This window comes from Thalia democratica, chromosome 9, assembly GCF_965202585.1.
Source record: "Thalia democratica chromosome 9, ktThaDemo2.hap1.1, whole genome shotgun sequence".
Classification (NCBI taxonomy): domain Eukaryota; kingdom Metazoa; phylum Chordata; class Thaliacea; order Salpida; family Salpidae; genus Thalia; species Thalia democratica.
In genome coordinates, this window is record NC_139173.1 from 19325502 (window position 1) to 19397590 (window position 72089).

General features: G+C 25.0%; 3 protein-coding genes across 4 annotated transcripts; 1 reads left to right on the top strand and 2 right to left on the bottom strand.

Annotated features, from left to right (window-relative positions):
• Window positions 1-15437: 15437 nt before the first annotated feature.
• On the bottom strand, window positions 15438-32091 carry LOC145843945 (uncharacterized). 2 transcript variants are annotated; one of them, XM_082951227.1, is made up of 11 exons: window positions 31694-32091; window positions 31551-31633; window positions 29396-29530; window positions 28061-28169; window positions 26588-26757; window positions 24688-24880; window positions 24061-24180; window positions 21578-21694; window positions 18135-18212; window positions 16822-16958; window positions 15438-16211 (listed from the first exon to the last, which is right to left on the bottom strand). In XM_082951227.1, the coding sequence occupies exons 1-11, from the start codon at window positions 32076-32078 to the stop codon at window positions 16113-16115; spliced, it is 1626 nt and encodes a 541-aa protein (XP_082807353.1). In that variant the 5' UTR covers window positions 32079-32091; the 3' UTR covers window positions 15438-16112. The 2 variants fall into 2 exon arrangements, with proteins under 2 accessions (XP_082807353.1, XP_082807354.1); XM_082951228.1 differs by having other exon boundaries at window positions 15451-16211; window positions 31551-31630.
• Window positions 32092-34406: 2315 nt separating this feature from the next.
• On the top strand, window positions 34407-36189 carry LOC145844567 (uncharacterized). Its single transcript, XM_082951966.1, has 3 exons — window positions 34407-34455; window positions 35146-35252; window positions 35744-36189. Exons 1-3 carry the CDS (start codon window positions 34441-34443, stop codon window positions 36048-36050), a joined length of 429 nt encoding a protein of 142 aa, XP_082808092.1. The 5' UTR covers window positions 34407-34440; the 3' UTR covers window positions 36051-36189.
• Window positions 36190-41488: 5299 nt separating this feature from the next.
• Window positions 41489-43393, bottom strand: LOC145844070 (acyl-coenzyme A diphosphatase FITM2-like). The gene has a single exon (XM_082951409.1). The coding sequence runs from the start codon at window positions 43383-43385 to the stop codon at window positions 42540-42542; it is 846 nt and encodes a 281-aa protein (XP_082807535.1). The 5' UTR covers window positions 43386-43393; the 3' UTR covers window positions 41489-42539.
• Between the last annotated feature and the right edge of the window lie 28696 nt (window positions 43394-72089).

A 72089-nucleotide genomic window follows, 5' to 3' on the forward strand; every position in this document is an offset into this window, starting at 1 on the left:
GGATTTTGAATAATCTAATTTTACAGGTTTGAAAAAACTGTTTTTTAGAAGATTTAAACAACTTAATGCTATAATCAATGTCATACATCTTTTGTCTTAACAAAACGTATATTTGTATATTCTAGTTTTTACTTTCTACAGTTTAAAAATAATAAGTGTACTGTTAGTTTAATCATATATCACAATCTTATACGAAAAACCTCAAAAGAAAGTTTACTATAGTTTTAAAAAAGTATTTAAGCAGACTTTTAAGATTTACGTACTAAAATGAAATAACATAGCTTAAGTTTACTGTCTAACGAAGAGAAGAAAAAACTAAGAGTTTCACTAAAAAATATAAAAAATGGTGTTCGAATAAAACAAAAACTTTTATCTATCTTTCTAACGATTTTCCAACTCTTGATAGTGAATAGTTTAACTCCCTTCAAAAAAATGTATATAAAATAAGGTAACAAAATAAAATTTCCAACCTTAAATGTTTGCAAATATTTATTACAGCTACCTCGGAATTATTTTGACAAGAATATTTCAAACACCTAATTTGTTTCTAAACTATTTATTTATTATAAACAAAGTAAAACCAGAGATGATACTTTTCTTTAATCACTAAAACAAAAACAGCTGAAACAATCTTAATTTTAAATTAGTTCATAAGTCAACAAAATAATAGATAAACATTTCATTACTTTTAAAAACAATAAAATTTCTTTTAAATGTCGTTATAGTTTAGTAAACTATAAATTCAAACCAAAATAAACAGCATACTATTGTATTATATTTATTCTTTCAAAAATTTATTTTGCAAACTAAGTTTCGGTCAAAGACCTCGTCAGTGCTTAAATAAATCTAAAAAAAGATATGTGACAGTCATGGAAAATAGCATTTAAACAATTAAATTAAAATAAAAACAAATTATTACTGAAAATTTTTACTTAAGAAACTAAACAAATCAAATTTTAATATTAAGACTGAGTTTTAGTAGAAGTTTAAATTTTTAGCTAAGTTTTAAAATCAATATAACAACAATAATGATAATAATCAAAGCTGTATGTAGCTTTCTTTTTTCTTCTAGATAATTTACAGACTAAACATTGCTTAAGCAAAAGTGTAGTTAATGAAATGAGCTTAAAATTTAATTGAAATTGATGTAGCTTATTTTAATTGTGGCGTAATTATTGAAAATTTGAACAATCTTGTGCTTTTAATCGTTATTAAAATTAAAATTCCCGCTCAAATGCTTTATATGAAAGCTTACAGTTAAAACAAATTTTTACCTTAAAACAAAACAAGTTAAATTATGGTACTAAGTTTGAATTTTTGGCAAAGTTTAAATTCTAGTTAAATTTAAAAATCAAAGAACAACACAAATAAATAAGAATAAGGTTAATAATAATAAGTGGGCTTAAGTTAAGATGCATTTTAATCAAGCTAAATTTTATTGTGACTTGAATATTGTAAATTTAAATAGTTTTGTGCTTGTAATAGTTACCAAAATTTGAAAATTTTGCTTGAATAATTTAGATAATAAAAAAAAAAAATTAACTTTAAGAAAATTATAGTTACAAAAATTAAAAAGCATGCATAAAACCTGTATTACGAGTAATTTAAGTTTTGAAGTGGAGTTTTCGGAAGTGCGGGCAGGAATAAAAGAGTTCGTACCGTTTGTTTAGATTATCCCTTCTGTCTGCTTTAGCGATCGCGACCTTTTCTAATATGCAAGTACTGCAAATGCTTTGTGGGTTTTTTGCTTTGCCAATGTGGTGGATAATTTCCCAATCTATTTTGTATTCAATGTTCTTATTTTTAAGCTTCCATATATACTTCGATAATTCTGTTCCGTTCTCTTTATAGTTTTTAAAGTCACTAATATGGTTGTACCATCTTTTTTTAAAAGTTCCACCCGTTGAGCCTAAATAGTTTTTTGTTTCGTTTTCCGATTTGATTGTCGCTTTATATACCACATTTTCAACTAAGCATTTATTCAACTAAGCATACTATTGTTTTGAAAACCAATATTTGTAAAAAGTTTAAAAACAGTTGCATTATGATTTTCAATAAGTATGTTTGTATAAAAACAGTCTAAATTCTAAAGATTCCCATAATAGCAACTAATTTTATTATCATAAAACATATTGATTTTATATGTTAATAATAGCTTTTTTATCTGAAGATCTTAAAAAAATCAATTTCACAAATAAAAATGTTCTGAATAGAATAGTTCATGATACTTAATACTTTTTATATGTTTAATATACTCATGTATTTTTATTATCTAAACCTATCTTAAAGTTTTATAAAACAAACATTAAAAAATTAAAAATGAAACGTAATGTTGTTTTTGCTACCTTATAAAATGACTAAACTCTTTATTAAATTATGGTAATACTTGTTTTTACATCACTCATATTTTCAATATCATGTTTTCTAATAAAATAAGTTACTTTTAGCGTTTTAAAATGTTTTACAACATTTTAGATACGTAAAACCTTTAAAGTATATTTTTATTACTCTTACTACCTTTTTTTGAATCAAAAATAATGATAGCTATTCAAATTTAATGTTAAAAATTGTTATCAGTTTTTGATTAAAAAAGGCTATAGATTAAATTTTAAATTATAGTTTAGTTTATTGAGGTTAAAACACAATTTCGAGCTATAAAATAGTTTTTAAATATTAGAAGTTAAAGTCTTAAAGTTTAAAATAAGTTTAAATATTCAAAAATTTAACTCAATTTTTGGTTGGAATATATATTTTGTATATAAAAGTATACCAAATAAAGGGTCAAAAACTTTATAAAATTGAAAATTATGACTTTTTTACTTATTTTTAGTCAAGTAGGATACTATCAGCTTTAAAAAATAAACTTTTTATTTTGTGTATATAAAATGTGTAATGCTGTCGTTTATAATTAAAACATGTTTAGAAAAATGGTATAATTTAAACATAATTTCCTTGAAAAAAATTCGGCGAGGTAATAACTATAATAACAAAAATTATGACTTTTTAAAAGATAGACATAAGCATATAAATCTTTGGAATAAGTAAAAGTTTTGTTTTAAAGTTTTTAACAAAGTTTTTGTTGTATGACTAAATAATACTTGGCTGAAAATGATTCTTAAAACTTATACTAAATAAAGCACTTTTTTTAATTTGTTTTCTTATATTTTTTGCAAATTTACCATGTTTATAAGCTTGTTTTATACTTGATCTTTCAGTTTTAGAAGCTACCTGAATTGATTTTAACGGCCATGAGAAAAAGCCAGGGCAATAAAAGTGCAAATTACATGTCATTTTTTATTTTATACAAAAAAGGTTTTGTTTTAATGTACCGGATTATCTTTTAGAAGTGCAAACAATATCAAAATAAAGCAGTAAAAGTTATTTTTATTCCCATTCCAACAGGAGTGGTTTAAGTAACAGCACCAGAGTTTTATGGTAATGCTATATAAAAACAAATAACTCCTAGTTTATCAGTTTGTTTTGAAAACAGCTGATTGTAAACACCTGAGAAAATTTCTAAACAAAAAGTAAATTGTTTAATGAAGCTTATTTTAAAGAACACGTTAAATTTTTAGTGCTAAACTAAACAATGATAGAGATCAGCTTAAAAATTTTGCAACTTTACAATTTAAATCTGTAAAATGTAAACAATAAGTTGACTGATAGTTTTTTTTCTAATGAGTTGCAAAAAGCACTGTACACATATTAAGTATAAGTATTCTTATAAAAGAATACTATAAAAAAACAAACAACGGTTTTAAAAAAAATTTAAGTAACATTACAAACCACCACAAACAACTATTGTTATAAATTTTCCAATTTTTTGTGTTTGTCAGTTTTTATGAAATAAAAATATGCATAAATTAATTGTTAAACATGTATAATGTGTGTCGATAAAAATAAAATGTTAATTTCAAAGATCGATTACCTTTCAACCTTTAAAAGCTTAACTGTTAAATGTTTTTAAGTTTTGTTAAGGTACTATAAAAGTTTAAAAAAATATTTGTTATAAATTGTCTCTAATGTGCTCACGCATACCAAATAGGTTAATAAAACTGGAAACTCAGTAGTATTGCTTTTTTAAATAAAATTTTTCATTAAAACTTTTTAAACTTAAGTGTTTTACAACCTAAACAATCAAAGTTAAATGCTTTTATATAATAAAATATGGGTAAAAAAAATTAAGTCAACATTTCTGTTTTTTAACACTTCATAATAATATAATTACACAGTAAAAATATAGAGCACACGCTTTAAAAAAAAAAAACTTTAATTTAATTTATGTTTAGTAAATAACTTGTTGCAAAAATTTTATCCAAGCAGTGTCGATTTTGATTACAACTGCTATCAAGATACATTTTATTTTCTTAATTAGTTAACGTAATTTTATATTCTTAAACAAATGAACGATCACTTTGTTAAAAAATCTGATTAATACTAAAAGTTCCATTTAATTTATTTCGAGCACTTAAAATTTAAAACTATGATTTAATAATTAGAATAAATCACTACTTTTAAAACAAGTATCTAACATTTATATCGTGTGGTTTTACCCGAAACAATAAAAAAGTGTAACGCAAAGTGATTGATCAGCAATTGAGAGTTCTAGAATTCAGAAAAGAACAACTTTGACTTAAAAGTTCCTATATTATGCTTTTAACAGTCAATTTATTTCTATAAGTTAAGTTAATTCAAATTTTTAGCCATAAATGTGTAATACTTTACGTTGCATCTAAAATATAACAATTTTTTTAGCGAAGGTAAATATATTAACCTTTTTTTTTAATAAATAGGAAAGTAAGCTATCTTATCGATAAACTTATTGAAAACATGTCCTATATGCATTATGTTGTAATGATTTCTATTTAAAAGATTTTCTCAAAAATACTCATTTCAGTTTTTTTTAAGTCGTACAAATTTTAAAATAACAAAAATTCTACTATTTTGAATGTTATAACATTTTAAATTTACAAAAAAAAACTTTTATCAAAATTCTATGCAAAAGTACTGTTATTTTAGAAACATAAACATCAGTCAAATTTTAGATAAATTTATCAAAAAACTAGCATGTAGTCTTAAAGGAAAAACAAAATAAATAATACTAGATATTTCAACATGTTAAACTTATTAAGTACATAAAATAAAATTTTACCTACTTTTTTTGGTTTTTGTTATGCTATAGATTAAATTTAGTTAAATATAATTGTTTTAAACATTAGTCTTCTAGATTCCAACTTTAAACTTTATTAAATAATTTGTTACAGCTTATGGTTCAGAAAAATTAGTTTATGAAGTCGTAACTACAAAAAAATAAGCAGTATTAGTTAATAAGAAAACAAAAACTAATCATTTAGTACTAATAAGTTTCAAAGGGTCTCTTTTGGTTTGAATTTAAATTGTAGGACAACTAGAAAAAAACATTGAATTATTAAATAACCACTTAATTGAAAATTAAACTCTAAAAGAACTAAATAAAAATTGAGTATTATTTATATTAATAATGTACAAATTCAGTGACAAAATAATAGATGAAAAACATGAATGTGTTCTAATGGTTTTTTAAACAAACAATTTTTAAGACACAAAAAAAAGTTTGCAGACTTAGTGTTGAATGGTATAACTTGTTTTTGTGTTCTTTATTGATTTTACACATGCAAAGTTATAATATAAAATAAAAAGTTTGTAAGGTTTTAAAAAATTGCATATAAAAAGCTTAAAGTGTTAAAACTAAATATTTTATTAAAAGGTCTATTTTAAGGTTGTAAAATATGATTTTTGTAAAGTTATTGCAACAACTGATGATTTTCGTTTGCAAATTCTTAGGAGGTAGCTATCAAAATGCTTCAACAATGCAAAAAGGATTTTGATAGGTATTTCCTTAGAATAAGAAACTGTTTTTAGTTGCAAGTTTTTAAAGTTTTTATAAAATGACCACATTAATTTGAAATAAACATTTTTTAAAAGCATTGAACATAAAAGAAAAATTGAAATGATTTACAAGTAGTTTTTTTTGTTATTAAAAATTATAAAATCTGAAATTGTTGTTAATAATCTTAATATAAAAATAATAACAAAAACAAGTAGGTTTTTGAAACAATAAACCAAAAAACTTACTTGAATATTTTTTGAATTGTGCTTTTCAATTTTAAGAAAGTGTTACTTAAATAAAATTATACAACTATAAAACAAAATCATTTGTACAGATTTTATAAAACAGATCACAAGGTTTTTTTTGTAAAACGACTAAAACTACTTTATGCTGTTGCAGATTATAGTTTGGAATTTAAATTAGTGTTAGAAAATAAAAACTTTTTATATTTTTAAAATAAAAAAATATACAAACTAATTAGACGGTTTCTATGCTACTAAATAACCTGAAAGACTAATTGAAACTTTACTTTCGTCATAAATTTTTTCATGAATTTTGATAAGGAAGTTCGTAAGTATATGTTAAAAACAAAGATTTGATGTATAATAACTCGTGACATCGAAATATTGACATATTTGAAAATGAAATAAGCAGAAGAGTGATAGTTTTATTTAACATCTTAGTTCAAAAAAAGTTCAAAAGTTTATCACCAAAAACTTATTAGTGAATACTAAAAAATGTATACATATATATACCTAGATTTTTTATTTCACTTCAAAACACATAATAGGCTTGGGAATTGAGAGCTTTTCAAACTTCTCTGCTTCGAAAAAATGTTTGTTGCAAGCTTTTTTGAGTTTATGGTAAACATTAACCTTAGTAGTATTGTATCTCTTTGCGACTTTTAGCTGTAACAGATTTATGATCACTAAAACTAAAAACAACAAAAAGGAAAATGTTATAACTTAAAATTGATTATAATTGTTATAGATAAAAAATCTAAGCTTTTCTAATAACATCAGCCTCTTTATGGTTGTAGTTAGGTGTAACCAAAAATAGGGCGATTTTTCAACAGAAGAATAGAAGAATGTTGAAACACCTAGTTGTAAACTATATGCAAATTACTTTTTAATGTTTGCATTCCGTTGGTTTTTAAATCGTTCACTAAAATTTTCTAACAACTCAGCTTTTTATAAAAGCTCATTAAGAGTAAATGCTTCCAATATAGCTTATAGAACTAAGTATGACTAGTTTTTTTTTTGAACACAAAAATTAAAAAACTTAAAACCTTTTGTTTAAAGAAGTGTTTAAAAAAAAACAAGCATATTTGAATGAAATTACCTGTATACAATACAATTTCAATTTAAATGTTAAAATTTTTGAATATCTTTTTAATTCATAAATTTTTTATCTGTATCTTTAAAACTACCAAATTTGGCAAACATAAATAAGTTAGGTTTTTTCAATTAAATAATTAAAATCTCACCCTTAGTTTAAATTCAAATGAAGTATAATTCTTATACTTTATATATTTCACCATTTTTTCGTTTACTTAAGTTTAAAAATAGCTAAAAAAACATTTTAAAAAAAGTTCACATGTAGATGGTATACTTTTATTAAAAACGAATGTTAGTTATCTATATATCTATTGATATTCTTTGAAACGGTTTTGTTGAAAGATTAAATTTTACGTATAAAAAATATATAAAATGTAGAATAATAATTCGTTTCAGTTTTAAACAGGTGATAAAGCTTTAAACGGTGAGTACTAAGAAGTTTTTTAACATTTGCTTTTAAATACAACTTCAAACTTAAGTACTAACTCAAAAAATATAGTTAAACAATGATGTAGTACTAAAGTGTATAAAAACTTAATTTTTTTCAAACATCTAAATCAGTTTCAATTTTTATTATTTTTTGTTCTGCAGCATTCAGTGAAATGCAAAGGTCAAGCTAATTTGCATATAAGTTTTGCAAAAAAAAAAAAGACTTGCTTAACTTGTTTTCAAATAAATAAAGTAATTTATTGTTAAAGAAACAATACTGTAAAATTTCTATTGGATTTAAACAGAATCATGTTAAGTTAGATTGTATTCCTATTATTGTGTTTAAAAATCTATACTTTGAGCTATTAATGAACGAAACAATTTGTGTAGTTAATATATTTTTGTTAATAAAAAATCATAATAAAAATCCTAACATTTTATTTTTTTATAGATAATTTTACACTGCAATTGAACAAAAAAGTCATTATTTTAAATTGTAATTAAACAACAACTAAAAGTCAAACAGACTAAAGAAAAAAAAAAAACTCTTTAAAAAAAACTTTAACCTCAACAAAGTAACAGTTTTTTTACTTTTTGTTTTGATCTGCTTCAAAAATAAACTTTAGCATGTATACTCATCAATTTCAATAAAAACGCTGTTCAAATTACACACATTTAGAATGAAATTGATTTTCTTATTGCTTTGTAATACTTTTTTTCTGTTGTGAAGTAGAATGCTCTCGTAAGTCGAGAGTTGACTTTCGCTCATGAGCAAACATACGTAGAAGGAACAACCTTATGTTTACATTTAAGTTTTAATAAACATATTTATCGTTTTCAAGTTTTAACCTTTGTGAAAAAAAAATTCTGTTAAACCAAACTAGCTGGTTATATATGCTGCTATAAGGAATATGAAGTATATCTTTTATGTTTTAAGTATTATTTTTAATGATATTTCTGATGTAATCCGTACTCAAACATATTTTATTTTATAAAATTTTTACTTTTGTAAAATAGATAAAAGTAAGCACATACTAGATTAGCTACAAAATTTAATAAAAAAAGATCATAATACTTTTATATATAGTGCATTATTTTATTAAGATTGATTCATAATTTTACCATGTTAGCTGTAACTAGTAGCTTAAGTTTAGTTTATACTAGTTTTATCAACTGTGTGTATTTGAAACTAAGTTTTTTATCTGATAAAAACTCAAACTAAGTTTATATTAAATCTAATGTGCACAAAATAAGTTATTCAAGTCTACTTAAAAAATGTTTAGTTAATAGTCTTTATTAAACATATAAGAAACAGTTATAATTGTTTATAAATGTAAAATGTTGATACCATCATGTAAAAGATATCATTATCTTTTAACAAAAATAAACATTGCACTAAAGAATATTGACAAAACAACAAAGCAGTCTAAATAAAGTTTCAAATGAACTAAATTACATATTTAAGTTAATAATTTGAATACTTTTAATACCAACAACATCGATATATTTTATGAAAAATTTTTAGTTTAAGTAAAACATTAATGCTAAACAATCTAAAAACTTATGTCATAATCTTTTATTCTAATTATATGCAAAATAATTATTTATAGTATCAGTTGCGTATATTTCATTTAAACTTGAAGAAAAAAGTAGTTAAAAAACTTAAGAAATAATTTCATTTCGTACAAAAAATAGTAACAAATAATTTCAAGCTACTTAAACTGTTATAAATTTTCAGTTAAAAAGCAGTTATAATGTATTTTATCTTAAACAACTAATTTAACTAATTTAAAAAAAGATTGTGCTAGAGAATAACTAGTATAGCTTTATGGTAATTTGTTTATAGCTAAATTTTTTATAATCTACTTAAAATAATCTGTGTATAAATTTTATTTAATAATAAGTTATGTATGTTATTATGAAGAATAATTTTTGATTTATTATTTAGCAAAATTTGAAAAACTTTACTAAGCAATACTTATGTTATAGATTTATCATAGAACTAAAGTATTAATAAAAACTTTTTAAATTATATATTGTGAGTTTATTTTATATTATACCACTTTATATTATATTTTTTTTCATAAATATATTCAGGCAATGTTAAATTTTTAAAATTACTTTAAACTAAAACAACGCCTAGGTAATTGGGATGAAAACTAAACTACTTGTAAATATTAGATAAGTTACTACTGTATGTTACACACACTGTTATTATTAAAAAACTTACATTTTCAGTGAAAATTTAATATTTCACTATACTTTATCCCTTCAACAAAAGGCCTACTTCTTTTAACGAAAATGAGGGAGAAAAAAGTATTTGATAAAATAACATAAAGAAGTTTTCAAATAACATTTCACCAAGAGTGAAACTTAAGTTTTGTACACGTTGATTTATAAAAAAACGCCTTATAGTGTCTTTACATTGCAAAACAAATGAAAATGTTATAACATTCTAAAAACTGTACTAGGCTAAGTTTAGTTGTTTTATACATATTTTGTTAAGCTAGTATATAATAAAGTATTAATTTTTAAAAATTAATTGATTTAAACTAAACTTTTTTTTTGTACAATTTTTTGTACGAAATAAAATCATTTTTAAATTAATTAAACATAATTTTTTCAAGTTAAAAAAATATACTCGACTGTTACATTGAATAACTATGTTACTTAAAACAAATACAAAATTAATAAATGATTTTGTTAAGAAATTGAAAGTCCAAGAAAAGAACTAAAAAGGTGACTATTAGAACTAAAGTTTAACTTCGGTTTTTTATTCAATAAAGTTTATGTTTTTCTGTTCTCTTTAATAACTGTTCAGCTTGGTTGTTAACTTCCTTTCCAGCTAATTTGTTCACTTAGTATTTTTTTAAACTAAAACTTTAAAATGCAGGCGAGGGCGAAAAGAAACCTGTGCTGTACATACTGATAGCTAAATTCGTTCTGCATACAATATTTCATTACAAACATGTAGATTAAAGTAATGCAAGCCATAGTCCGTTTATCTTAGTTGTAAGTTTTTTTTACTTCATAGTCATCATAACTTTCAAGAAATATATTATACCAAAAAAACTTGAAAACTATTTGAATTTAAAGAGATAACTTGGAACAGTAAAAAAGGCCATAAAAACTGCTGTCAACGTGTGCATATTTAAGAAATATAGGTCTATTGTACTATGATTACATTTTTAGTTATAAATTTAAATTATTCTGGTATTAGTAACCTAGCCCCGTAAATTAATTAGTTTAAAAGGATTTAAATTGTTTTTTAAGCTAATGCACTTCTATATTTATATCATGAATTTTTTATTATGAAAGCCATCAATACTTTAAGACGAATATAAAGCAGTATCTTAAAAATCTATATGCAAGCAACTTTTTTTTAGATATATCTAATATAAAACGATGAAAATTTTCATTGTATTTATCAAAAGAATAATGGCAAACAGAGGTCAAACTTAAATTTAGACAACAAAGACTAGTTTGTTTTATATTAATTTTAAGTATTTTGCTTTAACATGTTGAAAATTTATGCGCTAGAAGTTTACGTGAAATATTAGTTAAACATATTCTATCCTAGATCCTTAAAAAAAAGACATTCTTCTAAAAACTATCTACCTTTTAAACTCGTTAGCTTTTAGGTATCAAGCTTATATAACAAATAGTTAAGGTTGATATTTTTAGTTTCTTTAGAAAAAAAAAGTTTAAACTCTCAAAAAATAAAAAAGAAAGAAAGATTTTGTTCACTTATGTTAAGAAAAACGAAAAATGACTCCTTTTTTAAAATTTAAGTAAGCTAGTAAATTTATTTTTTGGAAGCGATTTTATCTTTTTTCTCAAAACAAAACCATTGATGTGTTTACAACCATTTTTAAACTGATTTCAAAATTTGCCGCCAACTAAAAATCACTTTACTTAACGACTTTTTTTTTTAGTTTTAATTAGTTTGTACTTTTAAACTAAACTATTGAATGGGTGGTCTGAATGCGCAGAGGAAAGCAACTCAGAAAAATACCTAAATTAACTTATAATGATGGTTCGGGTGATTAGCAAAATCGTTAACGGAAAGCGTCGTTTGTTATAACAACTAGTTTCTTAATTAGCAAAGACAGCTTAGAAAATTTTAAAATAATGTTTAAAGTAGCATAATTTTGTTTGCTGTTTACCTAAAAGTTTAAAAGTTTTGAGTCTTTTTGTGTGGTTTTGTTCCAAATACTTCGTTAGGAACCTTGTTAAAAAATACTAAAAAAAGAATTACTTTTACTTTTTTGGTTCAAAACTTAAAAATAAAACTTTTTGAAAAAATCTAAATAAATAAGTTTAATGTTCAGTTTGTATAGAAAAATAAAATTAAGTTGTGTTTATTAAGCTTTCTTACTTTATATAAACTGGCTTTAAATCTGAAGTATTTAAGCTAATTAAGTGTTATTTCCGAAAGTTCTACAGTTTAATTTTAACTATTACTATTTAAAAACTATAGTTAATTGTATAAATGTATTTGACTATAACATATTGACATTATTAAAATAAGTTCTTTAATTGTATACAATTGAGTGTTTTACTAAGTTATATGTTTGCAATAAAATTTTGTTAACTACTTACAAAATGTGCTGTTAAAATAAGATTATGATTACTAACTTATTTCAAATAAGATATATAAAAAAGTTTTAGTGTGTACTAATTTTTAAAAAAGATGTGGCTTGTAAAAAAGTATTCTGACAATAGTTAAAGGTAATTAAACTTATTAGAAAAATTTGGATATAAAACAGTAGTCTTTTTTTAATCTTGAAACCTAGCTATTATAAAGTTTTTATTGATATATTAACTTAAAAAAACAAAGAGTATCTAAAAACATTATAGTCAAAAACCTTATTGAATGAAATAAAAAGAAAGAACTTTAATTATTTACAATATACAGTCGGTTATGATACTTACCTATCTATTTTATTGAATCTAATATCTTTACGTTTGAATTTTATAGTAAGCACTAGACCAGAGTTTACTAAAGTTAGCGATATTAGTTGGGTTAATAACTAGTACGAAGGCAAAAAAGTGAATGGGTAACTAACTATTACAGAGCGATATTAAAAAAAGTCGATTATTTTGTAAATTTCTGCCACGTTGGCAATTATTAAAAAAAAAGTTGGGAAACCCTTTTGTAGAGTGCACCGACAAACAAAAACAGTTTCTGAGACAATATAAGACAAATATTGTCCTAATTTGGACTCATCAGGCAGAAATAGTCACGAAAAGTTACGTTTCTAGTCTAACATAAAGTTTCCAAAGTTTTGAAATTTCAAAATCTTAGCGGGCAATAAACAGGAAGTGGGTAAAATGGAAGAGGTCTTTAGTAAATGTGCATTTTTAAATTTCATTGATGATATTAAAATAAAGGTTGACTGATCGTTAGTTATTTCATTAGCTAAACTAAATTTATAGAATTTTCTGAAAAATGCACTTAAACATCTTAATAATAAATAACTGAGTAAAAATAACACTTTTTTTATTTTCATAACGAAAATGTTTTTTAATGTTAAATGATTGGATTTCTTATCTAATATATGTATCAGTTTATTCAAATTTAAAATGTTTTACTGCTGTAACTTCTTTATTGTAGTTTTAATTTTAAGGTAGGTTTTCTTATTTATTTATTGTTTTTATATGCTTTAATTAGTTTTTTACTTTTTGTTACTATATTTACTGGATTCAAAAAAAAAATCTTTCTTCATGTCTAACCAGAAAACAACTGTGTAGAAAAAAAAAGTAGATTCGTCTTCTATTTTAAGTCATTTGAAATTCAATTTTACTATTCTTTTTTAGTAGATAAAAAAAAACTGTTTTTAATGTTTTATGTAATAAAATATAGTCAAAGTAATAATAATACCAAAGTTTATAAATATAAAAATTGTGCAATGCAGCATTACGTTTCAAATATTCAGCTAGAAATATGTTTTATTTAGGGACGATTAAAATGACACGAAAAGTAAGCAATTATGTCGTTGAATTTTGGAAACCTTATTTTAACCAGTTATATGCAACAAAGTAAAAAGTAATCACTTTAAGTAAATTAATTACTTTTTAGCGAAATGAAACTGTAAATCTAATAGTTACAGAGAACTATAAAAAATATTGTATGCAATGGGTATTATATAAATATTATTTTTGAAGTATTTTATAGTAAAAAAAGTATACTAATTTTTGAAGTATTTGTATTAGACGATTTTTTGTACAGTGAAAACAATCTTTAATTGATTTTCGTAATAAAATTTGTTCTTGTTTTGTAACTTTTTTGTTGCGAAAGTTTTTGTAACACTAATTTTTGTTAAATAATTTATAGTCTGTAACTTTTTTTATGGTATGCAAATTCCACACTCTAATTTATTGTATTAAATTTTTAAAATATATTTAAACTTAGGTTAAATGAGCTTAGTTTCTCATTGTTTCATTAAAAACGATATATATGTATGGAATAGTTTTTACAAAATAAAACTTTAAAAAATTGCTTTGGTTTTATTATTAGGTTAAATATAAAAGTACTTACATTCACATAAAAATTCAACCAAAAATATTTCGTGAAAATATTAAAAATAGCTAAATGTGTATACTCTAAAAGTTTACTTTTTTTAGATTTTAGTGAAATTATAGCGAGTGTTCAAAAAATCGATTTAAAATCATGTAAAAAAAGTTAAAGATAGTTTTTGGTAGAAAATTTTTATTCTTAATGTAAAAAGTTTTAAATAGTCTTAAAATAGACTTATTTTTTAGTTAATTTGATAGTACTGTATTAAGCTAACTAGCTGTTTTATAAAACTTCGTTAGAATATTTTTCTGATTGTGAAATAGCTGACAGTACAAAAAAACTATTGTAAAGTTCACATAAAATATAAAACAGACTAATAATTCTTTTGAAATTTCTTCAAAGCTTAACAAGTATTAGAAGTCAAATTGTTGTTAAACTTTCTGTTTGAAGAAAAGGAGTTTTACTTTTCTAAGTTTTTTCACACAACTATAAATGCTGCTAGTAAAGGTTTGTTATAAATCATGATAATGTTACTACTTTGACAGAGACTTATTTATATATCGAATAAATTAATAAAAATTTCAATTTACTCTAAAGTGTAGGTGTTGAACTCTTAGTTTACTATATAACTTACTAAGTATTTTTTCTTTAATTATAACTGCAATCAAACTTTAACTTTTGTTTTACTTTAAGTATAACTTTATTTTTACTTAAAAAATTATTATATCAACTTTGTGTGTGGTTTAACACTTAAACTAATTACTCTAAATTAACTCTAGCAGACGAAAAATTTACAGTAGACTATAAAAAACTCTACATTCGCTAACTTTTAATATTATAAAGACGTTTAGAGATAGGGAATTTTGTTAATGACTTAGAAAGGGTTAGTTATATTTATATACTTGCGACCAATACTGGAACTAAGCATTCTGGTGTTTTAAAAGACTTTTTGAAAATAAACAATTTTAAAGTGTCTATTTATCACCCTGCTCGTAGCTTTTTTACTTTTATAAAACATCTAAAACAAACATAAATATACAAATTTTTAAAGTTTTTTAGTTTGTTGTTATTTTTCAAAATTTTTAGTTTCAATTTGTAAACTAAGAAATGTTTAGTTTTTTAAATTCGTAAAGTTTTGTCTTAATTAAGTACAGGTTATTTTTTCAAATTAATATTATACCTACTATATAATGAACAATACACCAAACAACTACAAGTTTTGACAACTCAAAACTTTTATAAATAATATTCTGAAAATGTTTAATACTTCAAACCAACCTAAACTATTACTAAACTGTTCTAATTTTTAAAAATTAAACTTTGTTATACATTTTGAACAAGGTCAAAGATTTTATATCCAAAAAAGTACGATACTTGTTTCCAACACTGTGTTATAATCGGTTAAGAAATATTTTGTTTCCACAAAGCAAAACCTACAAATAAACCATTATTTTCAAAAGAATCATTAAAAACTTTTAAATTAGCTTCGATGTTTTATTTTTATACGAAAGGTCAATATATGTTTCGAAAAGTTATAAACAACTTATAATATCTAGCACAAATGGTTTTTAAGAAAAAAAATCTTTGAACTAAATAACTACTTGTAAAAAATTAATGTAACTATATATATATTTACTCAACAGTTGTAAAATTTTAGGTAAAACCTTAGTAAATATTTTTAGTTATACAATTGTGTATTCAATAATAAGTACTGTACAGAAAATCAGTAAAGACTAGTTGTATAAATAAAAATTAAAAATGAAAATAATTAGCTGGGTTGTTCTAAGTAAACTACTTATTAATATTATATATTATGTACAAAACAAAAAAAAATATTGAAAAAGAAAGAAAAAATTTATTAAAACATTCTTTAAAAATGGTGTCAATGAAAAAGACTACTTTTTGTTTTTTAAATGAATCTGAAAGCATTGACTTATGTAGTAGTACAGTTTCTAAGCTAGTTTTCATAAACTACATCTTCATTAGGATTAATATTTTGGACACGCTCATAGTTCCAATTTCGTCCGTTTCTGCCGACTCGCAACCTTCTTAGACCCTAAATTTTTCGTTTATTCATTATTAAATGTTTAGTTGTATTTTTTTCCATTTCTATCAACTAATTACAAAATAACATAAAACTAAAACAAGTTTAGAGACACATTTAACCTTTTAAAAAATAGCTAGTTGTCTGCGTTTAAAACAAAATGCGACAGTAAAGCAAAAAACAAAATAAAACCTTTTTGGTAAAAAAAAAACTTAATAAACCTTTATTTTCTTAATAAAATTTAGAGTTTTAACTAGTTATATAAATTAAAATTGTTAAAAATCAATTTAGGCAGTTTACATTGAGTTAGAATAGTAGCTTGAGATGTTTTGATTGAAGTTCATATAGCTTAATCTTTTTTAATTAAACTCTAAAATGCACTGTATACTTTTCAAGTAGTTCAAACTACTGCATAAAAAAATCAAAATATTACCTACACATTAAGAATTTTTGATTAGTTGTATATAATTTTTTCTACTATGTATAAACACTTATGTGCATTGTTAACTTTGTAATTTTACGGTAATTTATATATTTTCAAACTGAACTCTAAAAAGTACTGTTTGCTAATTAAAAAATAAGATTTTAATTACAGCATAAAAAAATCATAATATAATCTCACTCTTCGGCCTGCTTTAAACACAATTAAAAGCAAAAGTAAAACAACGATTCCTAATGACAAAAATATAAAGTTGGCCATCATTTCTGCACTGGAAAAACTCATGTCCGACTTGAATGGAGACAACTTTTTGTTGATATCTGCAACATTATTTTTTTTTATATATAAGAAATATTAGATTGATCCGTAGCACTGGCGTTGTAGGTTTAGTACAACTGTAAATAACAACGTTTCATTTTCTTTACAACGTCAAAAAATTATTTCAAACGACACAAGCTGTATTCTTTAATATATCATAGTTTTATACTATGTTTACTAAACAATCTACCGATTATATTTGTATATTTTTAATAATTTTTTTATACTAAAACTTATATTTTGTCTAAAACATTATGCATAATCACATAGCCTTTTTAATATTGGTCAAGTTTGAACTGAGATAATTTAAAATATTTATAGTTTTAATGTTTAAAAACGGTTGTTATCAACTTATAATTTATCAAAAAAAAAACTTTATTGCCGACTAGTTCTAACTTTTGCTATTTTTGAATTATATGCACTTAGTTAACTAACTAGTTCATTTATATCCAGATTCAACTTTTAAAAGTAACAAATTTTATAGAAATTGTCCCTCGTTGGCTACACTGTATAAAAAAGTCCTCGGACAGTATTTAAAAAGATTAATTGACTAGTCAATGAAAAAGTGCTATTTTATTTCAAAAAGTTAATAATGCAATAACAAAGCACTAGTAAACATTAATAATTAAAGCAAAAGCCTAGTTGTAAATTTTTATCAAGAAACACTATTAAGCAATGTTTTAAACAAGAAAGCTATTAGCTTAAAAGTACATCGCGATCCACAGTTTGTAAAATCTGGATAAAGACACTATGTGCTAGAAGATGAATTATCAGTTTATTTTTAAAACACTAAAAAAGCTATCAAATAAGTCCCATAATTGCTTGTTTAAGCTAAAAAAAACTTTTTTAACAATTTACAAAATTTTATAGTTTAATTTTGTTTCAGTAAAACATTGGATTTTAACTCAAATTAATTAGATAAAAAAAGTATTTGTTACTAGTGTTTACAAAATAAAAATTGATATTTAGATAAATTATGCCATTAAAAATATCAAATAAATTTTTATAACTAAAGAAAGTGTAATTTATGTTGTATAGCAAAGTCCTACAGTTAAAAAAAATAAATGTAATAAAATAATTGTAAGTTTTGTTTTAAATATAGTTTTTGTTTATAATTTTTGTAAAAGTTTATATGTACAAGGAAACTTTAAAGAAATATAAACATGCGAACTTCTCACCACTTATTTCGTTTTCTAGTTCATGCTTTAAATCTTCTAGTGCTTCCTGATCATCACTTATAGTGTCATCACCGACATCTTAAATTTAAAAAAAGTAATCATTTACCTATTTTTGCTGAATATATCGTATATTCTTCACTCAAAACTGTTTTTTTAAACTTTTCTTTAATACTTGGATGACTAAACTTTGTGAGACTTTAACTTTTAAAACATTTATAAAAAAACAAGTTTATAGACCATAGAATTTAAATGCATCCATTTCCAATTAATTTTTTATTAAACAAAATAACTTTTAGTTTGGCTTTATTTGTTATTTTTACTTAAAACTTAATTGTACAGCTTCTTAAATTATTTGTTTAAGTAAACGAAATATAAGGTTTTCTGTAAACATTCGTGTACCTTTTTAATAATGTACCAATAAAACCTATAGCTTATTTGGACATCATTAATACTAAGCTTAACTACATTAGTACTTATTGTCTTAAAAGTTTAACTTTTTATATGATACTAAAAATTCAATTATTAGTTAAATTCAGGTATAGTCATAAACCAACTACAATATTCAAAAATTTAAAGAGAATAAAAATATATTATTTAACTTAAGTTACTCTTAAAACTTTTAAGTTTTGTAAAGTTTGATTATGATTACTTCTTTATACATTGTATATGTTTTTAAGTTTTGAAACTTATTTGAGCTACAAAATTTGCAGGTATTTACAAATTTCAGTTAAATTTTTGCTCTTGATATTACTTCTTAGCAATAGTTTTTATTGCTTTAAAAATCCTATATTACATTATATAGCTTTATTCTATTTTTTTTTTAATACTTTAATCCCTGTGTTATCCCTTTTCTGTCAATTTAATGTTTATTTTGATTGTTCGTGTTTATTGTTGCTTGTAATTTAATTATTGGTGTTAGGCAGTTAGATAAGTTTTGTTTCGCATTTTTACTGTTAATTGAAATTTTTGTATTTGAAACTTCGTTATTTAGTAAAAATCAATTTAATTTTTCAATTTGAGCCTAAAAGTTTCTTTTTTTTTTCAAATAAGCTTAATTTTAACATTTAGGTAAACAAGGTCGGTTTGTTTGATATAAGCGAGGTAATAAAAAAACAAAATAGTAGCAAATTTGACTTTTTTTATGTTATAAAAGAAATGTTAAAAGTTTTATTTATTAGTGTTATTATCAGATGTTGTGTTTCTTAACACATTAATACAGTTATAAAAAAAATTTAAAATCTGAATCTACTAGTTTTGGAAGTTACTTTTCAGTTTTTGTGTTTAAAAACCACATAATTATATATCTTAGGTCTAACTGAACACATTATTAGCTAAAACGCAACATTCTCCCTTTCAACAAAATTGATTTATAAGTAATTTATTTTGTTGCAAATTTTTATCATTGTTTATTTTATTATTTACCGTAACTTATACATTGTTTTACGTACATTATAATTTTTTCTACAGTTTAGCTTAGACTGTTAAATTTTCCGTGACGACGAATAAAATCTTCTGACAAAACCACAGGCGATCTACATTTATATTAAAATGTTGATTGGTTTAAATGTCTTATATATTGTGTAACTTTATTATGCTTATCTAACTAGTACTTTATTTGTTTCTAATGAAAATATAAAATTTTTGTACTAACTATGTTGTTAAAAATGTGTTGTTATTTAAAAATTATGCATTGACGACCAACTAGAACAAAGCTAATTAAGTTGTATAGTTTTTTCTATAATATGCATTGTAAACTTTCTAAAATTTCAAACTAATATTAACAAATATCAAAAAAGTAGTTGTTTCAGAACGTAATTAGTAGCTTGTTAAATTTGTACACAAACATAAGAAAAGTATTTTAATGCGTTCTTAATTAGAAAAGGATGTAGTAAACAACTCGCTATAGAAGATTGACGAGTTAGTAAACTTAAAAAGCAGTCGCTTTTGTTAAATGTTCATGCTTAACGTTTTTTCAAGTAAAAATGATTTCATAAATAAGTAGTTAAAAGAAAAACTATTTTTAGTCAAATGATTCACTTTTGTTCTATTCGTTTAGTACTTTATAAAGCCTTAGCTATTGTTATGATTAAGAATTACTAGCAGTTTATTAATAGTTTGTTAGCCTCTAAAAATTTTAACTTTATAAAAACAGTCAAAGTTATATTTGTTTGGTTATACAGATTTATATAAAGTTATTAAGTTAAATAAATATAAAGGTGTATAAAGTTTAAATGAGAAACCTTTAGTAACTATGTTAGTTGGTATAGACGCTGTACAAGAGCTTCTCAAATTTATCGCCTAAATCTCCCACTTAACAAAAGATTAAAACCGCCCATTTAAACGTAAACATAGGAAAAAAAATTAAAATGCAGTTATAGCTTGTTAGCTGTTTTTATCACAAATATCATTATAAACTATATTAATAAACTTAATTTTAATAAATAAAAGTTTTTACTAATTGAGATGACTTTAAGCATATTAAAAAAAGAACCAGAAAATACAGTTTAAAAATTTAAGAAAAAAAAATAAATATTTTACTATGAACTGTTTCTGTACCCAAAAAAAAAATTTTTAATCACACTAGTTTTAATACTAGTCTGCTGGGTTAGCATGAATATCGAAAATGGATGAATAAACATAACAAAAAAAAAAGATTACGGAGCCTATCATAAGCCTGGAGTTTAATTTATGCTAAAAAGATTACGGTTTTTAATCAACTCTCAAAGAATTACCAACTTATAATGTCAACACTATGAATAAAAAACTAATCTTCAAGTATCTAAAAGTTTTTGCAAAAATCAAGATCAACCATGTTACGCTAAAGATTTAAGCTGTTCATTGGACCACTAAAAAGTTCTTTATACAAAAATAATTTATCAAAGGTTTTATCAAGAAAGAAAAAGTGATTCATAAGCTTAGGTTTCGTTAACTTAGACTCAACAAAATGTGCAAGTTTACACGCAATTACCCCTTTTTGCTAGTTTACTATTTATTGCCCACTGACGTGTTTAAACTGGCCAAGAAGGGGCCTTTTCATCCTTTTTTACTACTCTATACAGCACATAAGCTTTAAAAAATTGAACATGTTATATTTTTTGTAGTATTTGTAGATAGTTTTGCTTACCACTAGTTAATAAATTGATTATAAGAAACCATTTAACTAGAAAGCAAGCTACCATAGCTGTTTGAATACTAAAACTTCAAAACTTGTTTTACTAAAAGAATCTAAATAAATGTAACAAGTTTTGAAACAAGTTAATATAATTGGTCAAGACATAATACTAAACATTTTTTATGTTTTAGAACTTTATACGTTACGTTTAGATAACAAATTCAAATTTACAAACGTTTCGATTATTTAAAACATATATCATGTTTCTTCAAAAATATTCTAAGATCTGGAAGTTGGTATAATATATCATCAAAAATAACCAAGTATTTACCTAGTTTAATATCATAGTCTTGGTCAACTAGCTTGTCAAAAGTTTTATCAAAAGTTTTTCCATCAAAAGACAACAAGTATTCTTCTTCAAGTAATGGCTTTGCGACTTCAAGTACATCTTTAAACAAAATAAATTTGTAAAAACAGCAAAAAAATGATTAATTTATCTATAATAAAATAAAGCCCTAAAAATTCTATGATTTAAGCTATAACTAGTTTTGTATTTAAATAATTTTAATGATTTTTAGCTGATACCATACTTATCTAACTATCAATTTGAACTTACTTTACTATTTAAGGCAATTAGTTATATAAATTATATGTATATTAGGAACAGTTAACTATAAAACCGCAATAAGCGTGTTAATAAAAACTTCAACCTAATCAATAAGTTCATAAAGTAAAACAAAGTTATGTAGAGGTTAATAAATTTAATTTAGAATAGTGTATTTAAAATATTTTATTTATTATATTATCTGGGAAAACTATAGCAAAACAAAACTTTGACGCAACATTTCTTTACAAAAAGTAAAGCGTTTATAAACATAAAACTAAAATTAATGCTTATGTATTGCTTTAAAAACTGATAATTTACACTAAAAGAAATAGCAAGTATTTTTAAATAAAAGTGCTTTAAAAAATAGTCAAAAACATATTCTAACTGTATAGTATTATAAAACTTGAGCCACACTCTTTTTTGTTTTATTTAAACTGTACTAAAGTTAAAACTTGTTCGTAATTTATCTTAAACTTTCTAGTTATTAGCTGCTGTAATTTTATAAAAAGTTTTACAAAAAAGTTGTAATAATCAAAATATTTATAATGTTGCTTACTCTGTTTTTTTTTTGTAATTCAACTTATCTTCAAACAAATCTAAGTTTGTAAAAAAGGAACTTTAAGTAAAATTTTGTTTAACACCTTATGTTGTACAACAATGAAATGTAAAAAAATTGATACTTTATAAATTATTCAAAATACAGTTTTTTATTGATGTCAGTTTAATTTACAAAACATGGTTTTTATATACAAATAAATTAACAGAGAGCTGGTACAGAAGAAACTCTCACCTACATAAAACCAGAGTTTGCATTTATTGATTATAGACATTAAGTTGTCACTGTAGTTTTTAAGTAATGCCTGTTTATATTTAGGAAAATTTTTTGCAAAAAAAAATTATTAGTCATTTTTTATAGAAACAGAAAGACTTATCAAAATAAATAAATTGAAAATGACATTGAGAACATATTTTTTTTAAGAAACTATTGTGATACTCAGTACAACCAAAAACCTCGTTATTTTTGTAAACCATTATCTAAATAAAGTCTTAAAAGTAAAAAAAAAATTGTAGTGATTAAACTGAAATGTAAAACATTTTATATTTTGTTTAGTCAATTTATTTGCTTAAACTCCAAGGCTATTGGACTATTGTTCATCAAAAACCTAAAACAATTTAAATTTTATCGTTAAACATTACTGTTTGGAAAGTAGTTTAAAAGCAATAAAATACTTTATAATAAAAAAATTTAAAGTTATTTAATTGTTTATACTCTACAGTTTAAATCAACCTGGCTGTGGCTGTTTACGTATGTATAGAAATAACAAATGAATACAACTAAGTTTTTATAAAGTTATAAATTTTTAAAGAAGTACAAACTTAGATTATTAGTGGATGGTAAAATTATAAAAATATTTTTTTTAAATAAGTAATTATCCTTATGTGTTTATAATATACTATAAATTATTCTTTTTAAATAATTTGAAATAACTGACCACAAAACATAATTTTTAATAGACTTATAACCTAAAAATAATTGAAAACTAAATAATGTGTATAAGACTTTAAGAAGGTTACTTTCCATCAAATAATTAATTATTTAAAAAATAAAAAACTTAATAAAACTTTATAAAACGGTCAGATGAAAAAAATATATAAGTAATTTTTATCAGTTCTTGAACGTTTATAAATAAATTATACTAAATTAACATTAATATTTTACTCAAAGAGGATCTTACCTTATAGTTGTAAAATATTCATAAATTTATTTAAAGATATCTCAAAATTGAACAAAACTTTAATTTTGATATGTTTAGAGCTTTTTGACACCAAATGTTTTTTTTTAATTTGAAGTGTATTTACTCTTTGCTTACTTTGTTTGGACGAAATAAAACTTCGTAGTTTATATTCGTAAAACATTTTTAATGTGCAGTTCATAGTTTCTAACTTGTAAATTAAGCAACTTTAGAGGAAGTTTTTATAATGTTTTTGAAGATACATAATGAACTATTTCAGCTTTTCAAACTCTAATTACTTCTACAAATCAATTTCAAACTAGTTTTAACGATACACTTGCCACCTTTTTGAACAAGAATATTACCATTGTAATTCTAAAAAAACCACTAAAAATAAAAAAATCTGCAATTCTTAAATATCGTTTCATCTTATTGTTTAATTTGTATTGAAGAAAGGAGTAATAAAACTAAAACCTTCACTCCCATCTTGTTCATTATTAACTTTATCTTTTTCTTCTTCATCATCATTATACTCCATAGCATCACTCAAAATGCCACCGTCAGCGACAATTAACGAGTTTTCTTCCAAGTATGCTAAAAAGTTTTGCTCAGAATCAGCATTAACTTCTTAGCTATTTAAATTTATCTGGTATAAACTTTTTTACAATTAGAATTATTATAATATTCAGATTTGCAACCTTGAAATTATTTATAAAATATATAAACAATTTTTAGATTGTATTTGCTTACTTTATATTTTGAAATTATAGAATAAATATCTGTCGTAAATAACTATATAAGTTGAAGAAATATTTTTATTTTTATAGTTTAACTTTGTTTATAGTGCTCTATACTTATTTGATAAATACATACAACTTATAATTATAAAATATTTTGATCTTTTTGTATTAACACATAAACATAAACACTTAAGTAAATCGTATTTCTTGCAAAGATCCATATACATTACATACTGATTTCTAAATACATTTCTACTAATCGTTTTGAGACTATTACGAACTGTTATGTACAAAACACAAAAAAAAAAGAAACTCAATAAATAAAAAAATCTAAAAGTTTCATTAAGGTTTAAAAACGTACGGTCATAATAGTTAGAGAAATAATTTTCGTTTGACATTGAAAACTGTTGGTTCAACAAAACTTTAGGGTTAGGTCTGTACGGTCTGTTTGTTGAGTTAGCGTTGAACTTGTAATTTTTCTGATCTTGTATATCTATAAAGTCATCTACTACCTCAGTTTCTTGCTTTTCTAAATCTGCTGATACCTGGTTTACCTGTCATTTTTTTGTACTTCTTCAATTTTAGTATTTGGTGTAAATCTTTAAAATCAAACTTAGCAACGACTTTCTGTTGATGAACAACATTTAATGCTTAAATAAGTAAATTTAAAGCGAGCTAATTTTACAATACATAATAAAATAAGACATGTAGTAAAACGATGACAAAATACAAAATTATGTTGGTAAGGCTATGTTAGCTTGTTTTATGATATAAGCAATTTAAAAATAGTATATATAATGTTTATTTGTTATAAGTGTTTTGTAATTATTAAAAAGAAAAGTTTTCTCAAAGTGACAAAAGTTAGAGGTAACTGTTAACGTATTCAGCTTTGGTAAAAAATAAGTTTGTTAATTTAAGTCGATTATATAAGCAAACTTACTTAAACTAAATTGGATTTCTCAGAGATGCCAATATGCGTTGTAAAGTTTTGACAGAGGATTAAACGGATTTGAAAATTACATTCTTATGAGTTAACCATGCTTTGGTTTTATAGTAATTAAAATACATAATTTTAGTTTTTGTAAGCGAAAAGCATTAGTATTATTAGGAAAACGTAAATAAAACTTAGTTTAGTAGGTTTGTAAACTTAATACACTAGAGTCAAATAAGTCTACTTCTTGAATATTTATAATAAAATCTGCTAAAAGTAGGCACAATAAAATTACTTTTTGTTTTACTTTTAATTGTTATATATATTTATACTAATTATTCTACTAGTTAGCTAGGCTTTAATATTATCAATAAATTTAAAAAGTTTGGAGATTTTTATCAAAAAAAAGATTAAAGTTAATAGAAGTATGCGAAATGGCCACGCTTATTTAGATATTTTAAATTGACAAACGACAACAAAGAAATTCTACAAATAGGAGAAAATAAATCATTATTACATTGAAAGCCAAAAGCTGACTTGTAACATTTATATATCTTAAACGACTAAGTCAGTGTATGGCTATCTAAATAACAAACAAAGAACATTCAAAGTCAATATTGCACTTATTTCGAGCTATTGTTTTCAAAAGTTATGTATTGAACAAAATAATTACTTTATAACTAGTAATAAGTAATAAGACGAATTTTGAAAAACATAGTAAGTAAACACAAGTTATAAACTTACAATTTAAACTACAAAAAAAGCAAAAACATAACGTATTAGATAAACACAAAAACGGTATGATCAAATTCTTTTTTGTCTGCATATTCCAAGTTTTCTTGATAGGATATATTTAGGTTCAAGCTAAACTAAATCCAGGTATTACCAGAAATGCTGAAAATTTTTATAGTTTAAAACAGGAGTCCGTAAATTGAGGCACACAAAGAAAATAAGTTTTGTCATGCAAAATATATTTTCATGCAAATAAAAAGAATGTTTCTTATATATAACAAACATTAACATAATATGCTAAATGATTCAGTTTTTATTACTTTTAAAAGTGTTCGAACATTAGCTAACATTCTTAAAACTTTTGGAGGTAGTATACAATGTAAAAGTATGTGCTGTTTTTATCTTTTATATACTTGTTACTAAGTTACTCCAATAAGTTATGAATTTAAAAGTAAACGCTTTTTAGCACAAGTGTATTTACAATATAGTTATACACTTTAATGTTTTTTACATTTTAATACCCAATTAACTAGTATCGTTATCTCTGTGCATAAAATATTGTGTTTAATTAGCAAAATATAATAATAAAAAGTCATACCTGTGTTTCAGGTTCTTTCTTCGTTTTCCTATCACCGTATTCGCTAGACAAGACATCGTAGTTGATAAGGAAACCGAAGCAGATCGGGTGGGCTCCCCTTAATCCACACGCATACTTGCACTTGTCAGAGAACATTACTTGGCTCGTTTGCTTGTACCACGCGTTCGGTCCTAAGTTTTTTAATGTTTTTAAGTTTTGTTTTCTATAACTAGACTTTGTTTTAGATTCAAAACATAAGAATTTGAATATACTGTTTTAATAAAAACTGTTTACTAAGAACATGATTTAAAAAAAAATAATGTAAGTGTAGAATAATTCTTTGAAAGTTTGTACCTTGTAACTTACATTATAATTTTTATGATTAATTGTCTAAAAGTATAAAATAAATTTGAGTAGTGTATATTTTTCTTATAAAAAGCAGAAATTCATGTTTTCTGTTTTTCGAAAGACCAGTCGTATGTAAGAAATAAGATAAAACTCATGCAATCCAATAAGATTTTAAATAAAAATCAACACAACAAGTGTACTTGCATTTCAAAATTAAGATCACAAAACAGCCTTGTATGAACACTATTTTGAAATTCATTTACTTTTAATAGACTTTATACACTTTTTTTAATAAACACAATTTTTTATTTTTTATTAAGATTTTGGTATAATTTTTTTTTTGTTATACATCAGCATATCGTATATGTAATTATTAATTTTTTACTTATTAACAGTAATAAAATTTTTCGTTATGTTTAAAAAATATACACAAACCAATACAATAACATCTATTTGTAACTAAAATATAAGATAAGTAACGCTGAAATCTTTTAAATATTTTATATTTGTTTTGAATGCTGTATCTTTATTAAGTTTACTGATTTAAAAAACTGATAAGTGTTTAAAGGAGTGAGAAGTGTTTAAAAATATTATTAAAGAACTGACTTCTACAACTTATTTTTTAACTTGCTTGGTTATAAATTACTAATATCGTTAACACGATATTAAAAAAAAAGTTATTAGTTACTTAAAAAACAGTGATCTGCATTAAAACATTTTTTATAATATGTTTATTAAATTTAGCTAGTCTGGGATATATAGTTATCATAAAGAAATATAAATATGGTTTTAAAAGTGTAATTTCGTGTCTAAACTACTTTAAACTTTAGTACTAGTTAAAAGAGCTAAAAGTGCAAAAAATATTCTTCGTCTAATGTACTTTCCTTTTCATAAAAGCTAAAAAAAACAGCTTCAAAAGTTGTGTACAAAAACAACTAATTTTAAACTTAGGTATTTTCATATGATTTTCTATGTGAAAAAGTGTAAGCATATTAACAACTAGCTAATAAACTTGCGGTACTAATAATTCAATATGTTTATGAAAGTATTGACAGCAACCTATAAAAAGTCACTTTTTACAAACCTTTTACATGGCTAACTTTTAATTGCATATAACAATTATTAATATAAAAGCTCTAAACTAACCAACTGTATCAGGAAACAACGCAGGGAATTCTTGTTTCATGGATGAAATTGTGTCACAAATAGCATCATTTTCAATATTTAACTGAATTGTTGAGATGCTTAATAAGGTCTAGAAAAACAAAAACATAGTTGTAAATAGCATTTTGATACAATTTTTACATTCTTAAATAATTTTTAGTATGCGTGAGATATAATCTTTATAGAGTTAGAAAGAATAAAAAACATGCTTTATAACTCAAAAAATTCTGTAATTTTTAGTTTTCTTTTTTCTAAATAAAACAAAATTTTTAAATGAACTAGTTTTTTCGTTTGCAGTAGATTAAGAAAAATTGCTGAACATTTGAAATAAAAGTATATAATGATAGTTCAGAAACACACATAAACTTTAAATTATTAAAATTAATAAATTTATTGCAAAGTTCTTCTTAATCCAACTTAGCATATCAGAAATACAAAAAGAAAGAAAAAACATAAAAGTTTTACTTAATAAAAGAAGGAAAAAGAAGCAAAGTTAAATTTGAAAATTAATTTATGAGAAGAACATTTCAAAACTAGCGATATAAGTATACTTAGTTTTTATATATTTTCCAACTAAACATGCTTCGACTCAAAACACTATGAACATTTAATGATTGAAATATTTATTAGTAAAATAACATTTTCGCGCTTATTTTCGTGTTTTATTAAAAAAAAGTATAAGTAATTTAACTAAACAAAAAAAAATCCTTTTTACGAATAAGATGTATGCTTTCCGAAAGTATTTCTTATAACTTCTGCTGTTTCCTATTTTGATTTTTTTTTTGCTTAAATACTTCTCTTCAACATACATTAATAAAAACTTCTTCAAATAAAAATTCATTAATACTTTAAAAAAATTTCAAAAATAGTACTATTCAGCTTCCTTATAAAACTTTTTTTTAATTTTAGATAGTTCAATCTCTAAGACTAAAAATACTTTATTATTTTTTTTTTACGTATTCCATAAATACTTCTAAACTATAAAAAGTCCATGTGGTCAGTAAATTCTTTAAATGGTTCTGGTGCATTTACTTGACCAGTCTGTGCTTCTACCTTTTAAAGGCTTAATAATATATTTTTTTTTTTTTAACATCGTTTACTTAAAATATTTAACCTTGCTGTCCTAAACAAACTAACTAAAAGAAAAAAAGAAAAACTATTATTATATTTGAGTTTTTAAAATGAAATACTATGATACTAATGATCGAAAATTACTTTATACAAATTGCTTGAAAAATTTATGACGAGAAATGACACTTTTAATTAAGCTAGTCTTAGTAAACTTTTCAATTTTATAAACGATCAACATTACTGTACATTTTTTGATTCTTCATCGACATCAAGAGTGCAAAGTTCAGTTGTACTATTGAAAAAGGAATAACATAATCCAGGAGTAAACTCTAAATTGTTGAAAGTAATATCACAAGCGTTCCTGAATATTTCATAAAAATCCTGTTAGTTGTATTTTAGTTAAGTTATTTGTTAACAGTAGCGTTAGAAACCCTATTAGCCTCTATATAGTACTTTTCATAAAAATTGTTTCTTTTGTAACTAGATTTTTTAATAAATTTATTTAAACTAAAATTACGAGTTGTTTTAATTATATACTACACAAAGTAATTAAAAGACAAAAAAATATATATTAGTAATATCACAAGTGCTAAAATTCTATAATGTTTTATATATATTATTTCTGAATATAATGCAGTATGTTAGTTTATTACTACAACTGGAGAGGTCTGATCAAATAGGAGACTAAACTACGAAGATTAACAAAAGAGTTCATTTACGACAGTGTTTCGTTCTCGTGGACTTTCAAAGTAAAAAATCTTTGGTAAACTGAAATATAAGTATACAAAATATTTTTGTACCATCTAAACTTTTTTAGTTTGTAAACCTAAACACTTCCGGCTTTGTTTAAGTTTAAAAAAAAGTTAAAATTGTTAAACTTAAATGATACAATTTTTTTTATTTAAAAATATTCAACACTTAAAATTCATTCAAATCTAAGCTATGTTTCATTTGAAAATGTAATAATTTTAGAAATATTCAATAAAAAAAATAGTTTATTTATATCTTTTAATAAATTAAAGAAAATATAAAATTTATGCGTTATGAATAATGTAGCATGATTTAAATACCTATTCTATAATTAGAAAAATAATGTTATATCACGTTTTTTAAGTTAGACAACATCTTACAAGATTATGAACTATTTATTAAGCTTTGATTCTCTAGCTACTTTTATGAAAAAAAAACTGCTTACAATAGCACATAGTTTTACTTTAGTTATGGCTAAAAAGTATGGGAACGGTTCAAAATTGCACGAAGACAAAATTGCACGAGGTTACTAAATTGCACGAGGGGACTAAATTGCTCGAGAATAAAGTTGCAAGAGTGCACAAAATTTCACGAAGATACTTTTGCACGAAGACAAATTTGTAAGAGGGCACAATATTGCGCGAGGGAACAAAACTGCACAAAGACAATTTTGCACCAAGGGTCGATTTTGCACGTTACATTTTCTCACGAGATTAAAAAAAAATATATATAAAAAACATAAAAAAAGAATAAAAAAAATAGATTTATAAAAAAACAAAATGAAAAAAAAAGTCGCTGACCGAGGGTAAGGGTTAGGAGTAACAGTGATAGTAAAAATAAAAACAAAAAAATTAATACTAATAAAAATTATAAAAAACAAATAAAATTAATTAATTAATAAAAAAGCGACCAGCCGAGGGTAACGGTTAGGGGTAAGAGTGATAGTAAAAAAATTAACGTCAAAAAAAAAATATTAAAATTAATAAAAAAAAATTTAAAAATTCAACCCGTGCAAAACTGTCTGCTCCTGCAAAAGTGTCTTCGTGCAAAAATGACCCTTTGTGAAAAATTTTCTTCGTGCAATTTTATCCCCTCGTGCAAAATTGTATTCGTGCAAAAGTATCTTCGTGCAGTTTTGTGCACTCGTGCAATTTTATCCCCTTGTGCAATTTTGTACGCTTGTGCAAATTTGATAGCTAACCAAAAAGTATATATCATGTACTTAATTTAGGTTTAAAAAACTAATACAAAAATTTGTAAAAACAATATATTATTTGTATTTTCCCGGACAAGACGTTAAAAGGTATCCAAGTGGTGTGCGACTCGATAACCGAAATGTTCTTCGCGCACCAGGTCCTAGGTAAGTATTTTGGATCCTTTTTTTGGTTGTTCAATAAATTATAATATTAAAAGCTCACAGGCTTCTAACTAGTTATAAGTAGCAAAGTGATGGTATTTAAATAAGTTACAGGTTTATTATTTTTTCTCATTCGTTTAAATTGAAAGTATCAATAAGATATAGCTAAAGTAAAATTTGACTTATTACGAAGTTTCGAAAAATATTCTAATATCAAATATTGGCAGTGTGTCTAGTTTTTGTATATTTTACTTTAAATAATGCTAACCTCTTGATTTCAAAACGAACACTAACCTTTGGGGGATATTCACATTTGTTTTCAGTCCAGTACTTTACTGCTGTATCGTGTATCGTAGGTTGCTCAGGAAGTCTGTCTACTTTAAAGTATTAATTTTTGTTCAACGTTTTGTCATGTCTAATATTATTGTGCAGCTTACCTTTATTTAAGTTGTAGTTCATCGGCTTTTCCGGCTGGTTTAACTCGAATTTTCGATTATTTTGAATATTTTTGATATTCTCATAGTAGTTTTTTTGAATTGGTTTTTTAACCAGTTCCGGTTGTTTTTGTTCCTGTTCACGTTCTGTACTCTTTAATGGCATATATTCGCTAAGTTTGTTTGTATCAACAATACTTTGAATGTTGTTGACCACTTTTTTGTTTTTTCTTTCATCTCGAAAAGTGTAATCATTTATTGGTGACTTATTTGGTTTATTAAAGTTCGACAACAAATTTCTATTTGTCTCTTCATTTTGACGAACAATCTGTCCGCTAGTAATTGTAATACATAAGGTAAATAATAGGTTTTTATACAGAATTTTCATTTTTCAAAATTTCGTTTCTGTAAAGAATTAAACATTAATTATATCTACCTGTTTTATATCTATAAATTTTAAGTTGTATCTTAAAACTTAACATACTTTTGTACCAATAATTTCCTACTATATACCATTATATAACTATATTAAGAATTACCTATAGTAACCTTTGCTTAGTAGTATAATACAACAGTATAATACAATGTTTTAATGCATAAGCAGTTTTGATTAGTTTAACTCTAACTTTGTATATTCGCTTTTTTTTAAAGCTTATTCAAAGTTTCTAATTTTAATTTATTTTTGTGTATCATTAATAAACAATATTCAACTTGTTTATTTTTATTATAAACATAAAATAATAGTTTTGTTTAAAAATATACCAAATTTGTTCAGTAGTTTTTTTTTTTATGATTTGTTTTGTAAAAGTTTATCAAGTAAAACTCCAAGTACCATACTTTCTAGTTACTAATACATGGTAAGTAACTTATAATTAAACTCTGTTAAGCTAGTTAGTTTTTAATTTACATAAGTTTACCTTTAAAGAAATTAACTAATAGTAGTATACCAATTGTTCATTTTGTTTCAATTAAAGTTATACATAAGTTTGTAAGCACTTTGTGGATACATATATTTTTAGAACTTATTTGACAGTAATACATTTTTTGTGCAAGTTATTGATGAAGGTTTTAAAGTTAGGTGAAGAAACTAAGAATTTCCTAACAAAGTTATAAGCACCTCCTGCTTAAAACTAAAACAAAACTCTTTACAATAAACTTTATTTATTTAAGGTTTTTAAAGTCAACGAACTCCCAATATCAATTTGTTTAAAATTAGTTAAACTAGCGGATTTTAGTCTGCGTATATTACAGATTTTGTTACTTATACGCACTTATTTTTTTGACGTAAATGCTGTTGGCATTTCATCAATTAATCGTGATTGAAACTTTCTTGAACTTTGTAACTTAAACAAAAGACTTAAGTATTTACTTTTTTTTTCAGCTGGCTGTAAAATTTGTAAAATTAAAATTTATTAATGTTCCTAGCTAACTCACAAACTTTAAAATCAAAACGATTTTTAGTCAAGTCATAAGCAGTTAAGTGTCATAACCATCATGATCGATACACAAAACAATAGGTTGAAAGCCCTTGAACTAAACAGCATTCTTTTGTACATTTGTGGGAAAACGATTTATTTGCAAATTATTACTTTTGCAAAAAAAATCAACACTTTCTGCCTTTTAACTAATTTTTATTGTAAAAGTAGTTATTAAAAAGCTTGATAATGTAAAAACATAATTAAAAAATTTTCTGTTTGGAAACTTTGTTGTAATAAACATACAATTCAGAATATACCGGACTTTTATTTAAAAAATCTTTAACTTACTGGTTACTGATAACAGTTTTTAAACGATTTACTTTGCTTAGTACTTCTAGGTTGTACACTTTTATAAAGTTGTACCTTACTTGTTCAAAAATTTAGTTGTTTTTGTAAACGTCCAAAATACCAAGGTTACAAAAAACTTAGACAAAATATGTATTTTTGCATGAACTACAAACCAATATAAAACTTTTAAACAACTAAGTTTATCTAAATAAATGTTAAATCTTTAAACTCAAAAAAACTATAAAATAACAGTATAGTAAAGTTTGATAAAAAATATTCTCTTTTTGTATTAAGTGTAAGTATGTTATTTTAAAATTGAAATCAATGTGAAAGTAATGCAAGATCGTTTTAATGAAACTAAACTTTAATCGCAAATTTTTTTATCCCAAATTAAGTGCCTAGAATCGCCTTTAAGGTAAAATTTTTATATTGTAATTTATAAGTAACTTTGTGTTTGTACTTTAATATTTCTAAAACTGATTTTATTATATGCTGTGTATAATTTTTTTTCATATAGCTAAAATGATCTTTTTTTTTTTAAATATATGAATATTTTTTTGATATCGGTTAGTCAATTATGTTACAAATTATATATTTTTTTATCATATTTTACCTAAAATTCCAACGATTTGTGTTTCAAAGAGAGTTTAAAATTACATCCTGTGAAATATATTAATGTTTACATTTCAATGAAGTCTAGTGCTTTGTTTCGAAACTAAACTACAAAAAAATAATTAGTGCTTAGTTTCAAGAAATATTAATTTAATACTGTTGTACGATCTAAAAGTTTAAAGTTTTATTTAACAAATAAGATACTGCGAAATCTCCAGAAACAAAACCAATTCTAAGTACTAGTTTTTCAAAAGTTTTACGTAAGAGGAAAAAATTTTATCCGTTTTTTGCTATATAAAGGAAAATGTTTCAAAGCTTTTATCAATTCAACTTTGACTACAAAAACTACTTTGTGTCTAAATCTACAGAAAAATGATTAAAGGAAAGGTGAACTAACTTTGTTATAATTTTTCTACACTAACACAAGTTTTTTTATTAATCGTTTTAAAATTTACTTGACATTTGATGAATGAAATATTTAAAAAAAAGTAAGGCTGTTAAAAATGATACAAAATTAGAAAGAGAAACAAAGAAACAAATATATTTTTCTATTAGTAAGTTAATTGAACAAAAACAAAAATCGAAGATGCTCAAAAAATTTTTAGTCTATGGACCTGAGTGTACGAAAAAGCTTTCGGTAATCGATTTAAAAACATAATGACTTGTAGGCGCTAAATACCAAATATATTTTAAAAGTGTATGATAAGAGCAAATATATTGTATTGGAGAGCAATGTAAATGTGCAAAAGCAGTTGTTAAACAAATCAAAAATTAAATAACCTTTAAATGCACAAAGCTAAACATTAGATTATGCATGAAAAAAAAATTTAATTAAAACTTTGGAGAAAACCAAGGATTTTGAAACACAACAAGTAAATGCGTTCCACATACTTGTTAAACATCGAAACAACACTTTTGAAAATAGTATACAGTTTATATACAAGATTATGTATGCAATTTTAATTTTATACCACTAAAGTTATTACTTTTAGGCATGGTTTTCACAACAATAAAAATAAATATTTAATATTTCTAGTCAATTTTTTATTAAAACAACATATCTCAACTTATGTTTAGGTCGTTTTTGCTTTGTCTCTCTACCTGCTAAAGCTTGGGTTAGCATCAGGAACCAAGATGTATGCATACGAAGCTTACCCAAGACTTCCAGTGTACATGAACTTCAGGTTAGCCGGTTTAATTTGAACTCAAATCAAATTTTACTTAAATTTTTCATGCTAATTGTTCTTGTTTGAACGTTTTGCAATTAAGCTTTAGGTGTTTCAAGAGTACAAATAAAAAACAAAATGCTTTAAATAATTTATAAATAATAAAATGATTTAATTATATAATTACATTAAAAATATGTACTTTAAGGACGATTGAATTAGGTTGCTACAGTGTTCAATAGTAATGCATTACTTATGTTGTTTTTTGTGTTAGAATATGCATTAATCAATAGAAAATCGTATAATTTGAAACAGCTGACTTCGGTATATTTTTCAGTATCTGGACCTTTTAAATCATTAATAGTTTTTTTTTATTCGAAATACTTTAGAAATAAAGTACTTTTTAACAAAAACGACACGACTTCGCTCAACCTAAAGCAGCATCTACTTAATAAAAAAACACTTCAATGTGTACCATGCAGTTTATTTAACAAATTTTTTATCCCCAGGTACTTTCTGCGCGAGTACAGGTGCAGCATCAGGACATCAGGCGGAAAGCCCAGGACCATTTACTCGCCGTCGGGCGCCCTGGCAGCATGGGATAACATCGAGATAAGGTGCAAGAAGCTGGGCGTGGACTTCCACGCGGCCAAGTGCAAGAACCTGAACTGCAACTTGAAGAAGTTCAACATCAACAAGCCGCAAACTCTAAGGGTGAAAACGTCCCCCGTCTTCGTGGCCAAGCACCTGAACGGGATGCCCGAAGGAGTGGAGACCCTGATCCCGGTGGCTTGCTACTGCCACGTTCTTAATTGATCGTCTGAGTTGCGGTTTTGTTGGTTAGCTTTCCGAAAGCTAATAACATTCTAAGTTTTGTGCTTATGAGTTTTACTTTTTTCCACTTTTCATGTATTTTATAACCAAACTTTGAGCATTTGTTTGAATAAATTTCTGATTCTTAGTTACTAGTTGTTTTTTTTTAATTTATGAGTTACTGTAAGTACATACATATAAAATATTTAAGCCATTGTAAATTATTTACGAATCAAATTTAATTAAAACGTAAAAAACATTTAGATTTTTTTTATTGCGAGCATTTATCTAAGTTTAAGTTAAATGGTGAATGTTTAAACACTTTTTTAATGTTACCTTTTAGTAAAAGTAAAGATATAATGTAGTTTTTTTAAAGCTCTAGCGTGGGTATATCTTATTTGTAAATTTTTAAAATCAAAACATTTTTAGTTAGTATTTATAACCAAGAAGTTATTAAGCGTAAAAAAAATGGCAAAGCATATAAAAATTAGTTTAAAAAATAAGCATTGTGCTTTAATATTTGTAATAAAATTTTCGTTTAATAGACTCTTTATAATCTTTTAATAAGAAACTCTTTTTAATATACGAATTGCAAATAAAGATTCTAAAAAACCATTGTAGAAACTTACGGTTAATTTTTTACAAACCTAATAAATTAGGGCTAAACATTGTTTTTTTGTCAGCAAGACATTTTTAAAAGAAAGTCTAAGCGGGCCGCGTAATATTGAAAATTGTAAGTTATGATTACATTTTAAATACAAGTTCCATAAAGATCAATTTCATTTGCACTTCATAAAATTATTTTAAGCTATAAAAAAAGTCGCGGGCGGGCCAAAGATTTTTGTTAGTGGTCTGGAACCAGCCTGTAGGTCGTACGTTGCCAAGCCCTAAAATGCAAACTAAAAAATGGTATAAAAACTAACAAATTATATAATGGTTATTTTTTTAGCTGTAAAAATACTTAAACAAAAACATAAACTTTTTAAAACTTTTTTACTAGTTTATACAAGAAAAATTGTTTATCGAACGAAAAAAAAAAGAGCTCTAAAAATATTTGTGTCCCAGACAAAACGTTAAAAGTTATCCAAGTGGTGTGCGACTCGATAACCGAAAAGTTTTTTCATGCACCACGTCTTAGGACAAAACATTTTGAGCGCTTTTATTTGTCGTTCAATAAATAATATATATAAAACTATTTATGTTGAAGGAAAAAATTGTTGTTTTATTCAAAATTTTATGTTTATTAGGAACATTGATAAGGTACGAACCTTAAAACCAGGCAAAATCGCGTACCTTATACTGTAAGGCTTACAGTTATGAGACAAACTTTACCCTTTTCACACCAAATAGTAGCTAACACCTATTATTTTTAATACTATGAAATAAGTTTACTTTGCATGAGTTAGTTACAATACATATGTTTATATTGTATAATTCATACGAATATCATCTTTTCATTCATTTTATTTCATTTGTTAAAAAAATATAATAAAGTTTATTTTTTATCTTTATCCATTTTTGTGGTTTAGTACGTACTTAAATGATGTTATACTGTAATCAAAATCCTTATAAAAAGAAAAGCGAGTTATGAATCTTGAGTAAAACAACTCAATAAACAAAGAAAAATATTTTTTAAATTAGAGAAGTTTTTGTTAGAAAATTTATTTGAAAGTGTCCTGATTTGCTCATTAATCCAAATAAAAGTTCAAATTTAGTCCAGTTTTGTTTCTAAAAACTTATAAATATTTTGATGAAATTTTTTTTACGGAATCTAATAAAAAAAAGTTTTTGAAGATAAAATTTATCAATAAGTTTATGGATTCTAAATATTATTTCAACCTTTTTTTTAACAAAAATGTTTTTGCAGTTTTTGTATGACTTAAAACATTTATATAATACAAAAGCAAGCATTGAATGGTCGCAGGCCAAATTTAAACATATAAATATTCGCGGCCTGCAGTTTTAATTTTGATTCTTCATATCAGACCCAAAATATTTAGTATAACTTTCGAAATTCCCGTAAATTGTACTTTAGACCTTTTTTTCTTAGAAATTAAAATGGGATGAAGGTAGTCTGCCTCTTATGTTTGTATAAGACTGAGACTGATTTTTTTGATGGTTTTAACCATATTTTATTTTTTGTCGTTCATTTTAAACCACATAAAGTATAGTGTAACTTCGAAAGTTTTCTTTTGCGAGTCAAATTAGCTTGCTCGCGGGTCGCAGTTTCAGCTTTCATGGGCCGCATCAAACTCAAAAATATAACAAAGCACCGCATGTTTACTCTTCGCGGGCCGAAATTTGCCGATCCCCGCACTAATACAATTAACAAAATAAATTATTTTTCAACAAAATGTTCTAGAACTATTAATCTGCTTAAATATTAATTATAAGGATCTTTCCAAACCAAAATAGAATTAAGTTTGTCCTAATTAATCTTTTTATTAGTGAAAAAGTCAAGTAAACAAACAACATTTTTCAAAACTTAGTAATTTTAAAATTTCATTGTACGAAATAAGTTCCTTACAAGTTACAATTTAACAAAGGTATGTATTTGAACTTATACTTTATTTTTAAATTAGTTTAAAAGCATGTAGGCAGTTTCTTAACAATAACTGCCAAAAAAAAAAGTACTTTTTTTCAATTTAATTTTTCCTGATTTAAACAAAAACAATATTTTTGTTAGGGGGTGCGGAGAATTAAAAATCCCCAACCTTAAAATTTTTATTTTAAACTAGTTCGACAATTTTTCGGTACAACTACATCAGTTTATAAATGTAACAAAACATTTGTTTGAAAAAAATAAAATTGACTATAAATATACACAATTAATGCAAAAAGCTACAATTTATAAAAATTTTAATTACTTTAAATCTAATAAAATATATTCTGTTCCTGCTGTAGTTGTCCCTGCTCGTTTTATCTCTTCTCGAGTTGCTCCTGCTTTTACTCATTTGTCTTATTGTTTCTCACGTTGTAGTAAATTTTAAACAACGACTATGATTTAATAACATGGTGCTGAAAGTTCATGCAGTTCCAGAGTTTAGCTTTTCATCATTCCATTGTGTATAAAACTTGTATACGTTCAAGTTGCAGCTGACACAGATTGAGCTTGCTGCTCAATTTTACGAACATTTTGAACAAAACTAATTGAGCAGGGAAATTAACGTCGGTAATGTATACATTTGGCTTTATTTGTGTACAACTTCATGATAGCATATATTTTTTGTAATACAACATGTTCTTTTAAATATCATTTTAAAGCTCAATTCCTAAGCTTTAGTTTAAAGTTGTTTTTTATGTATTTTGGGGCGGTACAGATGAAACAGGGCCCAATTTTAAGCAGCGTGTTTAAAAGCTTGAACTCTAAAACTTTTTGTACACTTTATTTGTTATTTTTAGGTGGAGCAACAGCTCCGGCGTTCCATCCACCCGACGCCCTTAATTGCGACCACATATATCGTTATTGAGCGACAAAAAAAGCGCTTAAAATAATTATTTTAAGGACCTAGTGTATGAAAAACTTCCGGTTATAGAGTTGTACACTACTTGGATACAGTTTCAAGTTTGTCAAGAACGCTAAATATATATTGTTTACTTAGTTTAATATTAAAGCGCTCATAAAACTTTGGTACAAAGTCCTGGTGTTCAAACAAAACTTTCCGGTTATCGTGTCGTACACCACTAGGATACAGTTTAACGTCTTGTCCAGGACAATTCGTTTGATTAATATTCTTTTCTAAGGAGAGTCGGTAAAAATGAAGCATCTTAATTTTAGTAGTTCAAAAACTTGGACTTTTTTGCACTTATTTATCAATTTAGATGCAAGAAAATTTCGTAAAAAAAAATAGTATTTAAAACCACTAGATTTACAAAAACCGCTTCTATTCTAGATACATTTGATCTGTACTCAGAAAAATGAATAAACAATAATGCAGATTTTTTGATAAGCAACAACTGTTAAGAATAAAATATCTATACAAGAGCGCTACGGACTTATACAGACTTTAGCTGACCATTTTATAATTTAACACATAAAATTTTATTTGTTTTAGTTTATCTACTTTTATAGTACTTGATTTATTCGTTTTAATGAATAAAAAAATGACGTTTTTTTTTGTTCAGAGTACATACAAAGAAAAATTTATTTTGTCTAGCAAAGTGTCTATAATCTAAAACACTAAAAATAATGCTCATACCATATGTTTTCCTTTTAATATGGTAGTCAAAATGTTTTACTGAAACATTTATATCTGTAAAGCATAAATTATTTACTCAAATTTAAATTATTAACTCTTTTTTATTTGGTTTAAAGTTTATTAGCTTCAAATTAAAAATGTAAATACACTACTAGTTTTTTTAACTCAGTAATGTATTTTCAAATGTTTATATAAAATTAATTATTTTGTTATCAACTCAGTTAATATTTTTCAAAAATAATAACAGTAAATACTTTATTTATATTACGTTACTAAAGAGAAAAATCTGTAGCAGATATAGTTATTGAGTTATACAGCTAATATATTTTACAACAAATACTTACTGTATGTAGTTGATTTATATATAAAACTAATACCAGTTATTAGTTAATGCGGCAAGTAAAAAAAAACTATCTTAAATCAATTAATTTGTAATGCAATTAGTTTGTACAGGTATTCAAGTCTAAAAAAAAAGAGCTAAAACTATGACAAGTACTTTTTCAAAGTACTTTTTCACAATTAAATTAGAGTTTGCTAAAAACTGTACAAAAATGATTATTTTATACGATTAAGTTAACCGTCATTTTAATCAATTTATATTAATAATAGTATACTTTTATTCTATATACTGGAACTGTTTCAAGCCTCTATTACAAAAAAATATATTTTTGTATATAGCTATTAGCCACAACTAATAACTTAAAGGTGTTATTTTCAAAAAAAAAGTATGTGTCAAGTAGTTATTATTAATAAGAGTTAACTTTCTAAAAACCATTCAAAACTATTTACTAAGTAATTAGTTTTCAAACTTGATATAATTAAAATGACAAATTATGTTTTAAAACTACATTTCTATCGGTAGAAAATACTTGTATGACTAGTTTTGACTAATAGTAAAACGCTCTATTTTAAGTATATAGTCATTACTAAAATATATTAATATTTTATTTTATTATGGTAAAATTAAATCACATAACTAAAAAAAGAATTATGTTATACTGATCTAATAAAATTTATACATTTAAAAACTTTGTTTTAAACCACAAATATAAACAATAACTGTAAAGACATTAAGTTAATTATAATCAAAGAATAATAACAATTTGCGCGCAAAAATAGAACATTAAATATACCATGAATTTTATTAGCTTTTCAACAAAAATTAAAATTTTCAAAGTTATATTTTCTATGGATAAATTGCAAAACCTAAAAATGACTAGCTAATATGTAAATTTGGTACATAATAATTTAATTAAATCTGTACAGCAGACACTGAGTTACTATAAATTGCCTATAAATAAGCATTTGTGTTGGTATAACTGCAAAATTATTGCTTCAATGGATCTGATTATTAACATTATGATTTTAAGAATTTCTATAAATATTATCAGAAAGTTTATATAAAATAAAACTTAAAAAATGAACTTAATTTATTCTTATTTAAATATAAAAAGGATTGGAACTACCTTAACTACAGTATAGGTAAGCATATTTATAGATACAAGAAAAGATTCTGATATATAAGAGTATCTCGGATCTAAAGTTAAGGAAGTTTTTTTAAAGATATTTTTATATAAAGTTGGTTACATTAGCAATTAAAACTTATTTATATCAATAAACATAACAGACATTAAAACACTTATTAAAAGTCTAATTAGCCAGAAAAGTACCTAACAGCTTAGTATGATAAAATAAAAACAGTTTAGCTTCATTCAGCTGTGATTAGTTTTAAACTTATAAGATATAGCAAAAAAGTTTCGTTTAAGTTTACAAAAAATCAACTTTAAGCAGTCTTAAAAAGTGTCGATAAGGAGCTGCATCTTCAATATTAATTTTCTTTAAAAAAATTTTAAAACAAAATAAATGCACCAAAAATACATTAGCTATTAAATTCAAAAAATAAAAGTATTTCAGACAAAAAATTATATAGTTTCACACCAAGCAACATTCCAACAATACTTTGCGGTAGTAGTATAAAACTTACACACAACTCATATGTTGAGAACTATACAACAATATTTTTTATAAAGTAATTTGTTATAATATACTGTAAATTTTAATTAAATCAAATAGATTTGTTATACTCAACAAAAAATGCTGCTCTAACAAATTTTTTTCACTTATAAAAATATATAATAAATAAGAAGTTTAAAAACCTAAATAAAATATTTAATTTTTTAAATTTAAAGTTAAAACTTTGAAATTTCTCAGATAAGCACCTAAAATAATTAAATCTTATTTTTTTAAAGTAGTTCTGCATATAACAACATCATAACACAAAAAACTTTTAAAACTATTGTTTTTTACTAACTGTACTTAATAATGTAAACAAATGCCCCTTACCAGGCATACCAGGTGAGATTTTACTTTTGTACCACTCTTTGTAAATTGCCATCCAAGAGGTTATAGCTATCCCTGCTCCAAGTGGCTTGTCTATATAATCGTGAAAGTATATACATGTGACTAACATCATTGTGTACCAGAGAGCTAACAGCAAACAGTTGAACACATAAAATGCATAAATAACTTGTTCGGTTGCTACGAATCTTTTCTTAACAGTTGTTAAAGATTTTGAACCAAGAGGAAAAACCAATGATGCTTTTGAAGGAATCTTGTTCCAGTGCTTGTGAATCTGCAACTCAGAGGAAACAAAAAGAATTATAAATGAAAGTAAAAAGCAGTGTCCTGAGATATCCAAAGAAGACCAGAAACCATTTAATGACTTGCAGTTTGACTTTGTTGTGCATGTAAAATCTGGAACACCCGTTTTCAATTTGCAAACTCCCGTCCAATGATCAACTGCTGGAAAAACAACTTGAGCCCAAAAGTACCAAATAGCAGTGCCACAGAGTAATCTTAGGATCGATCTAATAACAGATGATTTCCAGTAATCAACACCATAAACATAAGAAGTCAAAATCATGTATGGGCCTATTGAGATCAAATTCCACATCCAGGCTTTTTTAACAAACAATTGGTTTAATATGTTGTATTTATTAGATAGATAAGATTCAGGTACATCAACGGCTAAAGGTACTAATGACATAAAAATTACAGTAAACCAAATTAACAAAACATTAATGTTTGGGTTTAGCAATAACTTTTTTGAAAACTTACTAAAAAACGTTTTTGAAGTCATTACTTGTTTTTGTATTACCTGTAAATTATTTTAAATTAAATTTGACTAATAAATATTTTCTACAAATATTTTTAGCTACATCTGTTTACAATATCTAGTTAAGTTATTATTAAAATCATAATTAAACTTATTAATAAACATAAAAATTATTCACCAGCTTAAATAACATAGCTTTTGTACAATTTGTAAGTAAATTTTATGTCAAAACAATAAATACTTTTATTTTTAATTTAAAATTTAAAAAAAAAACAATTTAGCACCATACAAGTATAAAAATGTTAGTATTTTTTTATTCACACAAGTATAACATTGCAGGCTTTCGACAATTTAACACAAATCCTACCCTGAATCATTACTTAAAAACATCTAAAAAAATATTTGTACTTCCTGGGCAGTTTTTATTTTACCTTAACTTTCTATATGCTTATATATTCACGGTTGTCACTATTTGAGAAAATAAACCAAGTTGTGTGAAAAAAAATTTTTACAGCAAACTAGTCAAAGTTTATAAAAAAATTTAAAACATAAAAGGTAAACTGAAATTTTTTTTAACTATGCTTCATACTTTAAAAAAAATTGTTTCATGTAAGAAAATACCTAGTAAATAAAAAAGGTTTACTTACAGTAATAAAAACAGTTTGAGACTAAAAAAAATATACAATTTAGCCCGAGTTAAAAAAGCCAGAGTTTGCCTCAACTTTTTTAAATATTCTGAAAAAGTTTAAACTAGGCTTAGTCAGCCTGATCTAAACAATCTAAATAGATTTAACTTGTTATAAATTTGTAAAAGTATACTCAATTTGCAAAGTACACTGCTTCTTCATTAATACGGCCATGTTGGGCAAGCTTTCTTGTAAACAAGGCTGGACAAGAACAATGTACTACTTTTTTAACTAATTTACCTCATTTGTATTGTGCAATGCATATAATAAAACGTTATCTAAGTTATCATTTAACTTATCAAACTTTTTTGAACAAAAGAATAAGATTGGTTTAAAAAACCCATATAAAAAAGCTGTCTTAACTCCTTTAAAAAACAAAAACAAAAGATTCAGAGATCTTTTGTTTGCTATATAAACAGTTCAATTCTTACTCAAATAAAACATTTTACTTTTTAAAAGAGTTGAGACAGCTTTTTATATGGTTTTTTTAAACCAATTTCATTATATGTAGATCAAATTATTCAAAGCTATCTACTATAAAAAAAGGCAGACTACCTTCAAACACTTAATTTTAAACGAATGAAAGAATTAAATTAGACAAAATTATACAAAGCAAAACTTTAATAAAGTTTAAAACTAACTTTACAAAAAGAAGTTAAACTCTAAACAGTTTAAATAACATCAGAACTACTTCTGAAAAAAAGAAAGAATTGGGGTTTGTTTGACAGAACTTTTTCATTTCTTAGTATAAAACTCATGAAATTGGATGAGTCGTGCAAAACTTTCAGATGTGACTTCTGGTTGAAAAAATAAAGAGCTAAGTAATAACTCACCCTCTGCATGGCCTCAGTGTAAGAGTATGGACACTTAGATGAATGGGTTACATTATTTTTTCCTTACCAGTTTGCATCAAAGATAACTTTATTAATCCACTGGCATTTAAACAGGCAAATATTGTCAGCAAGAACAGCTCAGTTCCAACCAGTGATCAATTACCACCCAATCAAATCCAAGAGCTGCTTATCAACAAAGGGAAAAGGTTAGGGGTAACAGTGATAGTAAAAAATAAATCAACTTAAAAAAGACAAAAAAAATGGGTGGGAATTGTAAGTATACCATTGTCGCCCTGTATTTTGCCTTTTTTGTTCCATCCAGTCAGTTATGTACTAATGCTAAGGAAGAATACAACATTCAGAAGTACAACCCGGTTTCATTGCAATTAAAAATTGATGTTTAGGTTTAATATTCTTATATTTGTTATAACTCAAAAACTATAAGTTATGACAATAAGTTTATTTTTGTTAAAATTATGACATAAATATAAACTGCTTGCTTAGTTTTTGAAATTGAATTAGACATATATCTAGAAAAAGCATAAATTTTATCTAATTTAATAAATCTACTTATCAACTGAGACTGGCTAGATTAGCAAGGAACCAGATAAGCAAGGACTGTATATACAAGAAGCACTGTACTTGCTTTATTAAAACTGAGTTTTTCTATGTTAATCAAATAATAAAGTGATTGACTTTAATTTTATTTAAAGGACACCACATCCATTGTAAGAACTTTTTAGTGCTAAAATTAGTCCAAAAAAATTATAATTTAAACTTTTGACAAGTAAATGCAAGATTTTTTTTATTACAGACTTTAACTTTTGAGTTATCAATTGCTATCATATTATACTTTTTCGGTATATTATAAAATGTTAAAAAATGATATAAAAATAATCAAGAATGTATTTAAAAAAGAAATTTTGATATATCTCATCAGATTTGTATAATATGAAACTTATTATTATATATCTTAAATACTAAGGATATAGGAATTTCTTTTTTTTTTTTTTAAATAAACATTAGCCCTTTTTTTTTTAAACTTATAGTGTATACTATAAGGTACTTTTCAAAGAACAAAAAAATCAATTAATCATTTAAATGTAACCAGTTTTGTATCCAAATATTGTATTTTAAATTTTGAAGGTCAATCTTCTCAAAAATTTGAAAAATTCATTAAAAAATTATCTCCTTTTTAATTCTTTAAGCAATTGACCTTAAATTTTCTAAAAATTTATTACTTAGCACTGTAAGAAAAAACCTATTGTAAAAATTAAAAAAAAATTATAAATTAAAATTTTATTATCAATAAAAGAACAAAAACCAATATTTATTTATCTTTTGAAAAAAAAAATAATCAAAATCTTAAAAGTTCCTACAGAAGGAATGTTTATTATTAGGTTAAGATTAAACTGAAAAAGTTTAAGAAAGATTGCTTAAAAAATAAAGACTACAAATTTTTAATTTAATAGTTTGTTTTTGTCCTTTTAACTTTTCTCTTCCATATAAATCCGACTTTTTCCCTCAATTCACAAAAACTAACTTTCATTACGGTAAAAAGCAACTGTTAGCTAAACTAAAGTCTTTAAAATAAGTTCAACATGTAAAAAAGTGCTTTACTCTCCTGTATGCCCTCAATAGAAACTTATATGATTTTATAATTCAGGAGTTCTCATAACAGCTTTAGAAAGTCTTTGAATTAAACAGTGTAAGATAAAAACCCAATGGTAAAAAATATGCAAAAAATAAAAATTATTTTGACATTGAATTATTTTTCAAGTAATTTAAATATGTTATGTTGCTTATTCGTTCAGCACAAATGAAGTAAGATTATACTATTTTTATCTCATAGTTTTAACTTATTTACAGTAAAGTTATATATGAAAAGTCTAAAAATTAAAAAAAATTGAATCTGGTTCAGGCTGGAACTTGGTTTGAAAAATTGGTGTTATCTGGTTGCAGTTAGACCTAAATTTAGATTTGTAATTCAGATACAACAAAACTTGTTTTTAAAACAAGTTTTGTCTAAGACAGATCTTTAATTTAAGTTAAGGTCCAATCTTGACAACTTAGGACCGTTTTTTCAAGTCAAGATTTAGCCAAGATAGAAATCAAGTCTATTAACAGAAAAAAAGGTTCAATTTGGACGTTAGCAAGCTATGGCTAAATATGTTCTTATCTAGCGTTTGGAGCTGGTAGAAAAAACGTAAATAACTTTTTTAAAAATAAAAAAACTTTTTTTTGTCTTCACATAATAAAATATTAGTTAAGGTTTGATCATCATAGATATAAACGTACAGGTATGAAATTTAGTTTAATTTACCTTTATTTTGATAGTCTACTTTTTGTAAAAATTGTTACTAGACATTTTGATATAGAAATAAAATAACACACTGGCTGTGCGAAGAAAACTTTTACTTTAAAGGTAGAGTATGTGACAGATGATTAAAAAAAATTTTTAACACTAGCAAATAAAAACTTTTGAATATTTATCAATAGACAAAATATATAGAGTAGTAAATTTGCACAATTATTTTTGACCAAGGAAATGAGAACTTCTGTACTCATTTTGAGAACTGCTAGCTTAAGAGTAATTGTGAGGCTCGATGAGCGAAAGGTCTTTCTCCACACCAATCCATTGACCATAGTTGTGAGCATTCTTCACATTTTTCTTTTTTTCTTACATATTTAAATTTCAAATTACACAGAGAATTATTAAAGTTAATAATGGTTACAATTGTAGTTTTAACTATGGTTTATCCCCATTAACGTTACGTTAAAATCAAGGATTGAACTTGGCAATTGTAAAAAAATAGGTCTGTCAACTTGAAAAACTACAGTTTAACATTTAAATGATAGTTAAAAAAAAGTATTATTAAAGATTTAATTATATTATTATTCTTTTCAACCTTTTGTTACGTATATTTGATAAAGTTAGGTTTTTTTACCTCTAAATAATTTTTAGACAAGACTATTGTGATCGTATTTTTTAAGTATTTTGTGAACATACAATTAAAAGTCCAAAGTCTTAATTATATGTTGATTTTTTTTATAATTTTTCTTAGCTTATACAGACATTTCAAACCCTTATACTTGCCTTAGTTTTTAAGAGAACTCTTAATAAGACAGTTTTTGACTAACAATGTATTTGTTTTATATCGTTTTTTCATGCTTATATGCAATATTTTGAAAACAAATTCTGCTAACATTTTTTTAAATGTTCAGTCGTTGATGAACAATAAAGTTTTTTAATCAAAAAAAAGTAACTCTAGTCCAGTTGAGACTCTCAGTCAGGGGTCGGCGAACTGCAGCCTGTGAGCCAAATACGACCCACGTGCATTTTTCACTTTTGTTAGATACGGCATGCAAACGTAAGACTGCAGTCCGCGAGCACATAAATCTTAAGCTCCAAATCATAAATTTTTTTCAAGCAGTTTTTCCAGAATTTTGTTGTTGCTATGATAACTTAACAGTAAATGGTTAACAAACGTTTGTTTGTGCTAAATTCAACTTTTGCACTTCAGTAATTAATTTGTAAATTAAGCATTTAGTTACAACAAGTATGGTTAAAATGTATACTACTTTACAAAAGAAGGATTTTTGGTATTGTAATGACGATTAAAAAATAACTGTAAAGACTTGGTATAAATGAAAAACCACTAATTACAGCTGTCTTGTTTTTATCTTTAAAAACAAAAAGTAACAACTTTATTACAGTAAACTTGAGCGCGCTCAAGTTAAACTATTTGTTTTAAAACTTTTGGATAGACTAAATTAACTTTTAAAACTATAGCAAACTTTATATTCTTAATAAACATTTTATTAAATTTCATAAACTAGTGTTTTTTTTTTTGTTTTAATAACTTTATTATGATATTGTAAAAAAAAATTTAAACTAACAGTTACTTTATTACTTTAACACCTCGTTAGTTAAATTAAAACACTTAAAGATATAATTTTCATAATTATACTTTATGTTCTTCTAAATATTTTAGAAATTAAGATCTACTCTAGATGCTTTTTAGCTTAATTCTTAATAAAAATTAATATATTAAAATTAATGAAAATTAAAAGAATGTTATTGCTCAAATACCAGATTTTAAAGTATTTTAATGAGTAAATTTGCGTCCTTTGGAATCATCGTAAAATTAAAGCGTATCAGAATCAACAAGAAATACGAGAACTTGTATCTAACATCAAAGAAACGTAATGACTTTACATCGTATGACCACAAACATAACATAACTGCAGGATAAATAACATTTTAACAGTACGTCGTTTTTCAGAAAACTGAGAATAAGATTAAAATACTTAAGCTAAAAAAAGTAAGTTTTACAATTACCGGAACGTTACTTTAATATTAAAAAAAGAAAGTGTTAAACTATTTTCAAAATTTTTTTCAACAGAATATAAATATGTTTTGAATCGCTATGTCTCATTTTAAAATTTTATTAACCTTAAGTAAATTTTAGTAAAAAATTACTTAATCAGTAAACATCCCAAAAAAGTATGTTTTTATAAATTATTGTTTTAAAATTTATACCTTAAAACACTACTAAAATAATGAACTTCAAAAGACTACTACAGAACAAAAGCTAAATTGCTTTTTAGTTTGATATAATTAAATATTTGCCGCTATTTGAGTCGAAAAACTATCCTGAGTTAGTCATCATTAGCATTTTAATTTCCTTAAAGAAGTATTTTTATTTTTCTAAACAAAAAAAAAACTAAGCTCTTTAACAAAATTGGTCATAAAACAACAAAAATGCCACTAAATTATCTAGATCTCATTCATAATCTAGAAAAAAAATTCTTGAAAATTTTTAAAAATCTGAAAACTATTCTGAATTTAAAAAAATATATATCCAGAGTCAGTCTGAGTTTGAAAAAAAATCATTCTTAGTTATCCTGAACTGTACTAAATCATACTAAAGTTTTCAAAAACTTCATAAGACCCAGACTTATCCTGAGTGTGAGGGGTTGTAACTAGTTTAATAAAAATTTCCGATAAAACAAATTGTTTAAATTATAAATTTCTAAAGGTCAATTCATGCTGAGTTTTTAAAAATGTACAAAAAACATTTCTTTTCTTTATCTTAAAATCTATTTATTTAAGATGTTTAGAGAATAGTATTTTTTTTAATTTTGAAAACATTTTGTAGAAAGCAGAATTTTTTTTAAATACCATTTCTAGTTAAACTTAAAGTTTAAAAAATTTAAATAATTTGAAACTAATCATTTTTGTATTTTAGGTTAAAAATTATTTGAAAAAGATCTGTTTTCTACAAGTTGCTTAAATTTTATTCATGATTTAACTGAACAAATTTTACAACAGTTCGCTATAAAAGTTGATAAGTTTTTTAACTCTAATAGTTGATAGAATTACAATTTTTGATTTGTTCATTATTTAAGTGAATAAATAAATACTTTTACTAAAAATCTTAAGTTTACTAAAGTTTAAATAAAATTAATTATATAGTAAGGTTAACACTGTAATCGCAGTATGAACTGATCAATTATTATTTGTTTTATTTTATTTATTACTATTTTTTTATGTAAATTTTTTCTTTTTAATATTTTTTTTGTTAAATTTTATTATTATTATTTGTTTTTTTTGTTAGTTTATTTTTATTTCATTAACAGTTATTTATAACTTTTTTTATTAAATTATTAACCTTGAATCATTATCATCATAGGATAGGTGTAGCTTGATGGTTTTTTACAAAATATTAGCATTTTTCTTTCTAAAAAATCGTTCATAACTGTTATACTACTATGGTGCACTACAAAAGCTGTACATTTTTGAATCTAAATTCTTATGGAGTTTAAGAAGTATTTTTTTTTAAGTTTTTCATTCAAGCCAGTACACAATGATGCTTACGCACCAAATCTGTACATTTAGTATTCGAAAAATTCGTTTAACTTTTGGACTACTACATAAACAGAGTTGAAAAAAAATTAAACAGGGAAATTAAATGATTAAATGAAAAAGATAATACATTCTTTTTTTATTCTTTTTTTTTAGGAGGAACGCATGCGTCAGTGTCCCTCCCCACGCTACGCCCCTGGCTTACATTAAATATAGTTTTTTTTTTAATGACGTAGTTTAAAATTTTACGACAATTTTAATAATAAAAAATAATGTGTTTAATAAAAAATGCTTTTTCAAAGTTCTTACTGATATTATTTTTTTTAAATTAATTTTATTGCAAAATAGTTTACCTATTTTTTTAAGTATCAGGAATTCTTTTAGTAGAGTAAATTTTAAAATTTTATTTTGTTTACAGCTTATAAACAATTAAATAAAAAAATATATTAATAAATATAACTTTAAACATTTTTTTGCAAGCTGTATAATGTTTACTATTAATCAAATGTATAGAATTACGAACAAGTTGTAAATATAAATCTAGGTTTAAAACAAAAGTTGTGAAATGAGCATTATTAGTTTTAGAGTTTATGTTTAGGTTTCGTCAATAAAAATTTTGAAAACTTTTTAGACTTTTGTCTAAATAAAAAAAAAAAATAATAATTGAAAACGTATTAATCTTATTACTAGTAGTAAGCGTTTTGTCTATAACTAAAGCTAAAATTTAAAAAAGTTTTTCGACTAACTTTAAACCTTTAGCTAAAATTTAAGATTATCACTCTTCAAACTTATACATTATTAAAAAAAATTATTTTTTTCTTTGATTAAGTCGCAAGATATGATAAGAAAAAAAAATATAGAAGGAGAAAACCGCAAGCTTAAGTTTAAATAAAAGTAAATATGGTTTACTCATGATTTATTCAAAGATTTATTGACAGTTTAACTATTTTTGAAGTTTTAAACAAATTTTAAAGTCCAGTTTGTCAAGTTTCTTTTTAAATTCATACTTAAAGACAGAGTGTTACGTTTTAGTTTAAAAACAAAACTCTTGGAAAAAAAATAAATCTACTAGATTTTTATTTTCAATTAAAACGTACTTTAATATTTTTTGTTTCAGATTTTTGTTTGCCATAACTACAAGTTTTGTATTTAAAATTTATTATATCTCATGTTTAAGTAATAAAACTTGTTTCATTATATAAACTTAGAAATATAATATCAATATTAAAATTGGGTAATATATTTTACTAAAAAACTATACTATTATCAATTCAACAGTTTTGAAAATCTGTTGTTATTGAAAATTTAAGTACTTTTAGACAATTTTTCTTAAAAATTCTAAAAGTATAATTGACAACACTTAATTAACTGCGTTGTTGTTTTTAAGCATTCTCAATTTTTATTCTTCTTTTATCTTATGTCGAAGAAAAAAATTACTTAAATTTTTTGTTTGGGAAACTTAAAAGATTTTATTAGACAGTTTTAAGAAATGTTTATTTTTTTTTCTATTCATACTAGCTTTTTTTAGAGTTGTTCTAACTGCAATTACGACAGATTTTCATTAAAGTTTAGTTCTTTCAACTTACAAACAAACTGTACAACCAAATTCAAATGAATTCGACCTACAACGAAACAAAAAAAACTACAAATCCAAACGACCAAAACTTTTGGAAGATAGGACAGTTTTTCGTGGTGTTCAACCTCGCAATAAGCTTGTGGGCGGCCGTGTCAATATTCAAGCACAAAGCGAGAAAACAGCAGGTTGTTTCAATGAGGTTGGCGAAAGCTTCATCTGTTTTAGTTGTGATGAAAGTTGCGTCCACCCAAGCAATAACGATCGTGGGCAGGGTGGCGAGTGGTGACACAAGTGATGACGTAATGTGCGAAATCGCTCTCGACGTCAGCGGTTGCCTCTACTACCTCTGCAACTTGTCGGTTTACTTGTACCTGTGGCGACGGCAGCACGTTTTCAACTGCCAACAAAAAATCATTCAAACCTCCAAACTTTACGCCCTACTCAGCTGGTTCGCCTTGTTCCTGTTGATAGTCGGAGGGACCACTTTGACTGTGATGAAAGTTGCGCCACCTAGCTTCCGGTCCTCGGGCGTCGGGTGCGTGCGGAGACCGGGTAGGTTGCAGACGCTGTTTGCCGTCATCTTCTACCAAATTTCCATCCAGGTATTCATTTTCGCCCTCTTCTTGCGACCCTTCGCGGTTCTCAGGCGCCGCGTTGCCCCCGAAACCTCGGAGGTCGCCAAAGTTACCAGTGCCAGGCTTTGGAGAGCAGTGAAGTCGTCGATGGTGAGCACGGGCGTCATAGTGACCAGCGATCTCGCTTCCCTGGTGATAACGACCAACGTGTTCCCGCTGTCAACCCCTAGGTCCTTCGTGAGCCTCTTCTTCGACGTGTCGATGGTGCTGAACATTGTTTTCGTCTTCCTGGCTTTTGAAAACTCCCGCCTCCGGCTCAATCCTTTCAGCAGAACGAGTTTGAGAAAAACTATAACTTTTGTCATAGCGTAGTCGGTAGAATTGTAGTTTTCCATAAAAATTTATTTAGTTAGTTTAATTGTATAAGACATGAATAACACTTTGAAACTCTGAATTTTTGAAATAAAAAAAACAATGAGTTTAGAATTTTAGATGTATGTTTCTTATAAGTAAATCAGAAATAATAATCTTTAAAACGAAAAGCCTTTTTTCAAATATTGTTTTAAGTTTGAGATTTGAAATTTTAATATTTATAAATCTATATATGTGTAGTTTTAAGAAAACAGGTAAGCCGTAATCCGGGGTCAAAAAACAACTCCAATTAACTATTGTTTCAGACAAAGCTATACTTAAATTTTCAAATACAAAAAAGCTAAACTAATAGCCCTTAAATAGCTGTGTAATGAAACAATAACCAGAACACTTTAGTTGCAAAGCTTTCGTCCTTTATTAGACATTTTCAATACAAAAATACGGCTGTAAAAACAAAATTTAAACATAAAATATATATATTAAAAAAAAATGTTTTTAATTGATAAAATGACATCTATTAACAGCAAACAAAACACTTTATATATAAAAAAACTTTTTTAAATAAAAAATACATTTACTTTATTCCCATAACATTAAAAAGAGTTTTGCTCCACAAAATTACATATGCAATTAATATATAAATGTATGTTAAGAACTACTAAATAACACAAAGAAATACAAAAAAATATACAAAACAGATGCATCTAACAATATGTACTTTAACTACTCTACCCCTATAAATCACTGTATTGTGTTTTAGCTAAATTAATATTTGATTTGAGTTTATTTATCCAAAAACATTCTTTATAGTCAAGGTTCTTAAAATTTGGTTCTTCCAAAAAAACAACTTCATACGCGTCATCAAAACAACACTCTTTCTGTAGATCGTTCTTGTGTTTAACATAGTAGTGTCTATATAAGGCATTTTCATCTGTTATATCGTTTGGGTTAAAATTTGACTTTGATCTATTCAAACTATATCTATGTGCTGTCCATCTTGTACTGAAGCTGTTTTTAGTTTGTCCTACATAGTTGCTATTACATTTTGTGCATATAGCTGCGTAAATTCCATAACTCTTGCAGTTCAGATTCGGTTTCAATTTTATTGTCTTACCCTGAATGTTTAAAATTTCTTTATCAAATACCATGTTTTTATGTTTGCCATGATTACCACATAGTGCGCATTTTTCACATTTTTTGCTTAGTTTAGTACTTGTTTGTTTTTGTTTTGCAATTTGACTAAAACTGTTTAAAAGTTTTCTCAGGCTCGCTGGTTTTGTAAAGGATATTTTACCTGAAGGTAATTTCTTTATCAAATACCATGTTTTTATGTTTGCCATATGTACCCTGAAGGTAAAATATCCTTTACAAAACCAGCGAGCCTGAGAAAACTTTTAAACAGTTTTAGTCAAATTGCAAAACAAAAACAAACAAGTACTAAACTAAGCAAAAAATGTGAAAAATGCGCACTATGTGGTAATCATGGCAAACATAAAAACATGGTATTTGATAAAGAAATTTTAAACATTCAGGGTAAGACAATAAAATTGAAACCGAATCTGAACTGCAAGAGTTATGGAATTTACGCAGCTATATGCACAAAATGTAATAGCAACTATGTAGGACAAACTAAAAACAGCTTCAGTACAAGATGGACAGCACATAGATATAGTTTGAATAGATCAAAGTCAAATTTTAACCCAAACGATATAACAGATGAAAATGCCTTATATAGACACTACTATGTTAAACACAAGAACGATCTACAGAAAGAGTGTTGTTTTGATGACGCGTATGAAGTTGTTTTTTTGGAAGAACCAAATTTTAAGAACCTTGACTATAAAGAATATTTTTGGATAAATAAACTCAAATCAAATATTAATTTAGCTAAAACACAATACAGTGATTTATAGGGGTAGAGTAGTTAAAGTACATATTGTTAGATGCATCTGTTTTGTATATTTTTTTGTATTTCTTTGTGTTATTTAGTAGTTCTTAACATACATTTATATATTAATTGCATATGTAATTTTGTGGAGCAAAACTCTTTTTAATGTTATGGGAATAAAGTAAATGTGTTTTTTATTTAAAAAAGTTTTTTTATATATAAAGTGTTTTGTTTGCTGTTAATAGATGTCATTTTATCAATTAAAAACATTTTTTTTTAATATATATATTTTATGTTTAAATTTTGTTTTTACAGCCGTATTTTTGTATTGAAAATGTCTAATAAAGGACGAAAGCTTTGCAACTAAAGTGTTCTGGTTATTGTTTCATTAGACAGCTATTTAAGGGCTATTAGTTTAGCTTTTTTGTATGTGTAGTTTTATAATTTTCTCTACAAAACTTGTTTAAGAATTAAAATAAAATGAAGTACTTTTGTAAAAAAACTTGTGTGAAGTTTTTTCGACGTCAAAAATACTTATATACACTTTTAAAATTAATGTCTTTATTTTCATAATTACAAAAATTTATTTCTAAAATTAACTTACACTTGAAATATATTTCAATCAAAGCAGTTTAACGTTTGCAACTTTATTATACTTTTTAAGTGAATTAAAGTTTTAAATACACTGTTTAAACAAAACTTTTAGCTTTTGAAAATTTTCAAAATTTAGTACTGTTATTGTATTAAATTTCCTAACTATTCAGACCAGGGTTCTCCAAACTCGTTCTCACAAACGTTTTTTTTTTGGAAAACTAGAAAATGATCGCGCTGACTCATTACAAGCCCTAGAATATCTTGTTGTTTTTATCTGCTCTTAAAGAGTCATAAATACCTAGTGTAAGCTTCAAATTTCTCGTTAAATGTTTTTACATAACTCTTATGACTACTTTACTAGTCATGCCCCCTCGCCCCCTTTGCAGTTTATCGCCCCTTGACTTACTTAGATGGCAAACTTTGGAAAACTCTGCTCCAAACATCTGCAGCCCGCTGTTTATTTTCTACTTATTAACATGCTGTTTAATTTCTTTTTCTTAAAACTTTTATAATTACAGTCTTTGTTTAATAATAACTATTTACTTTTGCTTTTAAATTGCTTGTGATATCAAATTTTTGCTTAAGGTAGTACTTTTATATAATTTGACACCTTTATTTTTTATAAAGGTGGCCCACGAATTTTTTTTGTAGAGTGCAACCCGCAAGCAACTTATACTAGGAAAATTGGCACACGACTTATAAAAGGCTTCCGACTTCTTCAATAATATGCATTAATAAAATGAATTCAAAAAGAAGTTTTAATTGATTAAATTTATAATAGTTAACTTTTACAGTAATTATAATTATGTTAACTAACTCTATTAAAAAACTAAAGTAAAACAAGCGTTCAAGCGCCTACAATTTATGTTTTGTAACACTTTTTAACTTCAGATTCTTTCAATTAATTAAGTTATTAGATCAATGCATTTGTAACGTTGTCAGCTAGTTTGCGCTATCCAGCCTGGTGAATTGAGGTTAGTGATTTACCGCTCCCGGCCAGATGTTGTCTTTTTAGATTCAAATCTTAAAAAAAAACGTTTGGATTTGGAAGATTACACTTCAATACTATTTGTCTACTTTCCATTTACTTTTATACTTTTTGATGTTTTAAAAAACAATAAATAGAGATATCTGCTTCAAGAAAATAATTTGTTTACTTGTTAAAAATTCTAAAAAAATAAGTTGTACTTTTAATCTACAAGACTATGAAGTTTCATTTATTTTGTCAAACATATTCTATTACAAAAATTGTAGTTTTAAGTAAAACAAAATTTAATGTCTAAAAACCAAATATTTTATTTTGTATAAGCCGATATCAACGTTATGCAGTTCAAAGTTATAATAAAATATAATGTAATAAATAAGGTACTTTTAATTTATATAAGTTTAAGAAAGTAAAAGACATTTATTCAGTTTAACTTCAATACTTTATAAGAATTAAAAGTAAAGAAAATGACCAAATGTTGTACTAGATAAATACAGAAATAAAGAATTTGATAATATTTTTTTATAAGCACTGACGAGGTCTTTGACCGAAACTTAGTGTGTATAATAAAGTTTTGAAAGAATAAAATATATTATTTCTCCTCTAGAAGTTAAGATCTTTTCATTTGTTTTCAAAATATCAAAATATAATAAGCATATACGTTAAGAATCTATGTTATATACTAATGTAATGTAAGAAGGTAATTATGTGCCAAGTACAAACCCGCATAAAAAAAATAATCGTTGATCTTTTATGGTAGAAGGTAAAAAAATCACAGCTTACCTGTGACTTGAATACAGGCTTTAAATTATAGTTGAATTACATGAAAGATATTTTTTTTTAGTGTTGTAAGCTAAAAAACACGCAAAAATATTTGAGAATGGTAGAAAAAAATTATAAAAAAATATCTAAAAAGTATACAAATAAACAAAAAACTCCAAAATTAAAATTAATCGTTTGCTAATACATGTTCAAGCGAAGCAAATTCACTTGAATTATAACAACACATTTTTACTGTACTCTTTCTTTATTAAACTAACACATATTTCCGTTTGTTATCAAGTTAACACACTTCAACAGAGATATGCAAGTCCAAGAGATACAAGAGTAGGAACTTAGATAGCCCTGTTGAAGTGTATTAAATTGATAACAAACAGAAACACATGCAATTTTATTTAAGAAAGGGTACGGTGAAAACATGTTACTATAAATAAACTATATATTAACTATAGATATTTATATAGTTATATTAACTTGTTTAAAATAAGTGTGTATGTATTCATGTAAAACTGAAAAACGAAAGATAAAAAAGCGAAAAGATACTATTTGAAGAAGAACTGCCGGTTGTGTACACAGTTGTTTCAAATACCGTGTCTTTTGTTTTATAAATGTTTTCTAACTACACTTCGTTGAGATATTTAATTGTTTACTATAATTCGACTGCTATTGTTATACGTTTAAGGTTGCATATCGATAGCTTGATTAACATCTACCAGAAAGCAACTTCTAACAAAATTATATTTTTCACTTTAATTGGTATGCGGCCAGCGAGAAGTAAAAATAAGGCCTGTGATCATCTGAATTAGGCCCGCTAAACTAGAAATAAATAAACTTTGCACCAAATGTTCTGGGGTTTGCAATAAAAAGTAAAGTTGAATATTATTTACAGAATTTTTTTTTGCAACTTTAAAAAATTCCTGCTAAGTCCTGTTGTAGAGTGTTAAGAAAGTAATTATCAAAAATACACAGTGAGATATTTTGTTAAAGTAAACAGTAATAAAATATTAATAATTACATAATATACAGTTATTTTAATTATGTGTTAAAATAATAAGAAAAAACTACACTGTTAAATGAAACAAACTAGTAGATAAATATTATATAAAATTTAGAACAAAAGTATATAGTACTTTCAAAAAATGACAAATATTTGTTTTAAAAAAATTAAATAAAGATTAAGCTTATAACGTTGTTTTAATCTTAGCTAATGTATAGTTAAGAAAGTATGTATATTTTATTAGTTTACCTGTTGTAAATAAGTTTTTGAAAGTGTTAACACTGATTTTACTAAAAACATAAAGTTTTTAACAAATCTTAATCTTAAAACTGTACTTTAATCTTTTTTATTAATTACCTTATTTTATTTAAAATCTTATTACTGTACTCTAATCTTTATTTTGTTACTGATTACTATATTTCAACATTAATCTTAACACTAATTATATTTTTGTTACTGATCACTTTATTTTAATCTTAATCTTATTACTAATTACTGTATTTTAATATTGCTTTACTAAAAATTACTGTATTTTAGTTTTGATTTTTAATTACTTTATATTAGTCTTTATTATTCTGTATAGATAAAGCTTTTCCTTATCAAAAAAAGTCAAAATTTTGCAACAGATGAAATTTCGTTTTATATAACATATTTTGTTTAGGATTTTTTTTTAATTTAAGAATTTTTGTTCGTTTGCGTTGCTTTTTAACCAATTTAGAAGAAAAATAGACATAAATAAAAAAATTGACCAATAAAAAAAATAGGTTGCAGTTTTAGTAGATTATACTTAATATTATAAGTTTACTGTAAATAAAAGTTGTTAATTAGGATTATTCTATAAGATAAAAGAAAGTTAGAAAAAATTAAAGTATACTGTAACAGAATATCAAGTTGCACTTGTTTACTGTTTAGATTTGATGGAAAGTTGTGAGCTTAAATCATTGTTCATTCAAGCCATTAAGAGAAAGCTCGCAGTATCAAGTTTTATACTGATGCAAGTTTAATTCAGTTAACATAAGGAAAAAATAAAATGCAGACAAGAAATTACTGATGTAAAGTTGCAAAAAGTTAAGAACGCTACTATATAAACCAGCTATGGAAAGTAGTGAGAGATCCTAGCCACAGCCTGCTGCAGTAAACATGTTATTCATGTTAAATAGATACTTATATTGTTTTCTTTTGTTATTTAACGTATTTTTTAACAATGTTATTTTTAAGATTAATTTTTATTTGAATCCTAAGTAGTTAAATCTTATTTTGTTTTATACATTCCTGTTAGGTTGATTTTTGTATAAAGTTTTAACAACATTAAAAGTAGTTTCTGAAGTATAATGTTATTTATATATTTTTTAGTGTTCGCAATTGTTCTTTAATCAACATGTTCATTCGTTGTCAAGCCTGGTTTTATATAGAGTAATCCTAATTGTATAGAATATATCCATTTAGTATAGGTTAATTTTATTATTTAAGATACTTACATATATAGGTTACAATACCTTTACGGTAAGCAAAGTATGTAGTTTTGTTTTATTCATTTCATACTATAAAAGTATTATTTTTTGATAAAAAGTATAAATAAAATTGTCAATCAAAAGTTATAGTACTGACTTTTATGTTTCTATTTTCAATGTAAGTTTTAAAAAAGAATACCTAATGCTATGTAAACTTTATCAAAAAAAAAGGTATTTAACAGAAAATTAAGCTTAGTAAACGTCAAAAGTTTGCATTAAAGCGAAAATGCTAAACTTCAAGACAGCAAAGTTCTTACTTGTCATAGCTTGTTTGGTAGCTATACACGGAATCAAAGGTTACAACTTGTCTTTATTATGATTTGTTTGCTATGGTTAACTTGACGTACTTTTAATATGTTTAATTTATTATTTTTTTATACAATCTTATTTAAATTTATAAGAATATTGACAAAAAATACTTTGAATAATGAAGTCAACTACTTCGAGAACATATCATTACCAGTTTTTATTTTTGTTAGTAAAAAGTAAATTAATAAAAAAACACAGAAACCAAAGCAGCACCAAAAACGCTTAATAGCGGAAGACCTGTTTTTGTTGAAAAAAATCCGAATCATACTATTTGCGGTTAGTTAAACTATCTAATTGGTTTCATTTTATTTTTTATCGCTTATGTTAACCTTAGTATAGGTTATGAATATTAATCTGAAAAGATTCCCTTAAATTTTAACTAAATATCTTATATAATATGTTTTGGTTTTAAGAAAACAAATAGAGAGATCTCAACTGCTGGAGGAGAAGTAATATATTTATTCTTTCAAAAATTTATTTTACAAACTAAGTTTCGGTCAAAGACCTCTTCAGTGCTTAAATAAATCTAAAAAAAGATATGTGACAGTCATGGAAAATAGCAATTGAACAATTAAATTAAGATAAAAACAAAATATTACTGAAAATTTTTACTTAAGAAACTAAACAAATCAAATTTTAATATTAAGACTGAGTTTTAGTAGAAGTTTAAATTTTTAGCTAAGTTTTAAAATCAATATAACAATAATACTAACAATAATCAAAGCTGTATGTAGCTTTCTTTTTTCTTCTAGATAATTTACAGACTAAACATTGCTTAAGTAAAAGTGTAATTAATGAAATGAGCTTAAAATTTAATTGAAATTGGTGTAGCTTATTTTAATAGTGACGTAATTATTGAAAATTTGAACAATTTTGTGCTTTTAATCGTTATTAAAATTTAAATTTCCGCTCAAATGCTTTATATGAAAGCTTACAGTTAAAACAAATTTTTACCTTAAAACAAAACAAGTTAAATTATGGTACTAAGTTTGAATTTTTGGCAAAGTTTAAATTCTAGTTAAATTTAAAAATCAAAGAACATACAACACAAATAAATAAGAATAATGTTAATAATAATAAGTAGGCTTAAGTTAAGATGCATTTTAATCAAGCTGAATTTTATTGTGACTTGAATATTGTAAATTTAAGTAGTTTTGTGCTTTTAATAGTTACCAAAATTTTAAAATTTTGCTTGAATAATCTAGAAAAAAGAAAATTAACTTTAAGAAAATTATAGTTACAAAAATTAAAAAGCATGCATAAAACCTGTATTACGATTAATTTAAGTTTTGAAGTGGAGTTTTCGGAAGTGCGGGCAGGAATAAAAGAGTTCGTACCGTTTGTTTAGATTATCCCTTCTGTCTGCTTTAGCGATCGCGACCTTTTCTAATATGCAAGTACTGCAAATGCTTTGTGGGTTTTTTGCTTTGCCAATGTGGTGGATAATTTCCCAATCTATTTTGTATTCGATGTTCTTATTTTTAAGCTTCCATATATACTTCGATAACTCTGTTCCGTTCTCTTTATAGTTTTTAAAGTCATTAATATGGTTGTACCATCTTTTTTTAAAAGTTCCACCCGTTGAGCCTAAATAGTTTTTTGTTTCGTTTTCCGATTTGATTGTCGCTTTATATATCACATTTTCAACTAAGCATTTATTCTTAAGGGGACATTTGTTTTTTGTTCGGCAGTTGCAAAGTGTTTCGTTTGGATCATCGTTTCTTGTTTTTAAGTATTTTGGATTGTGTTTTTGGATTAGTTTCTTAATATTGCTCATGCAGCTATATGAAATTTTACAATTATTTCTGTTTATTATTTTGTTTAACTTGTGGTCTTCTTTGAAATGTTTATCTATTAGTTGCAGGAAAGCTTTACCTATATTGGTTCTTACTGATTGACAGTAGGGTGGGTTGAAGTAGATTGTTTTTCTTGTTCGTGCTGGCTTCTTTTTGCTTTGGTTGTTTTGGTGGTTGGAGTATGTGAGTTTGTCTTTGAAATTTGAGTTGGTTAAAGCATTCTGGTATCCAGTTATTGATTCATTGAAAATTTCTTTGGTTTTTGAGAGTCTATTGAGTCTTTTTTCGATCATTTTTGGTAGGTTCTTTTTGATAATGGACGGGTGGTTCGAATACTTGTTAATATAATTGGTGCTTGAGTTTTCTTTTTGGTATGGTTTGAATGTGTTATTAGCAGTGTCTAGAGATATATCTAGGAAATTGCATTTAGTCGCGCCTATGTCAATCGTTATTTTAAAACCAAGCTCATTAAAAATTTTTATTGTGTTCTTTTTTAGTCTTTCTAGTTCTTGGTTACTTTTTCTGCTTATTATTGCGAGACCGTCGTCTCTATAGAGTCCGATATCTTTGTAGTTGTATAAGTGCCTAAGTTTGCTTAAGGCATACAGGCCTACCAAGTCGCACAGTTCCGCGCCGAAGAACGAACCCATTGGTACATCAAATTGGCTGTTACTGTCTTTTTTTACCCAGGTTCTATTATCATAAGTGACAATAGTTTTACATGTATGTTCTATTAGCTTTATGTCTTCGTTTTTTATTTCTGTGAAGTTTTTTGCAAATGTTATGGCTTCAGATAAATGTTCATGGCTGATGCTAGGATAAAAATTAATAATGTCGAAGTTTACAAAGCATTTATTTTTTATATTATCAATATTATTAAACCATTCTAACACTTCATATGAGTTCTTCCATTGGGTTAGTTCCGATTTCCTTCTTATTTCATTAACAATTCTTTCTAGTATTACTTTGCTTAGCAGTCCAAGTTGGTTTTTTCCAGGGTTTAATGTTCTGCATTCTATTTCAAATGGAAATTTGGGTTTGTGGTCTTTTATGGTGATAAACGCATCGGATTTAGTGTATTTTGGTATTTTCTTGTTTTTTATTTTTCTTTTAAATATTATCTTTTTCGAATCAGAGTTTATAGTGTCAATTAAGTTATCATTACTGATTTTATAGTTTTTGGTGAGGTTGTCAATCACAAGTTTTTTGTAGAATTTCGGGTCTGTTTGGTAGAGGTTTCTGGTTTTGTCCGCAAATAGCATTATTTTGTTTTTTGTTAGAATATTTTTTAAGTCGTTTTTTAGGGTTTTTTGGAATCTGGATCTGTAGTTAGTAAATTTAATGTTTCCCAATAGTTTGAATAAGTCGATTTCAAAATTTTTTAATTCATCGCATGCCGGGGCTGATCTAGTGCTTTTAAATATGTTTTCTTCTTTTATCTTATGGTAAACAATAACTTAAAAGAAAAGTTTAAATGTACTAAAAATTTTGTAAGTCACAAATCTGAATTTAACTGGTTGTATATATATATGTTTATTTAAATAAATCTAGAATCATTTTTATAATTGCAGATATATGTATCTGCGATTTTCTAAACCAATAAAAGCTTGTACTTACAAAATTTAAAACAGTAACTTAGTGACCCTTAGGTGCGATCTCTGGTACCACGGGGAACAACTCGCAAGGGAGTGAAAGAGTAAATGTAACTAAATACTAAAAGGGAGGGGCGACTATTTTATGAACTTCAGCCAACAGGGAGATTATAAAAACTAGTTTTGGAAACATGGTTTAAGATGTTCAACTTCAGCTGTTATACAACAATAAAACCTAATTGCAAGGTTCACGATGCGCCGCAGAGTCACCTGCAATCAGTGAAAAATATTTCTTAGCATCTTTTATAGCTTCTTATCGTACTTTCTTATGAGCATAATCTAAGCAGAAAGCCTTTTTAATTCTTGAAGCTAACAATAACTCTTTACTTGGATTACTATAAACCTAGCAAAATCATTTCGATTACGAAATTAAGTTCTTTTGAGCCTGTTTTAGTTAATTTTACAGCATGATAAGAAATCATATATTTATAATAAACTTAAGTTTTTCTTTTTTAAGTCTAAAATAAAACAAACGTAAACCAATGACAACTTTAAAACTTTATTAATGATAAACTATACAAATAAAGGCCAAACAAAAATAAAGTACAGTGATTAGGTCTAACAAAGTCGTCATAAAAATTATGACAAAACTCTCGCTTAGATTGTCTTCATATACATCGTAAGTTAACAGGCTCAATAGTGTCTACTAGTGGACAGTGCTACAAAATACACATTGAAAACATATTTTTAAGTTGATAAATTATTAGATATACAAAAAAATATATTTTCGAAAACTATATTGTTTGTAATCAAATTTTGCTTAATTTTTTGTTTGAAAAAAAAAGGTTTATTTTATTTTTTAAGAACTACAAACAAAAACAGATAGCAAAGCTACAGAACTTTGGTGGACCGGAAGAACCCAACAAACAGGCGGAAACGAACCTCGAGAAGTGACGTTTAGTTGTCAGTTTATCATGAGCGGTCAGCCAAACGTCACTTGGTTGTATAATGACGTTGACGAGGAAAATTTGGATTTTCCTGTATTTAAAATTGCTGAAGAGAAAGTTTTTATCGAGTCCGATTGCTACGACCAAGAATACGCTCTAAAAACTAGTATAACGATAGTAAGTGTGCATGTTATGTATTTGATATTTTCTTTGCGTGAATGCTGACAAATGAAAATCATGAACACTTTTTAGCTCTCACCAAAAGCAATCAACCTCTCAGACAAGTTTACCTGCGATAGTGACGGTCAAACTCATAAACTTGGTTAGTCATTAAACAAAAAAAAAATCATTATATAAAAAATACTTTAGTTTATAAGTCTAATGTTAGGTATATAGTGTGACAAAGTATAACTGTCACAATTAGGAGAGCTCCTAATAGCAGTAAAAGTTTTGAAATGTGGTATAACACAATTTAAATGTTATATATGAAGCGCAGTATGTAGTATTTCAAAAACATTGCAGGTTTCAAACCGACCAAGCTTGAAAATATATGGAGACTCGGCAAAGACAAGCAGGTTTTTCTTTGTGCTTTTAATACCGATTTAGAAAGAAACGTGACTTGGTTTCTCAACGACGAAAAAATCAATAAAAACTCCAATTTTGAAGTGATTGACATCGATTACCCTACCACTAACTCATTTACCAGCGGTTTGAGAGCGGTTGGTAGACTTTTGATTTAAACTTTTGTTAAAACTTTTTGTTTTTTAAAGTTAAACACACGTGGGTACAAAAATATTAAAGCTAACTGTTTATTTTACAGAAAAAGTCTGTAGAGGTTAAACCTGGAAGCGTTTTTGCTTGCAAATGCGACAACGAAATTTATAAGTTTCCCAAAATAGAAGGCAAGTTTTGATAATTTGAAAATATTTCTTTTAGGTTAAAACCTCGTTTTTAAATTCAATAATTAAGGCACAAAATTTAGTTAAGCGGTTTTAAAACTGTGAAATTCATATTAATTTGTTAAAAGTTTAGCAAAACATTTACTTTTTAGTCTAATAACTGTCGTTTTTGTTTAGTATTTAGTACAACTGTAGACAAGTGTACAGAACAGTTTTTGATATTAATTTTAACTAACAAAACAGGTACTTGGAAGATGACTCCTCCCTAGGCGTTTGTACACTTGGTCTTCCCACAATTGTTATCAATCTAAAATTTACTTTTTAATTTTTAGACAGTTTGTATAACCTACTGGGCCTTTTTATTATAAAGCTTACAAATGTTTTTTTGGACTTTTTAATTATTAAAATATACTTTTGACTGTTTTTTTAACTAAGCAAATATGAACTAATAATGTTTTATGCTGGTAAAAGTACAACCTAAATTTTAGAGCTTATAACGTTAAACAACTACTGAAAAATAAAATGAATGTTTTTTCCATGTAGTTTTGAAACGCTTTTATTACAAAAAAAATTCAAACTGATAATTTTTTCAACTCGTACAAAGAAATATAAAATAACAGTTATGCTTGTTTTTATTTATTTTTTATGCTAGACCAGGAAGATTAGTTTATTACTTATCTTTTTTTAACATGAAAAAGTACCAATTTGTTACTTAATAATGTAATAAATACACGAACAAAATTAATTAAGTTCTTTATTAAAATTACCAATTTAGTTTGAAACTGAATATTACGCCAATTATTTTTTTGATAAGATCATTGTTTTAAAATATGAAAAAAAATTATAAGCAAACTTACTGCTGTAATACTATGCAAAATATTGTAGATTGTATAGAATAGATGCCACAAATAAAACAGTTTTCGAGTCCTAAGACAAGGATAGGGCAACGTACGGCCTGCGGACCGGATTTAGCCTACAAAGTACATTTTGGCTCAAAATAACTTAAGCAGAACAAATAAAACTGTTTTATGTACAACAAATAAATTAAAATATGCTCTAAATTTATTTCAAAAAACTAATGCCTACAAAACAACCTTATAAAAGTACAAGTGTAAACTATTGTAATTTGACAAATTAAGCTGTCTACAAAAGTGTTTAATATTTTTATTTACTTTTTATACGTGCAAAGAGTAAGTTAATCTGTTGAAAATGCCTTTTTTGTTTAAGTTGCGACGCGTGGTATTTTTGTAAGGGGGTGCGGAAAAATTTTACCCCAAGCAACGTATTTAGTTATGTTTAAATACTAACACTTTTTGTTTTAAAATTTTATTCGTAGTATAACCTTAGCTTGGCAATATTTTATAGCAGTTCAATGTAAGCTTGAGTACTTAAAACTTTGGGCTTGTAGTTAAATACTTTTATGCTATTAGGCACTTACTCAAGTAAACTTTACAATATATCAACAAACAAAAAGCAAATTTAAGTTACAGCTTAGGAAAAAAAACTTTACGAAGTGTATTGATAGTTAGTTTTAAGCTTGGTAAACACAAAAATGTACAAACTGCTGGAGTAGATAAAACATGTTAATGATTTTGAAAATGTTAAACAAAACTTTGTTGAAAAATCCATGTAATCTAGGTTAAGGTATAAAAATGGTTTCAACCTGCCTAAAAATTTTTCACATTTTTAAATGTTTTATAGGTTTGTATTTATTTCAGTTAGCAAATTTGATACAAAGAACATTTTAAATAAAGGTAAAACTCTTGTTTTAAAGAGTTTAAGCTTCTAACTCTTACAAGTATGTTAGATTAAAATCAAGAAAAATTTTACAAAACTGGACTTATAAAAAAAAACAAGAATTAAAAAGGAAAGCATAATAAATGTTATGCAAAGTACTACTTTTTGAAGTTTGTTTCCGATAATACTCAAGAATAAATTGCAAACTGAATATTAGTAGCTTTTAATCTTTTGTACCGAAAAATGCTTTATTTGTTTGTTAACTATATAAGAAATAAAACTAACTTCACTTCGTTACAATTTGTTTAAAAGTTGCAAAACCATTTTAAAAGACCAAGGGTAAAATGGGTGAGATTTTTTTCACCTCTTCATATTGTTTTAATATTTTTTTTAATAGCTAACACTTACTTTTTACACTCTTTATTTTTAAAATTAGATTTTAAACTATAGGGCCAAGAACTCAGAGAGTTCAAACATTTATTTTTGTATTATGGCTAAGCTAAAGCTGAAAACCAGCAATAAAGTTTTTAAATAAAAAAAGATATCTTCTACAGTTTTTTAGCATTCGTTATTTAAACTTTTTGGTCAATACTTGTATTAAATACATACAAAAAATTAAAATAATCGTGAAAAATTTCTGATTAAAAAATGATTTTGGTCACAAAACTTTTTTATTTGTGTTTTTAAGTTCGTAAACATAAGTTTTTAAATAATGTAAAGAAAAAATAATTTATGAAGAAAATAGATTTTTAGTGAGTTATTAGACTAAAGAGAAAAAATATATATGAATTTTTAGCATAAACATTAGTATCAAAACGTTTTTACAAAAATTTTCCATTACTAAAATTACTTAAACTCAATATACTCATTTAAATTGACTTGTAGTATGTTCCTTAGCTCTAATAAAAAGCCAAAGTTCTTTAATTTGTTGCAACAAAATGCTCTTAAATTCTCAAAATTTTTTACGAGAAATATGATTCTAACTTTTTGAAATTTGTCTAGAAAGTGTTTGAAAAAGAATTAATAAGTAGATAAAAATTCTGCTAAGACGAAATTGTAAACAGAAAATTATTAAAAGCTTCAATGAAGATAAGTACGATACACATCTAATAATTATTTATATATTAGATACAAATAATTTTTAAAAGTTTTATAAAAAGAAAAAAGTTATATCGGACTTAGTTGAAATGAAGATAGAAGTTTTAGTTGTTTTAACCTACATCAGAAGCTTTAAATATTTTTTAATAGATTTATTTTATTAACGACACTCAGCATTGTTTTTATCTGCACTCGAGGTTGCCAAATGTTTTCGGCAAATTTTCTCCAAGTTTTTAAAAAAACTTGCTTTTGGGTCTATTTTTATTTAAGTTTAAGGTAAAAAACTGTGTTAAATAGTATCAAAATATTGAAAAGATACTTTAAAGCTACTTCAAATGTCTTATATAACAAAAAACTTTTTGATGATGACAAAAACTTTTTATCTTTATGGTGGATTTTTAGTGCCAAATTAAAATTTCTCTACATCAAGTGTAAAATTTGTTCAAAATTTCAGGTTTTTTCTCAAATTCCAGTTTTCAAAGTTTTTTAGCGATCTTGTACACTATAAATATATTATATTCTTAAAATATCATTCGCATTTGAAACATTTAAAAAAGTTATCTTAGTACTGAGCTCATATTTTTGATTTTACCTAAGTGTTGTAACGTAACACCTATTTTAATTTCGACTTCATTTAGATCAGGGGTCGGCAGGTAGTTGGTGCTCGCGGGCCAAATTTCAAATTTCCAAAGTCTTTGCGGGCCGCAGTTTTAGTTTTAGAGACATTTGAATAATAATTTGGTTTTAGTTAAACTAGAGACAGTTTTACTTTAAATCACTATATTATTCTAAATAACTTTTTGATATACATATAATGCCTATTTAAGTTATAATAAGTTATTAGAATAAAACTCACGTTGACTAATATCCCTAAGTCTTAATAAACTATGTACTTTTTTAAGGACTTATTAAGTTAAACTTAATATTTTTGTAATTTAACTTACAACCTAGCTCTCTATAGAAACCGAGCTTGAAAAACATTTATGGGTACTTTTATACAATTTTTATATTTTTAACCCTTTTATCATATTTCTAAAAAAATTTTTAAAAATATATTTTTGGTCTTAAATAGCTTACGTTCTTTTAAAAACTCATTTATTAGCTAACTAGAAAAAATAATACCTATTTGTATTGTAGAAAGCTAAAACAAGTATATTAACATAACTAATTCTCGAATACTTTGATAAAACATCTTGTTAGTAATAAACTAGTATGTTATATGGTTGTCACTTTAAAAGCAAAAATGTTTGAGTTATAATAAACAATCATAAGTTTATTAAAAGATCAAAAAGCTAAAAACTTGCTGTTAATCAAGCTTAAATACCTAATCAAATTATCATCATTATAATAAGGTACACAATATTTAAGATGACAAAAAAATTATAACTAGTATGTTACATTACAGTCATAAAAACTACTCTGATAATTCGAAGATTAATTCAAAGTGTTTAAAATAAAATTATGACACAAACATGAGTTTTAAAAAAATGTCTTAAACAGATTTAGCCTATTCTTAGTTTTTCAAATTTTTAAACATGCCTGTTTGTTTGGTAATCTTATTTCAAATAAAGAAATAACGAACTTATTAACAGTGAATAATATATATAGCAAATAAGTATTATAATTTAGTTTGAATGGACAAATAGGTTTATCAAAAGTATAAAAGTTTATTAAGCCATTAATGAAATAGAAAACTTATTTTTATTGAGCATTATAGCAATTATTCTGTAATAAAAATATTGCATTTCAAAAGTGTACATGATAAATATAAGACAAATTATAAGAATTAAAAAACGGTAGTTAGGAGTTATTGCGAGAAACCAAAAAAAAATAAATCGCTAAAGTCAGTTCAAATTCAAACAAAACACATGATTATCTTCATCATAAACTAATGATCGAAGAAACTGTTAAGGCAAGCTATGAGGCAGCAAAACTATTTACTAAAAAGAATATACCATTTAGAACTTTATTTTCTAAAAAAATTATGTTGATGGTAAAGAAATATTTTTGTTTGTTATCAATGAAAACAAGAAGTCGTGTTTAGAAAAAGTCTGAAAATTTTAAAGCCACATAAATCAAATTAGGACTTTAATTAGTCTCCTAAGATGAGAGCACTAATACAACAAATATTGCTTATCTGAGAATTTTATATAGAGGTGTTGTTACTAACTTTGACTTTTTAGAAAAATCTCTAAGTTTAATTCCAATGCAAAGCATAACAATAAATTTTAAAAGTAAAGATGCAACGCACCAATATAAAGTTTTTATAAGTACAATTTTTTTATACTGCTTTTAATATAAAATAAAATTAAAAGTAAAAATAACTGCCTTATATAATATATAAGTATCAAAAAGATAAAGTTAAGCTAATTAAGTGTGTTTTTTAATAAAAAAACATAATTATGGTAAATTTTTTGTTTCATATCGAGATTTCATTACTTTACATGTAAAAAGTGTTTAAAAATCCAGGTTTTTTCAAAAATTCTCAAATTCAAGCTTTTTCCAGATTTTTTAAGCATAAATTTTCAAATTCCAAGCTTTTCTGGGATTTAAGTTTTACTTACTTATATGTATACAATAATGTTAATAATATTCCAAATTATATCAGCTTCAAAATTTTAAATTTAACATATATTATAATTCAAGCCACGCAGTGAATTGAACAAAACATAAATCATAAGTATAATTTGTAACTCTTTAAAGCAAAAAAGCCAGCCTGATTGAGAAAAATTTAGTCTGATATTTTCGTATACAAAAAGTAATTCAAGCCAAACTCTTAAAAAAAAGACTAAATTGGCCTGAAATTTGAAATCTTCAAATAGTTTTGAATGTTAAATTTTTTTCATTAACAATGTACTAACCTAATAATATTACCATCCCTAAAACTAGTTTTTATTAAACAGGTAGTTCCAAAAAACAGCAATTGTATATATTAGTATGCATATGCAACGCAAACAAATTAACTTAATTTGCCATAAAACATTGTTTGAAAAATAAAAAGGCATGCCTAACATAAACTATTTTAATTTATGTCATACACATTGTTTTAAATGTGTCTGTACACACTTAGCCATTACATGTAGAAACAATAATGTTAAAAAGTTATTTATAAACTAAACTTACAATTAAGACAAAAGTTATATCGAGTTTATTACTTAACAATTATTTCACGCTAAAGCGGTGATCACAATTAAACAAACTTATATACTAAATTTAATCTAACTTAGGTATAAACATGAGCATGTTTGTTCATTGGTGTACATAGGAATTTTTAAAAGTGCAAATAAAACTTTTAAAAGATCAAAATGTATCAAGACTACAATAAAATTAACCTTATTTCTTAAAATTTTGTCATTTCAAATGTTTTTATGCACACTCAAGTTTAATTAATAGTGATAAGATATCTATAAAAGAAACTTAGGTATAAAATAAATGTTTATCAAAATACCTTAATTGTAAAGAAATAACATTTTTGTTAATTACTGTGCATCACTTATGTCAAAATGGAAATCATTTGTATTTAATTTATTTACTAAATAGGTTTTATATAAATAACTTACTAAAACGAAGCACTCTTTAAACTTTTTTTTCAGAAAACTACTTGCTGTTGTAAGAAAAAAGCTATTGTGAAACTGAGAAATAAACCTTGTTAGACTGCTAATTTGTCTTTTTCACATATTAAGC

What these genes read in the sequence shown, in the direction of transcription:
- LOC145843945 (XM_082951227.1), bottom strand. Translation starts at nt 32,078, where the DNA reads ATGAAAATTCTGTATAAAAACCTATTATTTACCTTATGTATTACAATT. An exon ending in GAACTACAACTTAAATAAAG is followed by an intron (nt 31,634 to 31,693) that starts GTAAGCTGCACA and finishes AATACTTTAAAG; the next exon opens with TAGACAGACTTCCTGAGCAA. An exon ending in AGAAAGAACCTGAAACACAG is followed by an intron (nt 24,881 to 26,587) that starts GTATGACTTTTT and finishes AAAAAATGACAG; the next exon opens with GTAAACCAGGTATCAGCAGA.
- LOC145844567 (XM_082951966.1), top strand. An exon ending in CCAGTGTACATGAACTTCAG is followed by an intron (nt 35,253 to 35,743) that starts GTTAGCCGGTTT and finishes TTTTATCCCCAG; the next exon opens with GTACTTTCTGCGCGAGTACA.
- LOC145844070 (XM_082951409.1), bottom strand. Translation starts at nt 43,385, where the DNA reads ATGACTTCAAAAACGTTTTTTAGTAAGTTTTCAAAAAAGTTATTGCTA.